Source organism: Lissotriton vulgaris, chromosome 11 (genome assembly GCF_964263255.1).
Source record: "Lissotriton vulgaris chromosome 11, aLisVul1.2, whole genome shotgun sequence".
Lineage (NCBI taxonomy): Eukaryota > Metazoa > Chordata > Amphibia > Caudata > Salamandridae > Lissotriton > Lissotriton vulgaris.
The window spans coordinates 1,071,823,735-1,071,895,823 of NC_141699.1; the positions used below are offsets into that span (position 1 = coordinate 1,071,823,735).

Below are 72,089 nucleotides of genomic sequence, written 5' to 3' on the forward strand. Positions count from 1 at the left end.
GAGTTGACTTTGCAACAGAAGATCTAACCGTATGATGTCTAAGAAAAAACATGTTTTATGGCGTGCTGGGAAGCACACTGAAGAATACATACTACAATGGTTAGCATTTAGCACGCAAACAGCTGCAGAAAATCTATGAAAGATGATTCATTCATTAGATCCCATAACTTGCATGGACAGAAGACTGACAAAAAATATCTTGACAAAGTTTATTACTTTGTAACATTTTATGTGACGATTAAACTGCATCAAAAGATGAAACCTTCCCTTTCACCGATTATAATACCACCATATTCAATAGCAAATAATGTAATGTCTGGGATAAACAGCACTGTTTCCACATAGGCTGTAATACAACACCATAGTATCTATGCCAGTTGCGCTGCTCCAGGAGGCATTAAAATTTGACACTACAAATCCAGTGCATACCTTTTTTATACTTGCAATTACAATACATATCACAATTGACACTTTTTGAAGAAATTAGATTGAAAAATATTGGGAGTGATGGAAAACATTCCAATGTTGCAATGTATGCATGAATTCTCAACCCAGGTTTAATGCAGTTGGAACCAAAACCAATCACCCAGAGACTAGCCCTTAATGGAACATTAAAATGTTATGCAAACTTGGTGGTACGTAAGGGCTGAATAGCCAGGAGTAGAGTCAGTCAGCCCATTACACCAGCACCTGGTTTCTCTTTATACTAGTTTTATTCTGGCACAAGTTCAAAGTTGCTGAAAGTAATACAGAGTTGCATTTTGACGAAGATCTTAGAAATTTGAGACAAGTTTAACTGACAGCATTTCATTCCACCGTTAGTGCCCGCTATATTCTCCAGGGGTCCTACGGGTTTGTCTTTTCTTCTATGCAGCAGCTTTTTGATCTGCGACTTAAAAGTCTTTTAAGGCTTCAGCCGTTTCCACTGGAGGCAGTCCAGACACATCGAAACTAAGAGCACCACATGTGGTGCACGCGCACCCAGTAATAGTATAGTACTTATGAAGATAGGAACCTCCCATTATACATGGCAGGTTCTTCCATATCACCATCATTTTTGTTTCCGTGCAGCAAAGACAGCTGCGTGACACTTTCAAACATTCATTCGGCGAGTACCTGTCAAGTAAAAACACAAGAACATATTTCAATATCCGTATCAGTAGAAAATAATAATATAATGAAAATCCAAAGATAGTTCTTTTTCTAGACACCGCCTAATGCCGAAGCTTCATAATGGTGGAACATTTTATTGAGGATAGCTGACAGGGGTACATTTCTCTCTTTTCTAAATCAAACACACAAAAAGTGGTGGGTGGAATGCTTGCAAATAATCTAAACCTCTGGCGGCCGTTCTCAGGAGCATTCATAACCATGGCTTTTCCCTCACTGCCTCTGCAGACAGAGGCCCTCCTATGCCTAGCAGTGCTGCCCCTGCCCCTTGTGCCCCTTGTGCAAACAGTCCATTAGGAGCCGCCAGGTGAGGCTCCCTTCAGAAGGTTACACACTATCCACAGTCCATTTTCAGCCTTGATTAACCAGTTCAGCCGTTCAGAACCCACCTGAACCAATGGCCATTTCCAAAAGAAAACGTTGCAGTACTTGAAACTCCTACATCTGGGATTGGTGACCAAAAAAGGTCAAAGGAAGTTCACGCTGATTCCTGGCCTATTACTCGTTGAGGGCGATTCTGTGAACCACCAGCTAGTCAGGGAGGGCTGCACTGTGCCCAACAATCCGTCTGCAAGTATTCTTCTTGCTTGCTCGGAGGGATTGATATAATATTGCTGCAAAGCCAAAGACATCTTTACAAAGCGGATAATAAAATTCCTGCCTTGACACACAAGGACAACAGGATATCAGCAGTCATGGCCAACCAAACAGCATGTCTGCGATCTGGTGTGTTCGGCAGCTCAGAACTCCAATGGTGCAGCTGTAAAACGGGGCCTCAGCGGCAAATCTTTTATTTCACATTCATTTTTTGTAGTCCAGCTGCATCCCTAGAGACTCGGGTCGCGAGAAAGCTGCTTTGAATGCCTTTTCTCTGACTGAACACAGTCTAGGAACCAGACAATTGTGGGCACTGGCCAGATCAGGGCCTATTCCACATCCCAATCCATCCCAACTACCCTTCTGTGAAGTCCGTGTCAGTGTTAGACACAGTGGGACACCCACAGTGGGGTGTTTTTGTTGTAAATCTAAAGTAAGTCTGCAGAGGTACCGTGCATTGATACCCTATACAATGCCCTACAATTACATCACGCAGTGTGAAAAAAGTCTGCACTGCCCCATATGTACTACGTCATACCAGAGAGAATACATTATTCTCTGTGCCTCCCTTGATCTAGGCGTTGCCATATGCCCAGCACCCTGAAATATGAAACACACCAAGCATAACCTAGTGTGCCATGCCCTGTAAAGGTGTAACACAGCCTACATACTACAGCATGCCCTGCACACGAAATTGTGGCCAGCATTGTGACACATGCCATTCGCACCATACAGTGCATCATATCCTGCATCCTGAACTGTGTCATAAGGGCTTCCATGCATGAAGAGCAGGTCCCCTGGTTTCCTCCGTTTGGGTGCCCAAAGTATGCAGGAAATCAACACAGTTCCTGTTCTAATAAAGCCCTTGGCAGAGATAGGGTCGGTGCCTGCAGACATTTTGCCAGACTGGGGTGCATGGCAGGATGAGGGCATGCAGGGCGTTGTAGGCCGCTGTCTCACACCCCTGGTAGCAGGTGTTGTTGACAATCTCAAATAGATGTATTAAAGTTAAACTTTGTAAGTGGGTATTTGTCATTCCACTTTAATCAAAACTTTTGATTCTATCTTATATCAGAATATTCACCAGAACATTCATATCACTCCAACAATGTATGTTTCTATTTTTTCTGCAGGAAAGAAACTTAATTTTTATATTTAAACTTGCAGGTTGCATTTCAGAAGGGGGGGGGGGGGGCAGGGGAGTATTTACAATCTCCCTCCTGAATTATTTGGTTATGTGGGATAAACTTTCTTCTAGTGCTTAATTTGTGGTGGTGGCTGCTCGTGGTGGGCACTGGGCACCCCAATTCTGGAGGCTGAGATTTATATTTTAGCAAAAGAGTTTGACTGAGAATAAGAGAGACAGACCAAAATGGTAAAAAGAAGGAGAAAGAGAGTGTTAGAAAACAATGACAAAAGAAGAAAGCAAAAATAGAATGTAAAAGAGTGAGATAAAGAGAGAGGGAGTGTAGGGCGTAGGATTATAGAGGCATGAGGTGGAATTAAAATTAGGGATACTTGATATTCTGCAACCCCAGAATTTGTCAATAAAAGTGTTGAACTCCTAAAAAAAACCTTACCTGCACTTATTTATACATACTTGAAATTAACGTTATTCTTAAACAAGGACAAGTAAGAATGGTGTTCTGCAGCTCCCCTCCCCCATTACATTTCTCTCTGCCACTATCTCTCCAAATGTCTCTTTTGTAATGTACTTATTTGACACGAGCCATGAATGACGCTCACGTGCTCGGTGAGCTCATCAAAGCTCAAGGTTCCGTGGGTTGGTGGTTGGTGGCGAGCTGCGCCTGGCACTACCGTGGCGTGGTATGTGCTCTCATTTGTTCATAAATCCCTTCCCTGCTGGGCACATTCCCCCGCTATGCTGGGGGCGGCGCGCACAGCGCCCCCATGCTCATGACGAGGTCAGCTTGTCATGCAGCACAGTGCTCGTGTGCTCATGACGAGCTGAGCTCGCCATGACCACACCCGTTTCTTTAGAACGCTCGCACAGCAAGGGAATTTGCCCAGCGTGCGAGCGTTCTAACTGCCATGACGAGCTCAGCTCGTCATGAGCACACGAGCACCGTGGCTCATGACGAGCTGACCTCGTCATGGGCATGGGAGGGGTTAAACTATGTAGTATCCTGCATTTGTAATGTATTTTACACCTCCTGCTCAGCCAATGCCTATGCCCTGTGCTCAATAGAATGTTAGAGTCATGATGTGCCTCGGAATGTTGGGACACAGAGAGGTGAAGTGACAGTTGAGCATGGGCTGAGCAGCAGGCTGGCTGCTCCTGGTGGGGCTTTCCTTCACAACTTATTTACTTGTTGTCTGGAACTATTCAACGTTTTACCTACATGAATAAATCATCCTTAATTACAACCTTCCTGCATGGACCTCCTCACTACAAACTGCTTAAAAGAAAAGGAGAATCTTCCGTTTATTACGATTTTTTTGCTACAATCTGTGGCGTGCCAGGCATTTGGAGTACTACGGGAGAAGAACAACGAGAGCCCTACCCATCCAAGAACCCATGTTATTTGATGAGGAGAGCGGAACTGAGGGAAACTGCAAGGCTAATTGAAGTGCGGTTCCCTGGACCATACGTGGACTTACCTGATGTGCAATACTCGGAGCCAGATGTATGAGCAAGTAGACATCTCTACCAGGGTAATATTTGCCTTGAAAGCATAATTCTTGACTTACCCTGCCTTGCTAAAGAGAATTTGTCTCGTCTCGGAGAGGTTCCCCTTGAAGTAACTAAAGTCCAGGGTCAGGGTTGGCACTTGTCTTGACCTTGGGTGCAGCGCCAAACCTCATCTTTTTGTCAGACAAGTTCCTCCTGAGACATGGGAGGCTGGTGTGGCAACCGCTGCTTAGCGTGGGGTACAACTGTGAGAAAGTCAGGTTGGGTGATGCGCACACCCTGCAGAGCATGTCAATGACTGGAGGATGAGGCAGCAACTTCCTCACACAGCGTTTGGGAAATTGAAAACAAGGTTATAAATTGAGTTTCAGTGACACGTTCCCTATCCGCAGCCAGTTTTAATAGCGCTCTCGGGCGTCTCAGATGTGTCACTGATTGCTATCAGTGATACGCACACTTAAATCGTGGAAAGAGATCTGGTGTTAGGGAAGGTTAAAGGTTGCAGTGGACTTCAGCAGAATTCACAAATGTGGCACACAACTAGAGGCCAGTGACACGCACACTATTGGACAGTTCAAAAGGTTTTAATTGGGCTAATTTTACCTTCACAGATCGTGGTTCACTTCTGACTGTGGTTCGTTGTATTGTGGGCACTACAATAGGTTAATATTTTAACATGAGGATCAACGCATCCATAGTACTGCCACCAACCATCCTCATGATGTCAGGTGAACCCCCTATTCAGTGAGAGGACTGCATTGAGGGTTTTGAAAACTATTTATTAGCCTTAGATGGTGCTAGCTTCTCAGCAGTCATGAAGAAAGAATTATTATTGGGGTGTTTGGGCAAGGAGGGTCAGCACTTAATTGAATATTTACCCCCTGCTAGAAACAACGTAGGGGAGGAGGTGGAGAATGTGTATAAGGAGGCCATTTTACATGTACAGAACAGGTTTGCTAAACAAGTTAATGTTGTGAAGCACTGCCATAAATTTTACATGCAACCACAACATACTGAAGAATCCATAGATGATTTTGTGGTGAGTTTAAGAGAACTCTCTGCAAAATGTCAATTTGGTTTAATGACTGAGAAAATTATAAGAGACCAACAGCCAGATTCATCAGAGTTAATTCGGCTCGCAAAGGGCCAGATTCTGAGAATCTGGTCCTTTGCGAGCGCTATTTCTCCAGTATTAGGGTGTCTTTCATAGATTGACATGCTTGAATATTCCCCGTCGTCGGAGTGGGAGTCCCACGGTAAATAAAATAGCAATAATATACTATATATATATATATATATATATATATGTATAACAACATAAAACCTGAAATATGTACCAGAAAAAAGGCATAACCTGCCTATACATATTTCTACATAGGAATGCATGGGAAAGGAAAAAACCATATGCAGTCTATCCTTGTCATTATGTTGGTCCAAACTGCAGCCAATCAGGCGACAGCAACCCTCTAGAACCTTCTCCTCAGAGCTCAGCACCTCAGATTTTCTACCGCACGTCGTGTGTAAGGAAGTCTCCCTGAGCTCTGCTCAGTTTTCTCTTTGCTTCAGGTTTTTCCTGGTTCTTCAACATGTCTACAAGTAAGAAGTCTCTTTTTAGAGCTTGTTCTTCATGTGGAAAGCTAAGACTTTTTTCAGAGGATCCACACAGTAAGTGTATTTACTGTCTTTACCCGGACCATGAGGTAGGAAGCTGTAAGTTCTGTAGAACATTCTCCACAAAGACTTTAAAGGACAGGGAAGGCCGTTTACTCCTCTGGCTTCAGAGGCTTAAGGATAAGGATCATGTGCTTTCTGACGCTGAAAGCCTTATTTCTGGCCATTCCCAAGCAGCCTCCAAACGTGGTAGTGTTCAGGAGTTGCCTTCTCCATTTCTGAAAAAGAGGAAAATGTCTCTTTCCTTGACTCCTGCGGTCTCTTCACCACCTCCTACCACTTTTGGGCCCACAAGACCTGGCTCTCAGGCTCCTGCTGCAACTTCCTCAGGTTTTTCTGTGAAGAAAACTGATTTTCCGTCGACGACGGTGCCGTCTACAGTCCTGTCGACGAAATTGCCTGTCTCTGGTTCGAAATCGACGACGACAGTCACGACGACGCTTGCTTCTGGATCATCTACAGCCCTTTCGTCGACGCCCTCGTCGTCGATGAGGGTAATTCTCAGTTCTAAGACTGTGTCGTCGATTATTCCAATTTCATCGTCGTCGACGAAGAAACCTCCACTGTCGACGGCTAGATCATCGTCGACGAAGGGTGTTAAGATGCTGATTCCGTCGACTCCTTTGACGAAGAGTGTTCCGTCGACGACTGTCCCGTCGACGAGTGTTCCGTCGACCGTTGCTCCGTCGACGAAGAAGATGAAGAAGCCATTGCTGTCGACGAAGGTCCCATCGACGTCTACGTCGATGAAGGTTCCGTCGGCGGTACCATTGCCATCGATGACGTCACCGTCGACAACAGCCTCGTCGACGAAGTCACCGTCGACGACGGTTTCGTCGACGAAAACCAAAAAGACCACAGATCCATCGACGGAAGGATTACCATCGACAATGGAGTCTCAAAATCTAGAAAAGACAGTTCCGTCTACGATGCCGTCTATGTTTGCATCTTTACCTTTATTGCCACTGTCTTCAAGCAGTTTAGCCAATGTTGACACTATTCAAAAACGTAGTATGGTTCCAAGTAATCAACTGGCACTTCCTGGTGATGCACTGCCTCCCTCACCTTTGTTTGCTACAGATTCTGATCAGGAGTCTGAAGAAGATGTGCATGAATCTTTCACTGAGGCTCATAGTCCATCAGATTTAATCATAAAGTGTCAGGAGTTCAGTAATGATGAGGAGGAGCAGTATGGCCAACAGGATGAGGTTCCAACACAAATTCCGACTGCGACGTTACCTTTGTCGCTTATCTCTAACCTCCAAAGTATACTAGACAACTATAACAGGCGTTTCCCACCATCACCACAAGTGTCTACAGTTCCCGCAGTCTTAACCCCTGTTGCGGAGCCGTCAGCTGCTCCTTCCTTACCTCCACCACCTGCTGCCATTCAGAGACATACATCAATTCAAGTACACACAACTGTGTATCCTGATGAGGATGAGGAGAACCCACCTGATCGAGAAGAAGGAGATGTTACAGATGTGGAAGGTGATGATAACATGGCGGAGTGGGATGACTATCGGGCCCAAACACCGTCCCCATCTCAAGTGATGCCAGGGGATTCTCCTCCGGTCGATATTGCCAGCTTCCATCAGTTAATGGACAGAGCGGCTCAGCGTTTCAAGTTACCACGAGTTCAAAGGGAGGAAGATTGCTTCCTTTACGATTTCAAGAGTCAACCATTCAAACAGATTCATACTGTTCCAATTATAGATTTCATCTGGACTGAAGGGGTGAAACTAATGAAGACGCGAAATACCACGAATAGAAAAGAAATATAAGGCGCCGGTCGGAACTCCAGCATGCCTCATTGGCCAGCCGAAGCCAGATTTGGTTGTTACACAGGCAGCTCAGCGGGGATCTCGGAATCCTGCATCCACTATTACAGCGCCTCCGGACCGTGAGGGCCGTCGCCTTGATGCTATAGGGCGCAAGTTCTCGTCGATGTCTTCCACTATGGTGAGAGCGGCTAATGCTATGGCCATCTTGGGTCGATATGACCGCCAAATTTGGGCAGATATGACCGCCTATGTGGCGTTGCTTCCGGATGCTTCTAAGGCGGAGGCATTGCAACTTCTTCAGGAAGGAGAAAGAACGTCTGAAGAATTGATTGATTGTGCAGTAGATGTAGCCTGTACTGGATTCCGTCAGCTCGCTGGAGCGGCTGTCTTACGTAGACAGGGTTGGTTGCTCTCCACCTCCTTCCGTCAGGAAGTTCAAGCTAAAATTCTCGATATGCCATATGATGGCGAATCGCTCTTTGGAGCGCACATTGATGAGGCATTACAATCTATAAAAAAGGACACGGATACTGCACGTGCCTTGGGAAATCTTCAATTTAAGAAACAGCCCTTTCGGGGTGCTCGAGGACGAGGCACCAATTCCAATTTTCGTGGAGGAAGCAATCAATATCGCTCCTTTACCCAAAACAACCAGCGTTACTCCAGTAACCGACAACAGTCGTCTCATCAACGGCCGGCCAAGACCTACAGAGGGAAAACCTCTTACAGAGGATCTTCTAATAAACGACAATGACTTGCCTTCAACCCAACAGATTGGAGGTCGAATCTCCCTGTTTGGTTCTCAATGGTCCTCCATCACTTCGGACCGTTGGGTGCTAGACATTGTAGAAAAGGGCCATGCATTGGAATTCGTCGAAATCCCTCCTCCAACTCCACCTTCCGGGCCGCCACCTCCTCACATCAAGGAACTTTTCTATCAAGTTCAACTTCTGATTCAGAAGGGTGCAGTAGAGGTAGTGCCAAAGTCTCAAATAGGGAAGGGGTTTTATTCCCGATTTTTCCTGATCGTCAAGAAGAACGGGGAATGGAGACGTGTGGCTCAGGGGTTAGAGGCGGCAGACCTGGAGCTTGAGTTCGGCCCGGGACCAGGGTTCAATTCCCCGCCTCGGCGGGTCTTGGGCTCAAAATTCCACGGACTCGTTAATTCTCGCTCCGGTGCCTTCTCAACTCACGGGTTCACACTCTGCGACTCTGGGCAATAGCTTGCTTAATCTCCACAACGGCCCATCGCGGTGGGATGCCTGGCTTTCACCTTGTGGATACCCTGCCAGGGTTATCTCACAGGGGAATACCAGGACGGGTTCCCTAAGCAAGCGCTGAGATGCCCCAGGGTAAGTCGTGCGCTATATAAGTTTCATTCATTTCATCATTTCATTTCATATTGGACTTGAGAGCTCTCAACCACTATCTCAAGAGTCAATCCTTCCGCATGCTAACGCTTACAGAGATCTTGCGTTTGCTCTTAGTCGGAGATTTCCTGACTACTATCGACCTCCGAGACGCCTATTTCCATGTTCCAATACTCCTACGTCATCGGCAGTTTCTGCGATTTCAGGTGGGGCAGAAACATTTCCAATTCAAAGTGTTGCCATTTGGCCTTCGTTCCGCCCCTCGAGTTTTTACCAAGATGTTGGCTCCTGTAATGGCCTATCTACGACTCCAAGGTGTCCAGATTTTACCATATCTCGACGACTGCCTCCTGAAGTCACAATCTCGCGCACAGCTGTTTCACCATACATCCCTTTGTCAGAAGGTGTTTTGCTCCTTGGGACTGTCTCTCAACCTGGAAAAGTCCCAATTACGCCCAACTCCTTGAAGGATTTTCTAGGGGCCACATTGGATACCACGCTGGCAAAAGCATTTGTATCCCTGGAACATCAGCAAAGGATTCTTCGTCTAGTATCTCTTCTACTATCAAAGCAGTACGTTTCAGTTCGGTTGCTGAAGTCATTTCTGGGGATGGCGTCATCGTGCATCGCACTCATCCCACATTGCAGACTGCGGACACGTCCCATTCAAGAAGAATTAGACGGACACTGGCGTCAGGTCACCGGATCCTTCAGCGATCGGATTTGTGTCACGACTCGCATGAAAACAGCGCTCAAATGGTGGTCACAGCCAGTGAATCTTGCAGCAGGGACGTCATTCCTATCTGTCACTCCAGATCTCACACTCACGACGGATGCCTCCTTGGAGGGATGGGGGGCACACCTCCAGGATCTATCCATAAAAGGAAAATGGACTCTGCCTCAGAAAGCCTGGCACATCAACAAGTTGGAGCTCATGGCTATTTTTCTAGCGCTCAAGTCTTTTCAACCCATGCTTCAAGGAGAGTCTGTCCTTATACAAACAGACAACACAACCTGCATGCATTACATAAACAAGCAGGGCGGAACAAAATCTCCGGTACTGTCTCGACTGGCACAGACAGTTTGGGACTGGTCACTCAAACACCAAATCTCAATCACCGCAGTTCATCTCCCAGGGATATCCAACCTTCTGGCGGATTCCCTCAGTAGATCCCGATCATCTACCCACGAGTGGAAGCTACATCAACCAACACTCGAAATGATCTTTCATCGCTGGGGTCGCCCAACTCTGGATCTCTTTGCCACACCAGAGAACCGGAAATGCCCAGCTCACGCAAGTTGGCATCCCCACAAAGGGTCACAGGGCAATGCCCTTTTGATGAACTGGTCCAGTCTGTTTGCTTACGCCTTTCCTCCGATCCCTCTAGTGCCTCGGGTGCTCTAGAAGATGCGGAGAGAACCCTGCCACATCCTTCTCATTGCTCCCAGGTGGCCACGACAGGCATGGTTCTCGGAGTTGCTTCTTCTATCCCAGTGCGAATCCATCCTTCTACATCCTCGGATGGATCTTCTTTCCATGGACAGGGGTCAAATTTACTATCCGGACCCATCGTCTCTGAGCTTATCAGCCTGGAACCTGAACACTGTGAATTTGCCCATCTAACCATTCCACAAGAATGTCGAGACGTCCTTGCTCAGGCTAGAGCTCCTTCAACTATAAAGTCTTACAAGTTGAAATGGAAAAGATTCTGCCATTGGTGTGCTGCTGCCGGTGTTCATCCCATACGTGCAACGCCTGCTCAGCTCCTCCCTTTCTTTTTGCAATTGGCTCAGTCAGGATTGTCTCATGCCACTTTAAGAGTTTTTCTGGCGGCAATTTCACGCTTCCGCCACGATGGCTCCACCTCCCTCTGTTCCTCTAGAATAATACGCCAATTTTTCAAAGGACTATTTCGTAAATTTCCACCATTTCGGCGCCCTCCTCCTGCTTGGCGCCTTAACATCGTTTTAACACAATTAATGAAAGCGCCGTTTGAGCCAATACAAAGAGCTGACCTAAAGTATCTCACCTGGAAGGTTGCTCTTCTCCTTGCATTAACGTCTTCTCGTCTAGTAAGTGACATTCATGCATTTACGATCAATCCTCCGTTTCTTCAGTTTCAATCAGATTGTGTGGTGCTTCGCAATAACCCTACTTTTCTACCTAAAATACCTTCAGATTTCCACATCAATGAACCTGTTATTTTGAAGACTTTCTTTGCTAACCCACAGTCTCCTGCGGAATAACGCTTGCACTCCTTAGACATCAAACGGTGCTTGAAGTTCTACATCAGCAGAACGGCTCAGTTCCGTAAATCTGACCAACTCTTCATGGCTTATGGACGTTTTCACAAAGGGCGTCCAATTACCAAACCTACTATAGCCCGTTGGGTGTCTTCGGCCATCACTTTCTGCCATCAAACGGCAGGTAAGCCTCTGCAGTCTTCGATGAGAGCCCATTTTACCAGATCAATGGCGTCCTCTACTGCCTTATTTGCCGGTGTCCCGCTGCATCAAATTTGCAGAGCAGCCACGTGGTCCAGCAGGCACACGTTTACGAAACACTACTGTCTGGGTGCCATGAATGAGGCGGATACCGCAGTTGGACAAGCTGTGCTTCGTAATCTTTTTAAATAAGGTGAGCCTCTGTTCTACCCTCCTCCTATTAGTTTCCAAGTATTCATTGACTGTTTTGCTATATATATGTACTCCATGCATATAATTTTCAGTCTCTTCATATGCTTTGTAACTTGGAAACTTTTCTTTGGTACTGACTGCTATCTACTCTATATTCAAGCATGTGAATCTATGAAAGACACCCTAATACTGGAGAAGAACAATTGTTACTTACCTGTAAACAGGTGGTTCTCCAGTATTGGTGTCTTTCATAGATTCACATGCGACCCTCCCTCCTCCCCTTAGAGGCTCTCTTCTCCTCACAGACTCTTTAGTCACTCTCGTGCTCGAAAATCTGAGGTGCTGAGCTCTGAGGAGAAGTTTTTAGAGGGTTGCTGTCGCCTGATTGGCTGCAGTTTGGACCAACATAATGACAAGGATAGACTGCATATGTTTTTTTCCTTTCCCATGCATTCCTATGTAGAAATATGTGTAGGCAGGTTATGCCTTTTTTCTGGTACATATTTCAGCTTTTATGTTGTTATACATATATATATATAGTATATTATTGCTATTTTATTTACCGTGGGACTCCCACTCCGACGACGGGGAATATTCAAGCATGTGAATCTATGAAAGACACCAATACTGGAGAACCACCTGTTTACAGGTAAGTAACAATTGTTCTTTTGCATTTGGGATTCATCATCCCAAATGTAAAAATCGCAATTATAGAAATCGCTACATTGCGATGAATTGCATTTAAGGAATCTCAATTTGAGATTCCTTAAATGCAATTCATGAACCATTTAAAAATTGCGAATTCGCAATCTGGGGCCGCTATTTAACGCGAAGTTAATCTACGTGGTAAATAGCAAAAACTTTGAAAAATACACTAAAGTGCATTTTTCAAAGTTTCATGTTGCGCACACACATGCCCTAAGGGCGTGTGTGTGCAACATATGTGCACACATCAATTTCAGGGGTGCAACAGGGTGTCCTTTGGACACCCCTGCACCCTTGAAATCGCAATCTCAATTTGCGAATCGCCAATTGCGATTAGCAAATTGAGATGGTCTTCCCATTCATTCTATGGGCCTCTAGGCCTATAGGAATGAATGGGGAGATATTCCTTAATTGCGACTCGCAATTTGCGAGTCGCAATTAAGGAATTATTAGAAATCGCTATTTTTGAATGGATTTCTTGATGAATAGCATTTTGCTATTCCTTAATAGCGAATCGGTATTTTTCGCTATTAAGGAATCGCAAAATGTGTTCTTCATGAATCTGGGGGCAAATGATTGTGCATTGCAACAGTAAAAAAATACAGGAGGGATTGTGGGCCGCAAAAAATCCAACTTTTAAGGATGCAATGGCAATCGCGAAAATGGGGGAGGAGTCATAAAAATGCATGCAAGAACTAAAAAACACTAATTTCTAGAATGAACTGTCTGAGATTGCTTTAGTATATGAGGATAGGGAGCACGTTTATGCTTGAGAAGCAAAAATTCAAATAGTGGGCCTTTCAAAAGTAGCTTTACCAAAAACATGCCTTCGGGGCACGGAAAGACGTTGCCTTGCTGTTGTTATAGGTGTGGTAGCAATTATCATCTTGCGGCCTCAAAACGTTGCTTCGCCATGGGTAAAGACTGCCTTAAGTGTGGAAAACGGGTCACTTGGCTCGCATGTTTAAAGGGGTGGACAGGAAGGTTTTGGCTGTGGAGGACGCCAAGTCAGAGATCAGAGTTTTAGTGGTACAGGAAGGGGTTAGTGATGATTTTAACAGATAAATTGATCTGGAAGGTGAGAAAAGGAGATCTGAAGCAATTTTTTTAATTAATGACAAGGATGTGTTGCTAATTATTGACACAGGTTCTCTGTACACGATTATTCCCACGGGGTGGTTTCTGGTCACATGGCCTGAGTGTGAGTTGGTGGCATCTGATGTAACTCTAAAAAGGTACCAGGGGGCTGATATTGGTGCTTTGAGGTTCATGTCTGCTCGGATTCAAATTGTGGGAAGGCAAACCCGGGGAAAATGTTGTGGCTGTCGATGGTCCCCCCATTCTGGGATGGCCACATTAATACGATCTTAATATCACAGTGAGCCCAAGGGCGGAAATTCAAGTGGCATTGATAGAGGATGACAGTTTGACTGATGTGGTTTCTCATCACTCTGATGTATTTACAGATCATTTAAGAGTGGCCAGAGATTACATCTATGAGATAAAAATCAAGAAGAATGCTGAGCCCATGTAGCTTACAGCTAGAAAGGTTCAGTTAGCTGCCAGACCAAAAGTCACCGAAATATTGCAACAAATGTTCGAGAAAGGAGTGATAGAGGTGGTTGAAGCAACCAAATGGTTATCTCCCAGAGCTATTATCATGAAACCAGATGGGACTTTTAGATTCTGTGTGGATTTGAGGAGCCTGAATGATTGCGTGGTGATGGACAGTTTCCCTTTACCCAACATTAAAGAGTTGGTGTTGATGGTATCAAGGGGTAAATACTTCTCAAAGCTCGACTTAAGGAGTGCATAACACCAAGTCAAGTTACACCCAGAATCTAGACATCTTACCTCTTTCATTACAACTGAGGGTACATTTCAGTTTACATGACTACCATTCGGGTTATGTTCAGTGGCCAGTGTGTTTCAGAGGCTAATGAGGATGATTCTTTCTGGGATGGAAATGTAGTTGTCTTCCAAGATGACATCTTAGTTTTTGAGGATGATGTCAGTGAACATAATAGAATCCAGAAAGAGTTATTGACATGCATGGGGGCTGCTCGACTGATCCTTCGTAAGGAGAAGTGCATGTTTCTGGTCAAGTAGGTGTAGTATTTGGGACATTTATTTACAGGAAATTTTGTAAAGCCCAAAGCGAATCTAGTGAATGTCATTGTTAACTCCCAAGTTCCACAAGATGTGATTCCCTCAGGTCCTTCATGGGTCTGGTGCAATACTATTCCCAATTTGTCAGGGATTTTAAGCATAAGATTGAGCCGCTAAGGGAGTTGCTGATAAAGTGAAGAAAGTTTGAGTGGGGTGACTTGCAGAAAAAAGCGTTTATTGAGGTCAGAAATGGCATTGCCCAGGCAAATATCTTGTCCCTCTATCACTCAGGTTTGAGTACTAAAGTTATTGTTATTGTTGTTATTGTTAGCTTCGGTTTATATAGCGCCAACTCACCGGCAGGTCTCAAGGCGCTCATGACCGAAGGACAGAACAACTATTTAGCAGATCGGAGAGCCAGTAGCATAATGCAGACTAAGGTGAACCCAGAGCCTCCCTGAATAGAAGTGTTTTTAATGATTTCCTGAAACTCAGGAGGTTACCTTCTTTGCGAAGGGACTCGGGTAATTTGTTCCAGATTTGAGGAACTAGAACAGAAAAGGATCTCCCACCCTTCGTTGCTAGTTTAAACCGTGGGCAAACCAACATCTGAGCATCAGACGACCTCAGTCTTCGTTCAGGTTTATAGACCTCCAACCGTTCTTTAATATAGGCAGGTGCTTGCCCGTAGATTGCCTTATGGGCCGTGCATAAGCTTTTAAACTCTGCCCTTTGCCTAATTGGAAGCCAGTGAAGGCTCTGTAACAAAGGAGAGGCGTGGGATCTTCTTGGGAGTCTGAAGATAAGTCGCGCGGCATCATTCAAAACAACCTGCAGTCTATTGGTCAAATTTTTCGACAGACCTAAATAAAGAGCGTTCCCGAAGTCCAACCTCGAAATGATTGTAGCAGAAACTACCGTGCGAAGCATGGACGGGGAGAGAAGAGGAACTAACTTGCGCAATTGTCTAATTAGACCAGTACAATTCCCCACAACGGAGGAAATCTGGCTGGCCATTGACAGTTCACAGTCAATCTTGATTCCAAGACTTTTCACCTTGTCACATGGTGTTGGGGTGGGACCTAATTCCTGGGGCCAATATAGATCACTCCATGGGGAACTTATAGTCGAGACCACTAGAACCTCAGTTTTTTTAGGATTAATTTTCAACAGATTTGCCGTCATCCAGCTAACTACAAATCTGAGAATATCCTGTGCGTAATTCTGCGCGGAGACCGCGTTGTCTATGCTAAGTAGCAGCTGGGTGTCGTCAACGTAATTAAACACGCGGCAACCCATGTTTGCCAGGGAGTTAATCAATGGTTGTAAATAAAGATTAAACAATACTGGGGATAGTGCGGAGCCCTGTGGGACTCCGCACATCAAGTTACCCACCTCCGATAAACTATCCCCCAGCTGAATCCGCTGTGTCCTTCCCAGTAGGAAGGATTGAAGCCACTGAAAGGCCGTGTCCTGAATCCCGAAATTGGCCAGTCTATCCAAGAGCAGGGTATGGCTGACAGTATCGAACGCCGCTGAAAGATCTAAAAGTATCAGGGCGCTCGGTTTTTTGCTGTCAGACATCCCCCTAAGCTCATCTAGCACCGAGCGCATCACCAACTCGGTGCTGTGGTGTGCACGAAACCCCGCCTGGCGTTCAAGGAGAAGATGGTGAGACTCAAGAGATGAGGCCAGGGACACTGTTACTGTGGACGCAAGTGCTGTGGAAATTGGAGCTGTCCTCGCAGAAGTGTATGGAAAGGATGAACACACCATGGCGTTTGCGTCATGTTCCCTGACTGAAATGGAACTGAACTATTTCGTTATAGAGCGTGTTGCGTTGGCTGTTGTATGGCCAATTAACTATTTCAGGGTATGCTTGTGAGGCACTGCATTTCTTGAAAGAACTGATCACAAACCTGTGCTTAAGGTCATGGGTCCAGGTGGTGCTAAGAATTGGTGGAAGAACAAAGTGGCTCATTGCCTGTCCAGATTGCCAGACAAAACAGCTGAGGTTGAAGAAGTGAAATTGAGTAAGTGGTGGCAAGTATAGATGAAGTCACAAAGGAATAATTGGGGTCTACTTCTGAAAAGGAGTGGATACGTGCCATGAAACAGGATTTCACTCTTGTAGTTATTGAGATGGTAACATGAGGATTGAGCAGAGAGAGCTCTGTTCCGGAAGGTGTGGGGTCGTTTATGAGCTGATGGATGAATTAGCCATACATGATGATCATTTGTTATTAAGACAGGAAAGGTTTGTACCACCCTGTGTCATCATAGTGAAATTGATCAAGTTGGCGCATGAAGGGCATTTAGGGCAAACCATGACAATCAAGAGTTTGCATGAGAAGAACTGATGGCCCCTCATAGACAGTCAGGTCAAGGAATGGATTGAGAGACGTGAGGTATGCAAGGGGTCTGAGAAGCGGCTGAGGGTTGGTTTGGGTTGTTTGCCTGAAGGGCACCATGTGACTTAAGCCAATGGTGTGTGGGAGAAATTTTGCCTTGATTTTGTTAGGCCGTTTGGTATGCTTTCTGAGCATGAGAAATTTCCTGCGGTTTTGGTGATGCCAAGTCTAAGTGGTTGGAAATGTTTTTATGAGAAATATTTCTACTACACACACTATTTAGATGCTGAGTGAGGTTTTTAAGAGAAATGGAATACCCTCCATTTTACTTACTGGTAATGAAACCCAGCTTATTTTGCAGGAAATGAAAATATTCATGGAGCAATTAGGAATTTGACATGTGTGTTCTTCTTTGTATAATCCTCAAGGAAATGAATTGGTGAAAAGGCTTAACAAATTGGGGAAAGGGACCATGCAATTAGCAGTGAATGTGGGCTTGTCTGTTCAAAGTGCCGTCAAAGACATGTTGTGGGCTTATCGGAGCTGGTTCCTTCATGGATGCGAGAAAGTACATCTGAACATGCAAAGGGAAGTGTTTTGAGAAACACACAGAGGGCAAGATTCATCAATGTGGGAGATTGGGTCAAAGTACGAAGTGGTGGTGTGAGTAGCAGTTTGACCAAATTTAGAGGACCTTTCAAGGTGACGGATCATGGGGGAAATTGGGTTGAGTTAGAAAATGCACAGAAATTGAACCTTAGACGGGTGGCATTATATCAAAGAGGTAGCGGAAAGGAAACCGTAGGGGGTGCGACTGAGTCAGGTTGTGCACAAAAAACTGCTGGCGAGGGGCAAGGTGAAGATCATGCAGAGTGTTTTCAGAAGGGAGATGGGTGTTCCGGCCCTGCTGCTGATACTTCACCTGCTGACGTATTACTTGAAAGGAGAGTGGTAAGAAAGAGGAATCCACCCAGATACCTACATGAGTATGTGTGTGTGTAAACTATCACAGGTCATGCTTCTGTTTTGGTCCTTCCTCATAACAAAATGTTATTTAAATGTCATTTTTATATTCTTGTTCTGGGGTTGGGTGGGGCATTATCTATAGGTGAGGTAGGATTGTTTTAGCTTCCATTTAAAAAGAAGGGGGGAGATGTGGTGTTATGTACTTATTTGACACGAGCCATGGCTGACGCTCTCGTGCTCAGTGAGCTCATCATAGCTCAAGGTTCCGTGGGTTGACAGTTGGTGGGGAGCTGCGCCTGGCACTACCGTGGCATGGGATGTGCTCTTGTTTGTTCATTAAACTACTTAAAAGAAAAAGGAGAGTCTTCTGTTTATTACAGTCACATTTGTATTTCCCCCTTACGGTCAACCTCGCAGTTCCGATCTCCTAGCCCTTATTGAGATAGGGTTCACAGAGGCAGGCATGTATTGCCCGATTCACAAAGGTAAACTGAGACGAAAGTCTAACTTTACGACTTTTTGTATTCACAAAGGACACTACTTGTAAATATCCATTGTGAATACCAAAAGGGCCCCTTAAAATATATGAGTTCAAGATGAGTGCTGTACAAAACCTTCTTGTGTTTTATTTAATAAACTATAATGTGGTTCAATTTATACAACAACCAAGGCTACACACATGGTGTATGGTGCATCTGACAAATGACTTGCCTTTTGGTTCACTAATGACATTGTTTTCAGAATGGCGGAACCATGAATGTTTCCAAGATCATGTTGCAAAACAATCACTGCTAAAAAGGCCTCTCAATGCAGTGATATAATCTGATCTACTATGGTAAAATGCTCATGCATGTTAGTAAAAGAAACTTTTTTGAAGTTTGCAGAGAGTTTATCATGTTTTTACATGTTTAGTGCTGGATGTCCATAAAACTAAAGGTGTTCCTAAAGTTAAGTTGCCTAGATCACCTTTTTTTTCTTTACTGTTACTTTACTTAACTTGTAACATAAAGAATGCCTGTTTATGTCACAGCTTTATGAATGTTCCTACTCTGTCAAGCAAACAGTAGCCAAGTGCTGCTGTTCACCAGGGGGGGCGCAATTAAAGGTCAGGCAAATGCAGCAAATCCATGCATATGTAGGAGATGATTTGGCTGTAAAATTGCATAATTCCAGTGGGTCCAATGGCCCTCATTATGTTTAAATTAAACCATATTACATTAGAATGACAAGCTTGGATGTGGCATCATGGTGTTGAAGCAGTGGATAGTGTACGTAGTCAGTTTCATATCCCGCAATTCTGCATTTACTCAAAGATCTCCAAAAACTGTGATGAAGCAACCAAACTAGCAGCACAAGTAATATGTGAGGCCAATAGTCAGTCATGCACCTGCAACCTTGGCCTCGATTCAGGGTCCCAATCCCGGAACTTGGAATGGGGCCATAGTTCATGTGTGGGTACGTATGTATGTATATGGTGTTTCCGAAGCACACACCTACCCAAAACCAACGGAGCTTTGCACGTAGTCAAAGCCAAACTTAGTCAGCGAGTATCAGGAGAGAAGTCTGAGTTGTGGATGGTTAATACATTGTGACGTGAGATGAGTCTTCAACTATTTCCTAAATTGAAGCAGCATTGGTGCAGTCTTCATGGATACAGTGATGTTGTTCTAGAGCCTGAATGCAATGGTAGAAAAGACCCATTGTCTGGTAAGGTCTACTTGTAAGCCCTTTTGCTTGGGATGTGTGGAACATACAACAGATTACAATGATCTTGCACAGTACTTCTGGGGAGTACTGGGGCACCGCCACCTGTATGATCGAGACATTTACAGCGCTGCTTAGGATACCAAAAGTCTCCTCAATGATGACCCTCATATGTGAGTGTGCTCTGTTATATGTCATTTCAGACAGGGTAGTCTGTCATCACATAAGGTGAAGAGATCGGTGATGATAGCATTAATGATAATATGTTTACCTTGAAAATATTGCAGACTTGACATACTGGCGTTCAGTCAATTTTAGTCCCATGTTTTGTATTGGGATGCGGTGCAGTTATAACTGACTGCATTTGTGATGCCATTTCCCAGGTGCACAAGCAGTTCCAGCATGAGTTAAGTAAATGTACTTATCACTGAAATCCCCAGAAGCCACCTTCCATGCAAGAACAGACTGTCAGATCATGCAGATGACATGTGTATGCCCAGGAAAGGCACCATTCATGTCACGGAAGTTACCCCTTACATTGCAGAATATTGCACATTGACCGAGTGCCAGAAGTATCTGTGGCAGAAATGTTTTCTTTGGCTGGATGGCTGACATGCCAGGGGACTGCACTTGATGGCATCTAATATTTGACAGAAGTGGTCAGCTCAGTAGATTTCCCGTTCCACTCATTGCTTTTTTCCATTTGCTAGTGCGTGGTGATAAACGGGTGCACGTTGATGTTGGTGCAGGGACTAGGACAGCCTTGCCTCAGTGACTCTCCGGAGGGGTCCAGCGGTCAGAAGTGGACTGCTGTCAGTAATTTGTAATGGCAGGACTGGCCTGGGAGTGGGCTCGAGGTCAACGAGCTCACCCTTGTCAGGGATCCCGCCTGAAGAGAATCAGTTCCTTGGACATGTCAACCATGCTGATCACCCCCTTCTGTATCTGTCTCTCCTCTCCAAGTAGTTGTCCCTTAAAATGAGAGGGAAGGCTACAGACATTATCCATCATAGAGGACAAATTGTTTCATAAGAGGTGCAGGAGAATCTCCTCCAAGATCTCAGTGAAGAGCATTCGTGGGTGTGTAAAGCCCTCTTCAAAAATAGGCCCCAATATGAGCAATTACTGCATCCCTTGGTCTTCTCTGACCACCAGGGACTCTATTTTGAATGTTATAGCAGCTCGAAAGCGATAGAAGTTCTGAACTAAACTAAATCATTTTATTAGGTTTACCAGTATGGGGCTTTGTCCCGCCTCTCTCTTCCATGGCTAGCTCCATAAATGGAGGCTAGCCATTGGAAGAGAGATCTGTCCGTCATTGTCGGAGCAGATTCGTGGGCGTTCCGGCGATTTTTTCGCTCTCCGCCCCTTTTAGAACGTCATTGCGGCGGTGGGCGGTGTTTTTTTTTTTTAAAGGTTTGTTTTGGTCATTTCTCCGAAGATGGCGCCCGGGCAGTAGCTTACTTGCGAAGCTGCTCTGCAGTGCCGTCTTTTTTTGGTGCGTGCGGTTTTATCATTGTTGCCTCGTTCTCCTGGCTGGGCTCGCGTTTTTTTCACCCGCCCCCCTGTTGCTCGTTTTCTCACCCCCCCGCCCCCCCCGTTGCTTGTTTTCCCTAGCTGCGCTCGTTTTTTTCGTGTTGGTTTATTTGTGTACTGTTTTGAGAAAAGTGCGTCATGAAGGACGTGGTAACTATGAGCTAATAGATTAGCTGCCTGCAAAAAAGACGAGAGGTCCAGCGAAGTGTGATGTGACCCGTGCAGGTAAGGTTTCAGCGTGGGAGTGTGGGGAGGCGGGATGCCACTATTTACATATTATGAGGAGAGGTCGTCGCCCGAGTAAAGAAAGCTTTGCAGCGTCAGTCTCCCCCGCTGTCCTCCTGTCGTCTCCTATCAACAGCCTTTGTTTCTGGTCAGGATCATCCCTCCCCTTGCTGCCTCATCAATACTGGTCTGGGGACAGGCGGTGTGGAGTGGGGCCTTCCCTTTTGGGTTCCTGAGAGCTCCAAGCTGAATTTTCTGTCCCTCGTATCATACTGTCTCCGCATCGGCAGCCTACTTCCGGTTCAGGGCCCAGTACAGTATCCCTGACACCAGAGCTGTGTGTGCATGTTATGTGCAGGTCATGGTTGTGTTATGGGGCAGGGCTGTGCATGCACTAGGTATGCGCAGGTGAGTGTTGAAGCACACTAGCACTGTGTGCAGTGTTTAAACAGTTTGTTAATTAGCCTAGCAGAACTGTATAGGCACAGGGCATGGGCAAGCGAGGGTTGACGTGCATTGATACACTATGTGCACAGGTGGCACGCAGATCCTGGTTCTTGTATCCTGGCAGAGCTGTGCACCCACTGGGTATGTATATATCAGGGTTTACGCAAATGACAAATAATAAAATGCTAAGAAAACTTCCTATAATAAAACACTGGATACATTAAGGTTTTAGTTTCTGATAATAAAAACGAAATGTGACATAAAAAGAAAAAGAGATTAAGGTAATGTTTAGGACTAGGTAGCAAGAGGCGTCTGAGTCCAGTGAGGTTACTGTGGATTGATAGACTTCTCTAGTGTGACATACGTTGCCTTTGTGGGAAATGAGGCCTCTTTGTTGGGGGTGAAAGGCTTTTCGATGGGAATGGAGCAGCCTTTCTGCAAAAAATGAGAGGGTGCGATATGGGAAGTGAGAGGCTGTTCTTTGCTCCGCCTGTGAGAGGGGTGCTACTTTACCTATTTTTATGCTGCACTTAGCTGTAGCTCAGGAGAGGCCTGCACTGCGGGGGATGAATGAAACACCAGAAATTCCTCGCTGACCACCTTCGTCTCTCACATTCCTCACCACAGACCTTGCCTGTCCTCATCCATTTACCCTTTCCTCCCCCGACCAGGGCTACTTTCTGATCTGTTAGGTTATTTCAATAAATGACCTCTCTGAGGCGTACCTGAGGGGCTAGGAGGGGTGGTAGTGTTTGTGTACCTCATATTGTGGCAGGTTTGGAAGGCCTATTGCCATTTTAAGCATGACAATGAGCTGCTTAGCTTTGTGTTGTTCGGACTAACACTCTGTCTCAATGGGTACTGCTCACCCTGAAAGGCAGCGACATTTTAGGTTGTGTACCAGAACCCCACCAGCCCTGGCTGGTGGAGGCACTTCATCAATGGGAAACTAACCAGCCCTCTTTTTCTCCTTCTCCGCCCTCTCCCTGGCTCTCTGCCCCCGTTGTTCCATCCTCTTAACTCGCCTTCTCCCCAGTGACTCTCTACCTGTCCCCGCCTCACCGCCTGCTGTCCCACCCCCTTCGCCTCACCTCCGTCTCACGCCTCTGTCCTCCCATTTGCCTGCTATGCACGTTCAATACACCGCATCACTTTCTAGCTCTAGGTCTCATCTGCCAGCCACTCCATCAGCGTGTCTGTGCACGTAACTGGTTGCAATTTTTTTTACCGTTCTAGTGCACGTTTTTTGGAATTCTATGGGTTTTCCTCTGATTGCAGACCTACCTGCACGTAGTAAACTTCCATTTGCCTACATACCTCTTGCTTTTGAAGCACGGTGTTTCAGCTGTTGGTGGCTCTGCAGAAACTCAGTTGAAGAGATGAGCACGCACGCGAGGTAGTCGCCCAGGGAGCTGCATCTCATACCCGCACAATAATGCGTATTTATGGTTCATGTACTTCCCTTTATTATCAGAAGTGCACACAAGGTCACAACATGTGATGTGGTAATGCTGCCTCTGCTCTGCCAGGTCTGCCTGATCATTTTCCAGCTCAGCATGTATCTTGTTTATTTCATGCACGTGCTAGTTTGTAATGCTGGAATATTTGCAAACATGCACATGTTCTCTATGTGTACTGTGAGTTTCGTATGACAAAGCGTGAAGTTTTATCGAGGATTTGTCAACATTTTACATTTCACAGTTTAATCGGCATGTATGCTCAATTGATAAAGATCCAATGCATCCTGTTAACCTTTGATACTGCATATTATCATTTCAATATGATTACGTTGCACCAGTTCGGTAAATTGGGTAATATCGAGCTTGGCATTCTTTTTATTTTCATTTGAAATAATGTTTTTGAGCATTGAGTCCATACGCCCCTGCCGTTCATGCCTTTACCACGAAACTAAAAGGTAAAGGCATGCGTGGTAAGGGGATTCCGTGGTAAGAGGATGCGTGGTAAGGAGATGCGTGGTAAGGAGATGCGTGGCAAAGGCATGCATGGTAAGGGGATGTGTGGTAAGGGGATGCGTGGTAAGGGGATGCGTGGTGAGAGGATGCGTGGTAAGGGGATTGCGTCGTAAGGGGATTGCGTGGTAAGGGGATTGCGTGGTAAGAGGATGCGTGGTAAACGCATGCATGGTAAGGGGATGCGTGGTAAGGGGATGCGTGGTAAGAGGATGCGTGGTAAGGGGATGTGTGGTAAGAGGATGCGTGGTAAGGAGATGCCTGGTAAGAGGATGCGTGCTAAGGGGATGTGTGGTAAGAGGATGCGTGGTAAGGGGATGCGTGGTAAGGGGATGCGTGGTAAGGGGATGCGTGGTAAGAGGATGCGTGGTAAGGAGATGCGTGGTAAAGGCATGTATGGTAAGGGGATGCGTGGGAATGGGATGCGTGGTAAGAGGATGCGTGGTAACGGGATGTGTGGTAAGGGCATGCGTGGTAAGGGGATTGCGTGGTAAGGGGATTGCGTGGTAAGAGGATGCGTGGTAAGGGGATTGCGTGGTAAGGGGATTGCGTGGTAGGATGCGTTGTAAGGAGATGCGTGGTAAAGGCATGCATGGTAAGGGGATGCGTGGGAATGGGATGCGTGGTAAGAGGATGCGTGGTAAGGGGATGCGTGGTAAGGGCATGCGGGGTAAGGGGATTGTGTGGTAAGAGGATGCGTGGTAAGGAGATGCGTGGTAAGGAGATGCGTGGTAAAGGCATGCATGGTAAGGGGATGCGTGGGAATGGGATGCGTGGTAAGAGGATGCGTGGTAAGAGGATGCGTGGTGAAGGCATGCATGGTAAGGGGATGGGTGGTAAGGGATGGGCGCTAAGGGCATGTGTGGTAAGGGCATGCATGGTAAGGGGGGGCGTGGTAAAGCCATGCATGGTAAGGGGGGCGTGGTAAAGGCATGCGTGGTAAAGGCATGCGTGGTAAGGGGATGCTTGATAAGGGGATGCATGGTAAAGCCATGCATGGTAAGGGGAGGCGTGGTAAAGGCATCCATGGTAAGGGGATGCGTGGTAAGGGCATGCATGGTAAGGGCATGCATGGTAAGGGGATGCGTGGTAAAGCCATGCGTGGTAAGGGGATGCGTGGTAAAGGCATGCGTGGTAAAGCCATGCATGGTAAGGGGATGCGTGGTAAAGGCATTCGTGGTAAGGGGATGCATGGTAAAGCCATGCGTGGTAAGGGGATGCGTGATAAGGGCATGCGTGGTAAGGGGATGCGTGATAAGGGCATGCGTGGTAAGGGGATACGTGGTAAGGGGATGCGTGATGATAAGGTGATGCGTGGTAAAGCCATGCGTGGTAAGCGGATGCGTGGTAAAGCCATGCGTGGTAAGGGGGTGCGTGGTAAAGCCATGCGTGGTTAACTCGCATTAGCGCTGCGGGCTGCGTGGTAGAGACCTGCAGCTGGTTGAGCCTTGCGCTCCTCTAAAGTACAACCGTTTCCACTCCCACCGCTAGTTGATAAGTAGGAAGGACCCACTTTTTAATTCCTTCTGAACTATGAAACGGTACAAATTATTACAAACTACAAAAAAAATGCACAAATTTGATCTCTCAACTCTACCACTTAAGCATCACTAAAACCCTCATTGGGTAATGCATTGTGATATATGTGTCATCCCTGCAGGTGTTTGAGCAAAGGAAAGGCTCTAAATAAAAGGTGTGTATGTGATGCCTATCCCGGTGTCCCAACACCCATCACCTCCGGGACACAAACATAAGATCACTTACGAGACACTGCTTGGGCAGCCTCCGGAACAGGATCCGACAGTGATGAATCCGGAGCAAGGGCCATAGGTGACCTTGACAGCACTCTTCACAAGTACACACTTGGCATCTATCGAACAAAACAGAGGTATAACAAATGAGTTCCTACGAGGAAAGAGACATAAACCTTCATTTAAAAGTGAAAGTAGCAACTTTGGAACTATCACACTGTTCTGAGTTCTAGGGGCTGCACTCGATATTATAAGTGGATCCGAGGTATGATGCTGAGGCGTCCGATGGCGCCCCAAGCGACTTCGCCGTCTCCTCGCCCCTTTAGAGGAGAGAGCCCTGCAGGATTAATGATGGCAGAGCCTCGCTGGATCCACCATCTGCACATCTAGGCTAGATCTGCTGCCCCCTGGCTCCTGGGTCCCATTGACCGTCGTCCGCCCTATGTAATGTGGAGCAGCACCAAAGGAGCAGAGTGAAAACTCCCCGCGTGTCATTTACTGTTTCAGTGGCACAGAGATTCCTGCTTTGGGAATGTGATTGTGTAGAACAACAACGAGTGGTGAGTATAGGTAAAAAGATACATTGTGAGCCCGAAACCTGTCCTAGGATGCTTGTTTCTGGTCCAGGGAAGACATGGCTTGGCAGTTCGGCTGGACTGATTTGCATATGGCCATGTCTGAACTGGGGTGGGGAGTGAGCTTAAGAATGGTGATGGATTAAACCCAGATCTGTGACTGGGGGTGCCTGCTTCAATGTTCAACACTGCCTCCGTCATCCCCTTTGGTGTTGGGTTTAACAGAGAAACAGATGTAGGGATAGGGTAGGCAGAAGAAGTGGGGAATCAAGATTAAGGAAAGCAGCACATGCAGGGGTGCCAGGAGGGTGCTCTGCCCTCCAGGGGTATAGGTAAAATACTTGCGTGCATGTGACTATAACCAGTTGGGCCCACTTTTACTCATTCCAGAGCTGACAGATGGGTTGTGTCCTGATGAAACCCAGAGATTGATGCGCTGGGTCGAAACGTTGAATGTTTGAATGTTCAAAATGGGGGCCTGAAGCAATTTGACAGAGGATTCCCTCTAGCACTTACTGTACACCAAGCCTTGGTTTTTTTGTGCAGGCATTGTTGATTGTGAAGTCACTTTTGTTGAGCTCTTATTGATTATTTTGTGTTCTACGATTACAGAACTTCTTTTCTTTCTACTAAGAGAGGCTTCCCTGTGTTTGCTTTGTGTTTCTCTATGTTTGTTAGTTCTCACAGGGTGCATAGATTTACAACCCCTGTTCAAATCTGTCCTTGGTTTTATGTTCCATAATCATTGATCAGCAGCCGCCTGGCTCCCCAGTAAGTTTATCTGTTGTGTAGGGGAGGGGGTTAGGGGGCGGGGGGTCCTCCTCTGGTGTGGGGTGAACCTGCTAATTACCACACTCTAGGCACTACTGGGGAATGTCCGACGGTGACACGGAGCTCTGAACCCAGTGGCGGCAAAAGTAACGTCAGACAGAGTGAAGGGTACAGCTTTTCTACAAGGCGCTACAAATGATGTCAGCAAGGAGCGAGAAAGGGGCAGGAAAGGGAACGGAGAGGGACAGGAAAGTGACATGGGGAAGAAGGCGGTGGGGGGGCTCACAGAGCACAGGAGAAAGTGCAGGGGAGGGGGTCCCATGGGAAGACATTGAACTGAGTTAACTTTCAAATATGGCATCTGTCAAATGGTACAGTCAGGAGACTAGTACGGATTAAGGAAAGGGCAAGGAATATGGGAGAAGGGGGGGCTGTGGGTCACTGCGGGCGAACACGGCCCTCTGGTCCTGGGGTCGTCTCCCGAGAAACACAGCGGTACTGTCATGATCCAAGGCAAAGACTCCTGCCTCTCGCTCTTTGACCACCTCTTCCCCTCCTTACTCCCCTCCTCTGCAACCGGGTTTCCCCCTGACTCTCCTTCCAGCTCCACCCATTACTCCCTTTCTCCTCCGCCGACCCCACCCCACTCCAATTGGCTGCACTCTCGAGAAGCACAGGTCGGCCCCCCCCCAACTTACCTCATCTCCTATTCCTCCCCCCTCACAGTATGTCCCCTCCCACATTACTTCAGCCTTACCACTAGCTAATACGCTCCTCGTCCCATCTGCACTATCACGATACTCCAATCTCTTCTCCTCCCCCATACTTCTTCCCATCACCCCCCTTTTTAGTCCACCTCTCCTCCAACCCTCTCCCCCAATTAACTTTCCTTATGCTCCCTTATCCCTCCTTCCATCCCTACTCTCTCCACCCCTTCATCCCCTCGTCATTCACCCCGTTTTTGCCACATTCCCACTGCATCTCTCTCCTCCCTCCTACTCCTCCAGTACTGCTGCACTACCCCCTTTCCCCTCCTAGTAACCCCTTCCATCTCCCTCCCTCTGGCTCAGCAGAACCACTTCCTTTCCTCAACTTCCCGTTCTCTCAACCTCCCTCACTCTGCCAGATGACCGTTCCCTCACTGCCACCTCTCCTAACTGACAAGACCTCCACAACCACTGCACCTCTATTCCTCCCAAACCTCCTACATTCCCATGATGCCACACAAGCCTCCCCCCTCCTACTTCCCTACCGCTGTGTTCCGCACCTTTCTCCCTCTAAATTTTTCCTTAATTCCTCTCCCTCTTGCAACACCAACAATGACAACTCTCCCTTAACCCCCAATTCACTTACTCCCGCTCCCAACCTCCACCTTTCCCCACCTGTGAACCCCACCCCCAACTCACCTCCTGTCCCCCCACCTCTCCCTGCCTTCCACCACCAATTCCACCCCCCCTTATTTCAATCGAGCCACCCATCCTTCCGTGCTCTTGTGGAAAGTGAGCCCATAATTCTATCGATGCCCAGGCTGCTGGCGCAAACCGCCTCTTAGTTCCCATTCTGAATAGTTACCAAATAAAGAGACGGGCGCTGGGAGCAGGAATCAAGAACAGAGTTTATTTCTCATGAGGAGAGCCAGTCATTTCGGACACGAAACACAGTGTCTTTCGGGAGGTGCTCTGACAAGTGAGCTTGAGACTCTTGCTTTTATACTTTGCAAAACATTTGATGGTACAATCAGGTCAGTATGTCGCAAAAGGAAGACATCCCTATAATCCTCGTGATGATCCTACTCCACATACGTTCACAATGGGGACCCTTGACCTGCTGATAAGAGGGGAGGGCAATCATGCAGCTGAGTGTGTCGTAGGATGTGTGCGCCTGATCATGGCCCAGGGGGTGGGGTGGCTAGGCATACAATAAGGGCAGTAAATGGTATCTCCTGGCTTAGGCGATGGCCTCGGACATGTGTGGTCAGCCGAACTCGGGGGAAGGGGTCATCAAAGGAGTGGTATTCATGCCTGCGTGGACAATCGAGCGTGGAGGGAGGGCTTGTCAATAGAGGGGCATTCAGGGAAGGGAAGGAGGTGCTGGTCAGGCGCGGCCGTGACCCTCAAGGACAGGGCTTTGCGGAAGAAGAGGGTTTATGACCTGCTCATATGAGGAGAAGGAGGGGGTCAGGGTGCGTGCAGGGCCAGAGTCGCGCAGAGAGAGAGAGAGAGAGAGATCTTATGACCTGCACATGAGAGAACGGGGGCAGTCAGATACAACTGGGAGGGGGGGGGGCTATGTCAGCTGAGGCGAAGGATGCTTCTTCGAGAGGGAAATGGGGAAGGCCTGGGTCAAGCAGGAGGGTTACCTTTTCACATCAGGATCGCGCAAAGGGAAAGGGTTTCATGGTCTATACATGAGAGAGGGGGTGCAAGATACGCGCAGGAGGGAAGCTGGGGATTCCAATGGGAAAAAAAGGCCATGGTGCCTAGAATGGCTGCACATATGCATAGGGGTACGGGTTCTTACTGGCAGGGTGATACGGTCAATAATTTACAGTATCCATGGTGCCCACAGGGAGAGGAGTGGGAAAGGAAGGGAAATGAGTGCTGTCTATGTACATCAGTTTCGTCAGATTTTACAGTCGCCCCTTTTTACATAGCAGCAATCATTTTTGCAGCTGATGGCATTACAAGTAGACAAGCATTGTTGACGAATTAGCACTTTGTCGATACTAACATGTGGCGTACAATCATAGACAGTCAAGGTGATGGGAAGAACACAGTACATAGGAAATTACTTTTTCGTTGTGTTCCGGGCAATTAAACGCACTACATAGCATAAATCTTTCTGACTTGAAAAATGTGACCAATGAACAGGTTTGACCAGATAGTTGAGAGCGAAATTCAGTTCAATACACAAGATCTCTTCGTCACAGTGTCTTTTATCAGGGAGCCATCACTGGTAGGCTCTAATCCGGGTACTTTCGTTGGCACTGTTGAGCACCGGCGGTGGAGCTATAGGTCCAGCTCGGTTCGATCCTTACGCGTTGCAGGGTGCGGTCAGTCCTCGGCTGTTAGACCACAGTCCTGTTCCCTAAACAGTCCGTTTGGCGGCGCCTTATGCTCGGCACCTATAGTTCTGTGGCAACACCCTCTTCCCATATAATTGCAGCTCTTTCCTTTGGCAGAAAGTCACGTGGGAAGGTGGGTGGATGTGGTTCAAATAGTCGATAAGGGAAAAGAGTGAGCGGAGTTGGGTCAGAGTTCCTGGGACACACAAAAAGGGACCAAGGGAGCAAAGGATAACAAGCAGGCAGGCCCATCAATCGGGCCCTAAGAAGGCAGACGGAGACTCCAGGCACACGTGGGTTAGCAGTCGGAGGGCTTCGAGGCGGCCCGTCATTTTTTTTCATTTTCCACGTTGAAATTGCGGTCTTGTCCCGTGCCTTGTTGCTCTGCAGCTCCACCTCTGGTCGATGTCATACGTGTCCCAAGGTCTGCAGTCAGGCTGAACGTCACGTCTGACCCATCTCCTCCGGTGATCGTGAATCTTTGAATAGGTACAAGACAACGTTTTAGAGAAATGGCAGAAGAAGACATCTACGCATATGAATTCCTCCCTCAATTCTCCGCATTTGATATTTTATGCTCATTGGTCACAGTCAGAGGTCTATTACCAAGCAGTGCATGTGTCAGCATTCCTACTGAGTCTATGGCAGGTTTATTCATTGTCCTATTTATAACTCACATGAGGATAAATGACATTTCCATCAACTGTGCGTTACATCATATTCAATATTACTGAGCATTTCCCTTCAGGAGCAATCATATTTTCAGACAGGGTGGGGGTGCTATCGTCGAGAGTCGGGCAAAACAAGATTTCCTCAAGGGTCAACAGCTACCCATGGTCATTACGTTTATACCCGGGACAGCAGAAGTGGTTCTATCAAAAATGGGGCGGGGATGCTTCGGGCGCTTGCGCTTGGGTGCAAAGGGGTGAGGCAATCTGGGTATTGGGTGTCAATCTAGACGTTGGCGTTCGTCTCTGAAGAACAGACATAGGATGCCATTGACATACAGTTCCCCTATAAATGGCCTGATTTGGGGGACTTTAGTCGTCTTACCTGTCCTTTCCTTCTCAGCCAATTCAAGTTCATTCATTTTTTGCAGAAAGGAGAGGCAGTAACATGGCGAGATACAATCATTTTAGTTTCGGTCAATTTCGCTGAACACCTTCGCGTTCAAATATGTATCAAATCAGACTGGTGCCGGTGGGGCACAATTCTACCAAAAAGAGGGGGAAAAATAGGGAGACTCTCATAGAGAGTGAGAGTCGTCCGCAATCTAAACGAGCCATTCGGTACACGCATGACATGTAAGGAGAGGGAGAGAGAGAGAGAGAGAGAGAGAGAGAGAGAGATAAAAAGGAGTGAAGAGAGAGAGAGAGACGTGTACGAAAATAGGTCATTTAGTGCGCTCACAACACAGAACGGCAAAGGTCAGGCGACCCGCAGATACAGACAGAGGGGAGACATAAATTCGTACGTTACACACACACAAACTCAGACAGGGAAGACGGCACATATATTACGCATGTACAAGACATTCATGACAAGACAGGAAACAATTGTTAGTCCACAAGATCTGTTTTTATATTTTCTACATATCGTTACTATCCTATTTATTTACGTGCTTAGCTCTTTCTGCCCTTCCCCCCTTTCCCTTCTCGTCATGCCTCGTCATGCCCTTCCCCCCTTTCCCTTCTTGTCATGCCTGCGAGCGTTCCCAATTACCAATACTCACACCTCGGTTGGTCGATCAGAAATTAACCTGGTTGCGCTAGTTACCCATGGTTGGATCTTAAACCATTTTCTGTTCCCTCCTGTGGTGGGAAGTTCTCCAGGCTGAGGCAACGGCAAATATTGATCGGGAAAACAGTCGGACGGCTTGGCTATATCTGTAAGAGTGTGAGAAAGGGGGCAGTGCATTTTGAACATCGGCAACATTTCTAACTCCCTAGGCGGGTGGTGCCGTGGCAACCCTTACCCGTATATTTTTCTTTGTCCTCTCCCTACCTAGTAAAAACGTCCAGTTATATTTATTCAATGCGTCGTTTCTAGTCAATTTTTTTTCTTTTTCCCGTCATTCAGTACCTGTCCAGTTTCTATGTCAGTCCATCCTCCCAGTTGCTATGTTCTAAGGAGGAACAGTCATGTTTAAGTCTACGTCTTTAAAAAACTTTTATTTGTCATAAGGACCATGCTCATATTCCTTTCTTCCCCTTCTCATCGGCGGTTCGGTCGTCGTCCATCTATACATCAGCCAGTGTCCTGACGTGACCTGCAGAAGGGAGGAGAAAGAAGGGGTGGGGGAGGCAATATTCAAACTTCATCAGCATGCAGTAATCCGGAAATGTTTTTACCTACCACATACTCGACCTATTTCCACGTAGTGCATTTCCCTACCATCACGGCGTTTAAGCCCTAATGGACCAGGAAGGTCAGACAGATAATCATTGATGATCTGTGTATCTACATGAGTTACTTGGTCGTAACCCCTTTCGATCGGGTACAAGGGTGGCGATCAGGTGGCATTTCTGTGGTGTCGTTTTAGGTCTTCTAAAGCATTTTTCCGGCTGCCTGTGACACATAGTGTGGCTGCTGAATATCGGGTCCCTTTTTAACCTTTAACCTTCATCATACTTTCTCGTTGTTCACAGTAGTAATACATTCAAAACTCATTAATGCAACCGCTACAACTATGCTTTCGTTTTCAAAATACTTTTAATAAAAAGTGTTGACACATAAATACAGGCCTACAACCCAGTGGACTAGCCACGGAGCAGATTGGAACTGTACATAAGGAGAACAAAGCTGGTGGCAGTTCATTGCATAAAGTGCGGCAGTGCAATAAAATCGTATTAAACTCCCCTACAGAGCAAGCATGATGCATGTCAGTAATTCATCTTTAACAAATTCATAAATACATTATCCAATGTTCATTCATTACCTTAAATTACACCAATTCATTTTCCAACTCATAATCGGTACCCACCCTTAAGTCAATTCATTGTCCAAGCACATACTCAATATCCTTCATATCTACTTTCATTATCCGAACGTTATATATATCTCGGGGTAAAAAGCTTGCGCAATCAGGGTGCAACAAAGTTCATTAAAAACGTCTCATTTTGTGTCGGCGCCATTTTGGGTGGGGTCGGGCAAGTTCCAGCACAGTCAGAGTATCTCTAGTCTCGCATGGTTGGCCCAGAACTTTCCATTGGCAGTTCAGAAAGTCTCGTGCAATGAGGTTAACAGTCTAACAATATGGACCACGAGTCAAAGAATGGGGAGGGCGGCAACAATTTTCCTACCGGGTCATTCTGGTGTTCCTCCGGAACTGAACAAGCCTGTGCCGTGGCGGCATTTTAGCCATTTCCGATCCGAGTCTGGTGCCGGCAGGAGTAGCACCGATGTCGTGGTTCCCAGCGAAGGGGGCGGGGGCATCCATGCAGAGGGTCGGGGGCCCCCCGGCTCTTATAGAATCTTCAAGGTCGAGGAGAGGCGATATGGAGCGAGTGCCCGTCCTGGGCAGAAGACCGCTTTTTGATGTTGACCCTCTTTAAGCAAAGAGTGTTGGGGTGTCGCTGGAAGCCTCCACCTGGAGGGAGGTGGGGGAGGGTCGTTCGCGCCGCCTCCCCCTTCCAGCGACCCCGCGCCGTTCTTCGGCTCCATCGTTTTCGACATTGGCCGTGCCAGCCATTGATGATGGGGGGGGGGGGTGGTCGGCGGCTGAGGCAAGACAGCCCCCCCCCCCTCCCTTGTTGACATGTGGCGGGACTACCTTCAACTCTCCAGGGAGCTTGGAATGTGGCGAGACTGCCTGTACCTATGCAGGCGGCGGCAGGCGGCGAATTTGAAATGTGGCGGGACTACTTGATTCGCCGCCGTCCTCGCCTTGGCTTCGGCCTTCGACAAAAAGCCGGATCGGGTGAGAGAGAGGGGTGGTCGGTGGCCGAGGCAAGACAGCCCCCTCTCTCCCCGCGGCCTGCAGGGCGGCAGAAGAGAGAAGATGGAGAGGTCCTTGTCATCCTTTGGACCGCCTGCCCAACATCATCTCCTCCTGACCGTGGCCAGGCGACTCCCTCGTGCCTCCAGGCCTCGCCTTCCGGATGGGCGTAACCGCGGACCTGTTGCACTTCGGGAGCTTCCGGAATGGGGGTAGGTACCTATTGAGTTGTTTCTATTTCATGTGACCGTTATTTGGGCGGGGCGGGCAATGAGGCAGACATGTTGGGAGCAGGAACAGGCAGTGAAGTCTAGCTACCACGTGGCTATGTTCTGCTATCAAATCTTTTTGCCATTTTACATTTCTTATTACGAACTATTCCTAATGTTTCTTATTTTTGGTGAAGTCAAAAGCTCATCAGGGGGTTACTGACTTAGCCTGATTTCTTTTTATTTTTCTTTCTCTTCCTTAGCGTGTTTCGAGCTAAAGCTTTCTGTTAGTAGGGAACGGTGATCACTTCATATTTTTATGTGTCCTTTTCACTAGGGGGGTACATCTGGACGGACCAGACGAGTCCCCTCCAATAAATGGTCCGGGGTGGAACGAGATTATCGATCAAAAAGGGGAACATATATTCCTTCATTAGGGTATCATCCTGGACGGACCGAGCGATGTACTTCCACTTACTAGGGTAGCCTCCTGGACGGACCAGTCGGTCTATTTTCTACTAAATGGCCCATGAGTAGAGAGCATATGTCCTCCATAAGGGTAGTCTCCTGGGCGGACCATGCGAGCTACCCCACAATTACCAACCAGTGGGGAGTGGGTAGGACTGACGAATTCACAAAGGGGCATAACCTACCCTTTTCTACTTGCAAAGACTAGACAGAGTGTTTCTATTTCACGTTGTTTGCAAATAGAAAATACCTCAAACGAAACAATTCCTGAGACAACAATGTCCAGGCAACCAACCAACCAATGGGGAGAAAAACAGGCATGACGGATTACAACGGGGACAAATGTCTGCATTACCTGCCCTTCGCTATCCATAAAGGGAACAGAATATTCCTATTCGTCTCTGTTTGTGGACAGGGAAGATCTCAAAGAGCAACAATCGATTATTAATCGACTTCAAACAATTCAGTGGGGAGAAAAGTAGGCATGACGGATTACAACGGGGACAAAAGTCTGCATTACCTACCCTTCTCTATCTGCAAAGAGGGACGACGTTCCTATTCGCCGCTGTTTGCAAACAGAGAATGTCTCGTTCTCAAAAGAGAACCAATATGTCAAGTAGCCTTCAAAGCTAAATGAACCAATACCAACCAATACAATATCAGTATACAAATACCGATTTCAATACAATCAATCAATCAATCAGGTGGATAGAACCACCCTACCAATCAGGCGTAAAAACACCCTACTTAATCTTACCCGGACCGGACCATACGGATAGTTCTTCGACTCCCTCCTCCAGCGCCCGATCGTTCTCTTACTCCATGTAGCATTCCTGTGGGATTCCAGTCAGGACAATGGGTCACTCAAGAGAGGTCCGTTCAGAATTGGTGAAGTTCTGTCGATCGGCAGCCGGGCTAGGGCCCTCTCAAGGCAGGTATACTCCGATCATTTTAGACGTTCACTTCTTCGTCTGGATCTCTCTTACCGAACCCTATGTCACTGATGGACCCCGCGTTGGGACGCCAATTGTGGAAAGTGAGCCCATAATTCTATCGATGCCCAGGCTGCTGGCGCAAACCGCCTCTTAGTTCCCATTCTGAATAGTTACCAAATAAAGAGACGGGCGCTGGGAGCAGGAATCAAGAACAGAGTTTATTTCTCATGAGGAGAGCCAGTCATTTCGGACACGAAACACAGTGTCTTTCGGGAGGTGCTCTGACAAGTGAGCTTGAGACTCTTGCTTTTATACTTTGCAAAACATTTGATGGTACAATCAGGTCAGTATGTCGCAAAAGGAAGACATCCCTATAATCCTCGTGATGATCCTACTCCACATACGTTCACAATGGGGACCCTTGACCTGCTGATAAGAGGGGAGGGCAATCATGCAGCTGAGTGTGTCGTAGGATGTGTGCGCCTGATCATGGCCCAGGGGGTGGGGTGGCTAGGCATACAATAAGGGCAGTAAATGGTATCTCCTGGCTTAGGCGATGGCCTCGGACATGTGTGGTCAGCCGAACTCGGGGGAAGGGGTCATCAAAGGAGTGGTATTCATGCCTGCGTGGACAATCGAGCGTGGAGGGAGGGCTTGTCAATAGAGGGGCATTCAGGGAAGGGAAGGAGGTGCTGGTCAGGCGCGGCCGTGACCCTCAAGGACAGGGCTTTGCGGAAGAAGAGGGTTTATGACCTGCTCATATGAGGAGAAGGAGGGGGTCAGGGTGCGTGCAGGGCCAGAGTCGCGCAGAGAGAGAGAGAGAGAGAGATCTTATGACCTGCACATGAGAGAACGGGGGCAGTCAGATACAACTGGGAGGGGGGGGGCTATGTCAGCTGAGGCGAAGGATGCTTCTTCGAGAGGGAAATGGGGAAGGCCTGGGTCAAGCAGGAGGGTTACCTTTTCACATCAGGATCGCGCAAAGGGAAAGGGTTTCATGGTCTATACATGAGAGAGGGGGTGCAAGATACGCGCAGGAGGGAAGCTGGGGATTCCAATGGGAAAAAAAGGCCATGGTGCCTAGAATGGCTGCACATATGCATAGGGGTACGGGTTCTTACTGGCAGGGTGATACGGTCAATAATTTACAGTATCCATGGTGCCCACAGGGAGAGGAGTGGGAAAGGAAGGGAAATGAGTGCTGTCTATGTACATCAGTTTCGTCAGATTTTACACTCTGCCTCTTTCTCACTGGAAAATACACTAGGCTCTCTGATCACCTCCATCTCCCAGCTTCCAGCTGCCATTTCACTTTTATGCTCTAAGATCTTCACCCCTCCATGCACCTCTACTCCCTCCCAACGAATCTATGACAGAATTACGACAGACAGAATTTCGACCTACACAAATATCGGCGTGATTATATCGATAGCAAAAATATCGACGCCCTATGTACAACATGGTAAGTACCAAAATATCGAAAAAATAATATCGATGTTAAAAATATCGTTGTTAAAAATATCGTTTTTTTAAATTTAAAATAACATACAAAATACTGTAAATAATACTTATTAATTACTTAAACATATTTAAATATATGTAATAATGGGAAAAAAAATAATACATATTTAATTTAAAAAATAATAATTAAAAATCATATATAATATATAATTACTTAACAATAATTACTATTCCCACTCCAGTGGGTGGAACAGTAGGGAAAACTGACCCTGAACCCTAAAAATACCCCTTTACCCAAAAACCTAAAACTGACCCTGAACCCTAAAAATACCCCTTTACCCAAAAACTTAAAACTGACCCTGAACCCTAAAAATACCCCTTTACCCAAAAACTGAAAACTGACCCTGAACCCTAAAAATACCCCTTTACCCAAAAACTGAAAACTGACCCTGAACCCTAAAAATACCCCTTTACCCAAAAACTAAAAACTGACCCTGAACCCTAAAAATACCCCTTTACCCAAAAACTGAAAACTGACCCTGAACACCAAAAATACCCCTTTACCCAAAAACTGAAAACTGACCCTGAACCCTAAAAATACCCCTTTACCCAAAAACTGAAAACTGACCCTGAACCCTAAAAATACCCCTTTACCCAAAAACTGAAAACTGACCCTGAACCCTAAAAATACCCCTTTACCCAAAAACTAAAAACTGACCCTGAACCCTAAAAATACCCCTTTACCCAAAAACTGAAAACTGACCCTGAACACCAAAAATACCCCTTTACCCAAAAACTGAAAACTGACCCTGAACCCTTAAAAAACCTCTTTACCCACAAACTGAAAACTGACCCTGAACCCTAAAAATACCCCTTTACCCAAAAACTGAAAACTGACCCTGAACCCTAAAAATACCCCTTTACCCAAAAACTGAAAACTGACCCTGAACCCTTAAAAAACCCCTTTACCAACAAACTGAAAACTGACCCTGAACCCAAAAAATACACCTTTACCCAAGAACTGAAAACTGACCATGAACCCTTAAAAAACCTCTTTACCCACAAACTGAAAACTGACCCTGAACCCTCAAAATACCCCTTTACCCAAAAACTGAAAACTGACCCTGAATCCAAAAAATACCCCTTTACCCCAAAAACCAAAACTGACCCAGAACACTAAAAGTACCCCTTACCCAAAAACCCAAAACTGACCCTGAACCCTAAAAATACTCATTTACCCAAAATAAATTAATATTACAATTAAATTACTTCCCATCCTATTCCCCTATAAACCCACAACCCGCTCCAGCAGTAAAACATATAATTTAGTTAAAAATATACATAAATTATCAATTAATTATTCTATTAATAAATTTAAAAAAATCATTGCCAATTAATATTCCATAGCAAAATAAATTAATCATTAAAAAATATTTTTTTCATTACAAATAAATTACTTCCCACCCTATTCCCCTAAAAACCCACAACCCGCTCCAGTAGTAAAACATGTAATTTACTTAAAAAAATACATAAATTAGCAATTAATTAATCAATTAATCAATCAAAATAATTCATTGCCAATTAATATTGAATTGCAAAATAAATTAATCATTAAAAAAAAATTATTTAATTACAAATAAATTACTTCCCACCCTATTCCCCTAAAACCCACAACCCGCTCCAGTAGTAAAACATATAATTTACTTAAAAAAATACATAAATTAGCAATTAATTAATCAATTAATCAATTAAAATAATTCATTGCCAATTACTATTGAATAGCAAAATAAATTAATCATTAAAAAATAATTATTTAATTACAAATAAATTACTTCCCACCCTATTCTCCTATAAACCCACAACCCGCTCTGGTAGTAAAACATATTATTTACTTTTATATATTTTTTCTTTATAAAAACATATTAAACACATATTATAACAATTAATTTAAATACTTAACTAATATTTCTAACACATATTAGTAAATCGAAATTACTTACATCGATATATATGCTATCGATATAAGTAATGTCGATATTACTTACATCGATATATATGCTATCGATATAAGTAATTTCGATATTACTTACCTTAGGGTCGATATTCTGGCCATCGATATTCTGGACATCGATATTCTGTCCCATCGATATTAGCAACTCGATATAAGTGTAAGTCGAAATAACAAAATCGATATTTTGACTGTGTACCCCTCCCAACTTCCCTTGAGATGCACCTCGCCCCCTCACCCCAATACAGCCAAGCTCAACCTTTCGTCTTTAAACGTCGTTAACTCACACAAGCCCTTGAACGCCACCCTTCTTCAACAGGCATACCCTAGCAACCCCACTATCTATACTATTCCGATCATCACCTCTGTCAGAACAAAGCATCCACCTAAACCCTCCCGAGCACCCCCGCATAAGTACAATATCCCGATCACCCTTCAGAGCCCAAGTGCCCCCGTCACCAAAACAGTCTTGACAGAGCTGCGCTGTATGCTTCACAACTGCAGATCTGCAGTAAAACACAAACTTGAAATCTCCAACACCATCACCCTTCACAAACTTGACATGCTCTTCCTCACAGAGACCTTGTTCATAGATACCTCTCGCTCTATGTTTGATCTCCTATTACCCACAGGTTATTCCATATTTTGGAATGACAGAACTGACAACACGGGGGGAGGTGTTGCAGTCATCTTTAGAAACGCCCTCCAACTTAAGGCTTCTCCTATCAGCTCCTCCCACACCTTTGAATGCCTTTCTCTTGAGCTTCAATTGCAAAACCATTCACCGCTCAGATTACATATCATTTACCGCCCGCCTCATAGTGGCCCTTCGTTTATAGAAGATCTCAAAGACCTAATCAGCGACCAATACTCTCAAAGTGACAATCAGACCTTCGTGGGTGACTTCAATCTCCACTGGGGCGTACCGCAAGACTCCTCTGCGAACTCACTGGCCACCTTCCTCCCTGCAAATGATCTTATCCAACACTGCACTGAATCAACCCACTCCAAAGGTGCAATCCTGGACCTTGTTATTTCTAAAGCAGGCACGCTTTCTACCACTACCCCAATTCATGTAGATTGGTCTGACCACCACCTCATCCCATTCTCTCTTCAACTTTCACACTCTATAACTCTTGGCCAACCCAAGAGGGCCATCTCCTGGTTCCGTGATACCAAAAACATTGATGTCGGTCCCCTCTGTGAATCAGCTTTGCTATCACTTCCAAGGCTAGACCCGAACATAGCTGTTGACGATCTCACCTCCCAATGCCTCACAGTTCTTGCAGCTGAAATTAATAACGTCGCTCCACTCAAAAGCAAAAGGATAAGGCCCACTCCCTCAGCACCTTGGTTCAACAAATCCCTTTATGAGGAAAGGAAGCAGCTAAGATTCCTGGAGAAGCAATGGAGGCAATTGCCCTCCACTGACAATTTAGCCATGCTTCGCACAGCAAGATCCAAGTACCACAAGCACATCTTCCTTGAGAAAGCGACGCTCTTCAAAACCCTCCTTGACTCCGCCAAAAATAGACCCAAAAAACTATTCGATCTCATCAAGATTCCGAGCTGCTCTCCCCCAACCTCCAAGGTAGAGGATTCTACAAAGAGAGCAGCGGATTTCGCTATTTTCTTCGATGGAAAAGTGAAATCACTTGTGGATCAGGTCGCTCATCCTACACCTCCAGAGGTGCGCAAATCCTTAGCCATTTGGCAGAGCTTTGACCCCATATCTGACGATGCCCTTCTCAAGTGCATACGCGAAACAAAGCCCTCCAACCATTCTCTTGACCCTATCCCCAGTGCCATTGCCTTTGACTTCTATACCCATTCCCTTTCCTATTGGACCACACTGATCAACCTCTCCCTCTGGCAAGGCTCCCTCAAAACTGGGCAGGTCACCCCACTGCTTAAAAAGCCTACTGCTGATGCGAATGACCTCAACAACTTCCGCCCCATCACTAACCTACCCTTTCTTGCGAAGATCAAAGAAAGATGTGTAGCAAAACAACTCTCTTGTCATATCAAGGACAATGATCTTCTTGACAATTGTCAGTCCGGCTTCATCCAAAACTGCAGCACTGAAACAGCCCTACTGCAAGTGGTTGATGATGCTCTGATGATACTCGACTCAGGGGGGTCCTGTCTGCTAATTCTCCTTGACCTTTCTGCAGCCTTCGACACTGTCAATCACAACACCCTCCTCAATATTCTTCACCAGAGAATGGGCATGGAGGGCACTGTGCTTAAATGGTTTGCATCCTTCCTCTCTGACAGATCTCAAATGATCAAAATAGCGAACAGTCTTTCTTCTCCTGTGGCGATGGGTCAAGGTGTTCCCCAAGGCTCTATACTTGCACCCACATTTTTCAATCTCTACTTAGAACCCCTGGGAAACCTCCTAAGCAAATCCGGGATTCACTATCATCTCTATGCAGACGACACTCAACTCTACCTCAAGGTTGCCTCCACTCATGATCTCTCCATCCTAAGATCTACTCTTGACTCCATTCAAAACTGGATGTCAACTCATCAATTGATTCTGAGTCCCTCCAAAACTGAATTCCTCCTCTTCTCCTCCTCACTCTCTCCTCCCCTGGTTTAATCATGGATGGATCAGATAAATCTACTAAACAATAAACCCATCATTGTCGACAGCGCAAAATCCCTTGGTGTCATTCTAGACAAAAAACTCAATCTAACTCCCCACATCAATTCTATTGCAAAATCTGCTTGTTACCAACTGCGCCTTCTTTGGGGAATCCGTTGCTTCTTCCCGGAGCAGGACCTTATAACCCTGGTGCAATCACTGGTCCTCTCCAGACTTGACTACTGCAATTCTCTTCTTACTGGCCTCCCCAAATCTCACCTGTCCCCACTTAAGTCTGTTTTCCATTCAGCAGCTCGCTTCATTTATGGGGCCAAAAGAAGCGATCACATCACACCGATGTTATCCACCCTCCGCTGGCTTCCCTTCGAGGCTAGAGCCATCTACAAGACCGCTTGTATCACCCACAAAGCCTTGCACTCCTCCTCTCCCCGCTACCTGGCGAATAAACTGAAACTCTCTGGAGGCTCTAGACCTTCACGCAATGCGGAGAATCTACTGCTTGAACCTCCCACTTTCAAGAAGGAAAGAACAATGGCCCCATCCTTTTCAGGCAACGCAGTGAGAATCTGGAACTCCTTTCCGCCTCAGCTCCGGACCACCGCCTCCTCCCAGGCCTTCAAAAGGGACCTCAAAGTTCTCCTCCTCCAGAGACACCTCCAAAAGTAATTCACGTCCTCTTGTTATTTGGAGGAAGACTTCCCACTACTGATAATTTCTACTTTCCATGACCATGGAAGTGCCTTCCCAGTGTATTCCTGTGGTTGGAGTGTCTGCCTTTTTGCAGTGTTTTCCATGTACTTGTGTTTGGTGCCCTTTTGTAACATGCACACACCACTTTGCCCTTGTAACACACGGTTTGCTACCTATCACATGTTTTTACCTTTGATACTTACACAAGTGCCACCTTTGCTTACGTAACGCTTGTTCTTGTGCCTGAGTGTCTTGCACTTATTGCAGTATTATACCTCAAATTATACTTTGTTTTCTCTTGTAACTGCACACTTGTCACTTTTTCCTCTTGTGCACTTTTTACTACCTCATGTATTTTGTTTGCTCACAATTGTCACTATTACCTTATGTAACGTAACGTCTGCTTTTGTAATCTGTTCTTTTGTAATGTTTCTCATTTTGTTTCATTTCTGTTCCTATTGTGAAGCGGTCTGAGCCTTCGGGAAAAGTCCGCGCTATATAAAAATGCATAAATAAATAGAATAAATAAAATAAAGAGCTGACAGACATGATGGGGGAGCATGCGCCTGGGTGCCAGAGTCAAATCACATGTACCAGGCAACGCAATGCAGTGTCAAAGAGGCGCACAGAAGACCCCGGCGAGGCGGTAGGCGCTTTACAGATGGTGGGACAGGTTCTGGACTCAACCGAGACCCCCCTTGTAGGATGGAGCCCAGAAAGCTTCTTATTAGGCCTGCGATGTTCCGCCAGCTCTGCCTGATAACCCACCGCTGGCGACGGGGTAGGGGGCTAGATCCTTACCTCGGAATGTGCACCCCACTTCTCCACAGGGTCGAGTAATGCCAGGCGAGCTCCAGACAGCTAATTTTCCCGATATTGAATCCGAGGAGGGGGTCTTGGGGTGCCAAAACGGATTTTGGCAGCAGGTGCCACGGCGCTAAAGCCGGCCCTAGAACCAAGCACTGCTCGCTGCAAACACAGGTGCATGCAGCCTTCCGAAACCCCCGCACAGCGCGTCTTTACAGGCTCACTGATCTCCTGCTTTCCAAATGTAGGTCGCTTTTTATCTATCTGGCGCGCCGAAGGCGTCTCTTTTATTTATGTTTTTACCGTGGGCCACTCTTCTGTTCCAATCCGACCCTGATTCCTAGCGCTTGAGACTTCCAAGTGCTAGGAATCACCTGCCTTCTCGCGTCAGTCGCATGAGAATGTGTCTAACAAGGAAGGCGAGGCCTCCTTTACCTCTGCTTATTACCGCCGGTAATTTACCGGGTCATCCTCACCCCAGCCGCGTGACCGTGGGCACTTTCTGCCTTCACTGGCACTGACTCACGAGCCAACATCGTTGTGATGACTGGCAACACAGGCTGCAAACACGGTTATATGGTTTTGTATAGCACAGCGCCCCAATTCCTCTGTGTCTTAGCGCTGCTAAGCTCCTGGATCGGGACGAGGGCTCAAATTGGGGGGGGGGGGGGGGGGGGGGTGCTATTTGTGGAATTTCTTTTTCTTAGCGAGGAGCACCTAATGGGCCGACCAGTCCCCTGGATACTTCCCCCTGAACTCAACTGACCGGTGTTTTACCGGCCCGGTCAATATTTACGCCAGACCTATTCTATTGCATTACAAATGGGAGTGCTGGTGGCCGGGGGGGGGGGGGGGGGGCAAGAAGGCACGAACAAGGGGAGGGGGCGGGGGAGAGAAACCCCCCCTGGGCATGCACAGGTCTGCAATCACGACGGGGAGTCCTCAGGCATGCAGCCGCCGTGGCCTAGATCGATGGCCCTGGTATTATTTACAACTGTTTCTTTAAAAGCAGACTCCCACAACCCCTCGTCTCCTCTCTGTGGGCATCACCTGCTAATGTTACACCTGTCACTCTTGCAAATAAATGGATCTGATAACGCATCTCAAGTGAAAATAAGAGTCTTGTGAGCTTACCTACTACTTGGCTTTTGACATATGTCGCGAACAGCAGGACCGTAGTCAGCACAGCAACCTTCATGTCGTCTCTCTGGCTTGGGTATTGGCGTAGAGGTAAAGACGTCTTGATGGGTGCCTGACCCCTCAAAGCAGGTGCCCATTTATAGCCCGGATTCTGGACGGGGCTGAGACCACGCCCACAATGAGGGCGAGACAGAAGTGGGTCTTATTCCGTTGCTGGCACTGTTGTCCCTTCTTCTGCATATAATGTTCCGACATGAATGGCATGTTTATTATTCACTGTTCCGGCAATCACCACAGCTCTTTTCGCGCGCTGAGTGAGGTAACCGGCTTTCACATTGCAGCGTGTCTTTGCCTTCGTGTCTGCTTTCATTCACGGGCTACGTGGAAGGTGTGATGCCGAAGGTTGTCATCTTGAGTACTGAAGTGAGTTATGGCCGTCTTTTAAAACTTAGCGCTCCCTTTCTCCTCTTCATTAACCCCCTGCAATGAGGGAACCGAGGCAAACTAGCAGGTATACAGACGTCACCAGGCAGGAACCACAGTCACTACTGGGCTATGAGATGATGGGGGAATAGTCGAATGATATTTTTTTGGGGGGGGGGCGGTGTTGCCAGTACGGCTGACATTGTGTCACATGAAATAAGAAGTTGCCCCGATCTCAGGATACTTGGGGGGGATAACGTTTACTGGGATATGTCAGGGCTGGCGTTATCCTATGATGCCTGGAATGGGTTTGGTTAAAGGGAATGGAGCTTGGGGCAACCTGATCACGTGAATAAATTGTGCATTGCAGAAGACGGGATTGGGGGGTATTGAATTGGCTGGCCAGGTCAGGGCCCACTGGTGATGAGACTGTTTTCAAGGAGAAATGGGTGATCTTGTTCAAAAGGGGGCTCCTGTCATGGACAAGGATTGTTTGGGAACTGTTCATTATTTACATTGGGTCACAGGTGCAGGTGGTGGATGGTCGTCTACAGGGGACAGGGGCATCTCTCATGGACGTAGATTGGCCCGAGCAGGTTCTGTGTTTACATGGATGCAGGTCCAGGTGGTGAATGGTCGTTCACTGCATTGGGACACCTTTTTATGGACAAGGAATGGTCAAAAATGTTGTAACATAACAGGTGTATTTGTAAAGCTCACGATTACCCGAAGGTGTCCTGGCACTGAATAACAGATGTTTATTGTTACCCAACTCAATGGTACTCATGTTATCGACCTCAAATGGATGAAAGGCTGAGTGGACCCACCAGGATTTGAACCTGTGATCATGAGGTCGAACACATGCCCTTGCAGTGGCTGCTTTAGTCCACTGAGCCACCTTACCTGTCTATTGTTTACAAGGGACGCAGGTTCAAGGGGTGGATGGTCGTTCACTGCAAGGGGGGCACCTTGTGTTGTCTAATGGTTTGGCCCAAAACATTTTGCTTGTTTGCTTGGGACACAGGTCGGCGTATCGGCGGCCACTGCGATGGGGGTACCTTTTTACGGACAGGGATTGGCCTGCAGATGCTAATTGCTTACACAGGTCACAGGTACATGTGGTGGATGGTCGTTCGCCATGAGGGGGGCACTTTTCTAGGACAAGGATGGCCCCAAAAAATGTTGCATGTTTACACAGGAACCAGGTCCAGGTGGTGAATAGTCGTTCACTGCGATGGGGGCACCTTTTTAGCAGATAGGGATTGGCCCGACAAGGTTACTTGTTCCACGGGATGCAGGTCCAGGTGGTGGATGATCGTTCACCGTGAAAGGGGCACCTTTTTTCGGTCAAATGAGGAGGTGACCCCTGACCCTGCTTGCAGGCCAGGTCGCACCCCCTACTGCCGAGCAGCACCATCTGTGTGTGCTCGCCCCGCTGCTGCCGTTCTCTGCGTGCTCAAGTCTTCAGTGCCCCAGGACCTTTGTGCCGTTTTGGTTAGCCTTCAGTTTTGTTTGTTTCCACTCTTGTGCATTGTTATTTCTGTCTCCATTGCTTGTATTTTCTGCCACTGTAGCCCAGTATTGTTCCCCCCACCCCCTTCTTTGCTTCTGTGCCCGCCCTCTTCCCGCCGCTGACCCCGCGGCCACGCCCCCTCGCCTCCACGCTCCCGCCTCCCAGCTGCTCCTTCCTCCCTCCCCACCTTATATGGCGGTCGCTGCCCGACAGAGGAGGTGACCCCTGACCCTGCTTGCAGGCCAGGTCGCACCCCCTACTGCCGAGCAGCGCCACCTCTGTGTGCTCGCCCCGCTGCTGCTGTTCTCTGCTTGCTCAAGTCTTCAGTGCCCCAGGACCTTTGTGCCGTTTTGGTTAGCCTTCAGTTTTGTTTGTTTCCACTCTTGTGCATTGTTATTTCTGTCTCCATTGCTTGTATTTTCTGCCACTGTAGCCCAGTATTGTTCCCCCCACCCCCCCTTCTTTGCTTCTGTAGCCGCTCTCTTTCCCCGATGACCCCGCAGCCACGCCCCCTCGCCGCCATGCTCCCGCCTCCCAGCTGCTCTTCCCTCCCTCCCCACCTTATATGGCGGTCGCTGCCCGACAGAGGAGGTGACCCCTGACCCTGCTTGCAGGCCAGGTCGCACCCCCTACTGCCAAGCAGCACCACCTGTGTGTGCTCGCCCCACTGCTGCCGTTCTTTGCGTGCTCAAGTCTTCAGTGCCACAGGACCTTTGTGCCGTTTTGGTTAGCCTTCAGTTTTGTTTGTTTCCACGCTTGTGCATTGTTATTTCTCTCTCCATTGCTTGTATTTTCTGCCACTGTAGCCCAGTATTGTTCCCCCCCACCCCGGCTTCTTTGCTTCTGTGCCCGCTCTCTTCCCGCCGCTGGCACCGTGGCCTCGCCCCCTCGCCCCCGCTCCCGCCTCCCAGCTGCTCCTCCCTCCCTCCCCGCCTTAAATGCCGGCCACTGCCAGGATGCGCAGCGGACGCTCGCAGCGGGCTCGCTGATTGCACGCCGAAGGCACGCCATGGCAAGCCCGTCTGCGCCCGTCCAAGCATGGACCGCGACCGGCGTCGGAACCCCTGGTCCCCGCACAGGTCACAACACCAGAATCCGATACGACGCCAACACTCTCTACGCTCTCAACATCAGCCAAGACCACAACTGCTTCCAGGCCGCCCCAAAACACACCCACGGACCCTTCTCCTGCTTCACCTGCAACTTCACATGCGACAGAACCACCAAAACCCCAAGGAATGGACCCAACCACTTCCGCTGCATACTCCTCTACACCCGCTCTGCACACAAGCACGCCGTCGAGCTCTGGGACCTGCTTGACACTACCGCCCCAGACGTTGCTTTCCTGACCGAGACCTGGTGGAATGACTCATCGGCACCTGACATCGCCATAGCCATCCCGGACAGCTACAAGATCTCCTGCAGAGACCGCACCAACGGGATGGGAGGAGGAATAGCCATCATCCACAAGTCCACCCTCCAGGTCCACACCCTCACAGACGACTCCCACAACTCTGCCGAACACCTTCACTTCCGGATCCACATCGACCCCAACACCACCCTCAGAGGTACACTCATCTACAGACCCCCTGGACCCCGGGCCCTCTTCAGTGACTCCGTCGCCGACCTCGCCAGCACCCACGCACTCGCCTCCATGGATTACATCCTCCTCGGGGACTTGAACTTCCACCTCGAAAACAACAACGATGCCAACTCCACCGCCCTGATCGCCAACCTCGCCAACCTCAGCCTCCGACAACTCGTCACTGAACCCATCACTGAACCCACCCACGCTGCCGGGCACACGCTCGACCCCGTCTTCTCCACCAGCACCCACGTCGCCTTCAACCACACCACCGAACTCCACTGGACTGACCACCGATACATCCACTTCACCTTCAAGAAACCAACCACGCACCACCGCACACAACAGCTGCCTCGCCGCAGCTGGAGCAAAATCACCAAAGACCAGCAGACCTCCACCCTCACCCAGAACCTACCCTCCGACATCACCACCTCATCAGAACAGCCAAGAGATCGTGCTTCAAAGCCCGACTGGATAACAACGCACACAACAGCAAAGAACTGTTCAACATAGTGAAGGAACTCTTCAACCCCAGCGCCAACACCAACAACATCCCGCCCTCACAAGATCTGTGCGATTCACTGGCCACCATCTTCCATCGCAAGATCGCCAACATCCACGACAGCTTCAACTCCTCATCCTTCCCGACCGCATCAGACCACACCCTGAACGCCCCTGCACCAACCAGCTGACTCCTGCTGCCACGTCAATGGCGAAGAGACACGCAAGGTCATGAACTCCATCCACTCAGGATCCCCGTCAGACCCCTGCTCACGCCACATTTTCAACAAAGCTGACGCAACCATCGCACCCCAACTGCGGAAGATCATCAACATCTCCTTCGACACAGCGACAGTCCCGGAAAGTTGGAAGCACGCCAAAATCAACGCCCTCCTCAAGCAACCCAAGGCGGACCCCAAAGACCTCAAGAATTTCCGGCCCATCTCCCTGCTCCCCTTCCCAGCGAAGGTCATCGAGAAAATCGCCAACACGCAGCTGACCCGCCACCTCGAGGACAACAACATCCTGGACCCATCCCAGTCCGGATTCAGACGCAACCACAGCACTGAGACTGCCCTTATCGCTGCCACAGATGACATCAGGCGCCAGCTAGACAACGGCAAAACTTCAGCACTCATCCTCCTGGACCTGTCAGCCGCCTTCGACGCGGTCTGCCCCCGCACACTAAGAACACGCCTCCAAGAAGCCAGAATCCAGAAGAAGGCCCTGGACTGGACCACGTCCTTCCTATCCGGCAGAACCCAGAGAGTCCGCCTCCCGCCCTTCCTATCCGATGCCACCGACAACATCTGCGGCGTACCCCAGGGCTCATCCCTCAGCCCGACCCAGTTCAATGTCTACATGGCCCCCCTCGCACAAGTGGCCCACCAGCACGACCTGAACATCATCTCCTACGCCGACGACACCCAGATCATCCTCTCCCTCACCAAGGACCCGCACACCACCAAAACCAGCCTCCAAGAGGGAATGAAGGCCGTCGCTGAGTGGATGAGGAACAGCCCCCTGAAACTGAACTCGGACAAGACGGAGGCCCTCATCCTAGGTCCCACACCATCTGCGTGGGACGACTCCTGGTGGCCGACCACACTGGGAGCAGCGCCAACAACCACGGACCACTCACGCAACCTAGGATTCATCCTCGACTCCTCCCTCTCCATGTCAAAGCAGGTCAGCGCCATCTCCTCCTCCTGCTACAACACCCTCCGCATGCTTCGCAGGATCTACAAGTGGATCCCGATTGAAACAAGAAGAACAGTGAACCAAGCCCTCGTCAGCAGCAGGCTGGACTACAGCAACACACTCTATGCAGGCATCTCAGCCAAACACTTACAACGACTACAATGCATCCAGAACGCCTCAGCCCGACTGATCCTCAACGTCCCCCGCAGCAGCCACATCACCTTTCACCTAAAAGACCTGCACTGGCTCCCCGTCAACAAGAGGATCACCTTCAAACTCCTCACACAAAGCACACAAAGCACTCCACAACACCAGACCAGCCTACCTGAACGACAGACTCAGCTTCTACACCCCACCCGGCAACTCCGCTCTGCCAGTCTCGCCCTTGCCGCCGTCCCGGGCATCCAACGAACCACCTCCGGCAGCAGATCCTTCTCCTTCCTCGCCGCCCAGACCTGGAACACCCTCCCCACCCACCTGCGGCAGAACCAAGACCTGCTCACCTTCAGAAGGCTCCTCAAGACCTGGCTCTTCGAGCAGTAGCACCCCCCCCCCCCCCCCCCCCCCCTCAGCGCCTTGAGACCCTCATGGGTAAGTAGCACGCTTTACAAGTTCACTGATTGATTGATTGATTGAAATGATTGGCCCAGACATGTTGCTTGTTTATACAGGACACAGGTCCAGGTGGTGGATGGTCATTCACCGCAATAGGGGGCAACGTTTACGGCAAGGAGTGGCCCCATGAAATGTTACTTGTTTACACGGGACGCAGGTCCAGGTGGGTGATGAACAATCACTGCGTTGTGGGCATCTTTCATGATTAAGGCTTGGTCCGGGATAGTTCCTGGTCTGCAAGGGACGCACGTTGAGGAGAATGGTCATTCACCGGGTGCTGCAGAGTGGGGAAGCGTTTAGGTGCACAGGACTGAAGGGGAACGTGGTTCCCCTTTGGATGGGCACCTTTTGCGATCAATCATTGTCCCAACAATAGTAATTTTCTACGGGACACAGGTGGATGTGGTGGATAGGTCGTCCACTGGGAGGGGGTGGGGGGGGGGCACAGGGTCGGCTGACAGGTGGCGAAAGGTGCCCAGGAACGTGGGGAGGGGTGGGGCAGGGAACCCCCCTACGGGGTTTCCCTGGTTGGCGGAACTTTGGAAGGGTCGTGAGTCACATACGGGCGGATCCACACCTCGGGGGGAGAACGGTACACACACAGGTGACTGATAGTGGGGCACGGGAGGCAATGAGCAATGAAGGCAAAGTCAACAGAGGATGCTTGGAGGGCAAGTGAGGGTGAGAATGGGGAAAGGAAGGAGGTTACCAAGTGAAAGGGGAAGAGCCAAACAGGTGAGATGGTTTTGAGAAGGCTGAATGGAGGATGTGTGGGTATGGGATGGGAAAGTATATTTCTTGCATTTATGTACTGTTTATAAAGTCTAAATGATTGCAACCTTGTCCTAATAAAATGGCATTTTACGCTTCAAGTAACAGCTTGGAGTGTAGTTATTGCACAATAGGAAATACTTCCAAGCTGCACAGTTCAGAATATTAAGAATCAAGAGAACAACCAAATTGCATAAGCACCCTCTTCAAAGTTCATTCTCAACGAACATAACTGTAGGATAGTGGTATTGTTTCCAAGGTTATTACACCAACATCAACCAATGGTTCAATGGCAATTCAAAGTATGGATCCAAAACCAAATCTTGTGCTTCAAGTTCTTTATTAGTCAAATATGTTAAAAGTTTCCCAGCTTTACACTGCTGACACGTGTTTCGCCCTCTCCAGGGCTTTTTCAAGGCTGGAAACATAAAGATTGCAATAAGTACATCTCATAAAATATATATACACTAAATATATACAGTGTCCCTAGATATATACAATCGATCTATTTGTATGGTCTCATATACACAATATTTATACATACATTCAAATTTACATCCCAAGAAAAACCACTAAAAACACGGACATTACATGCTGCCTATGAGTTAATCACAAATACATTGAGAGAAGTCAGATACTGCCTATGAATTCATCACAAATACATTGAGAAGAGCCGGATAGTCCATATGGTTTCAAACTACGAGGCTATAGTCTCATGATACTGTACATGCGGATTAAACACACTCAGAATTTCGTGAATCAAGTATCTAGAGATTGTCAGCTGTGTAAGCAGTACCAAGATTTCATTAATTTGTCACATAACCTTATTCAGAATTAAATGACACAGTCTTCAGAATAAAAAACTCAAATCTGTGATTTAAATACACAAAGTGCAACTGTAATGTAAATGTATAGGCATTTATATAGCGCACTACTTACCTGGAGGGTCCCAAGGCGCTTCGACCACTGCGAAACCCTTCCTGGCTTCCCTGAGAGATGGTCCCCTTAATGGGTATCTCCAGGTATGTAAACCGAGTGTAAACGCTGATCAGAGTGGGCACCGAGGCGAGAGAATTATCGAGTCCGCTGACCCTGGTCCAGAAACCTGCCGCGGCGGGAATCGAACCCTGGTCCCGGGCCGTCCTCTGCTCTCGGGTCTACCGCCTCTAACCAGTGAGCCACACTACTAATGAGGCAAAGACCTACCTATCTTAGTTTAGTCTATGCTGGTCTGGCGTCGGAGAGGTCTAGAATTCGAAAGGATAAGGGTATGAAGCGTCGATATGTACGAAACCTAATGAGAATGGAATACAGCATATGTTATATACCTATTGGAAACAAGCAATTCAAAGATAAGAAAGGGTGTAGCCTGATTCCAGAAACTACCCCTACCTATTGGATGTCTTGATCACAGCGAGCTATTCCAGATGTGGGTTCCATCTAAGTACCTTCATTTTATTGGGACCCTCGTAGAGTGTTATAAGAACAAAAGGACATTACTAGAAGTTTGTCCTATAAGTTAGACAGAAAGTAGGCATATAACAATGTGTTCAGTTAGCGTTGAGGGGCCTTTCTTCCATATATGGTGTTCTTCATAGAAGCCCATATATATATTTGCAAAGGAGGGTGAGAATTTGGCTCCCATGGCAACACCAGAGTGTTGTTGGTACCAGTCATCTAGATGTTTAAAGTAGTTATTGTTAAGAGCAAATCTGGTCAGCTCAATGATCATAGTGGTGTGCTCATACAGTGTGGCATCTCTTTTCGACAGGAAATATGTGAGAGCGGCCATACCTTTCTCCAAAGGTATGCTGGTATATAGCGCGCATACATCTAATGTTACCAATTTAAAATTAGGTGTCCATTCCAGGTCCTCCAATTTACACAGAAGGTCCTTGGTATCCTCTATGAAAGAGGGGATATTAGAGCAAAGAAACTTAAGATACACTAGTTCTATCTTATCTGTTTTTTCAGACTTATCAAGGTCTTCAAGAATCTCTACCCCAGTAAGATAAGATTTACCTCCACGCAGCGAGTCGCACCACCTCAATAAGTGAGTTAACAGTCAAAAAAATTCCAAAGTTCCAATTTTTCTAATTTCTCCAACTTTTCCAATTCCTTGGATATATACAGGGGATTGCAAACATGCAATAAATGGCCTTACGGTTGGTGGGTTACCCTTTAGAGTTAGACTTTCAGCTTGTATTTACAATAAGCCTATTACACCTATGGGAAATGTTGGCTTGATTTACGCCCTAACATACCTATATGTCTTCTCGTGTGTTTTTCTGCTGTACCAAGGACTATGACCAGTATGCCTACTTTCTGTCTAACTTATAGGACAAACTTCTAGTAATGTCCTTTTGTTCTTATAACACTCTACGAGGGACCCAATAAAATGAAGGTACTTAGATGGAACCCACATCTGGAATAGCTCGCTGTGATCAAGACATCCAATAGGTAGGGGTAGTTTCTGGAATCAGGCTACACCCTTTCTTATCTTTGAATTGCTTGTTTCCAATAGGTATATAACATATGCTGTATTCCATTCTCATTAGGTTTCGTACATATCGACGCTTCATACCCTTATCCTTTCGAATTCTAGACCTCTCCGACGCCAGACCAGCATAGACTAAACTAAGATAGGTAGGTCTTTGCCTCATTACAGTTGCACTTTGTGTATTTAAATCACAGATTTGAGTTTTTTATTCTGAAGACTGTGTCATTTAATTCTGAATAAGGTTATGTGACAAATTAATGAAATCTTGGTACTGCTTACACAGCTGACAATCTCTAGATACTTGATTCACGAAATTCTGAGTGTGTTTAATCCGCATGTACAGTATCATGAGACTATAACCTCGTAGTTTGAAACCATATGGACTATCCGGCTCTTCTCAATGTATTTGTGATGAATTCATAGGCAGTATCTGACTTCTCTCAATGTATTTGTGATTAACTCATAGGCAGCATGTAATGTCCGTGTTTTTAGTGGTTTTTCTTGGGATGTAAATTTGAATGTATGTATAAATATTGTGTATATGAGACCATACAAATAGATCGATTGTATATATCTAGGGACACTGTATATATTTAGTGTATATATATTTTATGAGATGTACTTATTGCAATCTTTATGTTTCCAGCCTTGAAAAAGCCCTGGAGAGGGCGAAACACGTGTCGGCAGTGTAAAGCTGGGAAACTTTTAACATATTTGACTAATAAAGAACTTGAAGCACAAGATTTGGTTTTGGATCCATACTTTGAATTGCCATTGAACCATTGGTTGATGTTGGTGTAATAACCTTGGAAACAATACCACTATCCTACAGTTATGTTCGTTGAGAATGAACTTTGAAGAGGGTGCTTGTGCAATTTGGTTGTTCTCTTGATTCTTGGTATTTGCATTAAGTTGCATTGCTCAAACACCCCTGGTGGTGGGTGTCTTATCAAGTTCTCAGTGCACCTCTTTTTGATACCTCACGTATTACGTACCCAGTGAGAATAACTTTAACAGTAGGTGCGGACGTTTTCTCTGAAGAGAAACACTACCACCAAGTTCTTTGTACAGTTCAGAATATTCTCGGCGCGGTCCCTTCATGAAAATAAAAACCACTGGGTGTACATGGAGGTGGCAGTGATGGGCAGGGCTGAATGTGCTATTCCATGGTTACCCAAGTGCGCCAGACCACAACTATGTTACCACTCAGATTGTGGAACCCAGGGATTCGGCTACGAAGGACCGCACTGACCAGCTTCTCTTCTCCATTCACACCCCTTATGGGTAATTTATAATTGACATCAGGCTTGGCGACCACTGATTTCAGAAAAAGGACGGTGGGAGGGTAAAAGATGCTGGGTGACCTATTTGAAGGGAAGCAATTTGAGGGGTACATTTATCAACATTTGACGCAGAGGAGCGCAGCATGCCACGGGGCTATGCTACATGCCCGGGGAAGGGCCGAAGTGCCATATTTCACATAATTCGTCTCATTCCTATCTTTTGCCAGTGCTAGAGTACAATGTGCTGCCTAGCGCCAACGCAGGCACTCTTGCAACATGGTGCAAGGGTCCCTGCATTGTAAACAGAATGTTTTGTGCATTACCTACAACACGCAAAAACGGTAAACACAAATACCTGTCAGAAAAACAAAATGTAATCAAAACCCCTATATACTAATTTTTATAACGTGCTTCAAAAAAGTGATAATTTCGAAACTACTCGTTTATTTTATTTGGTTGCCCATAAAGAGAACTCCAAGCTTTTTAGTAAGAGTTCAATCATAAACAGAGAAGCAATGATTCGTCAATTCCATCACTGGAAATGCGTCTTTTTACTCCCAAGTCAGACACCTGCTGCCATTGACCCGCAGCCCTCACAATATTGATCTTAAAAGAAAGCAGTGGCTCTAAAGAACGTGCTCTGGGGCTTTGGTGTGGCAGGCACCATTACAGAGGGAGGAAGACTTGTTTGGCTGAAACACATTGACCCATTCCATCTTGCCATCATAGTGGACCAAAAAGAAGGAGACTAGCCCAGAAGTGGTTCGAAAAGTGACCTGGAAGAAGAAAGTAGTGAGAGAAAAATGGTTCTAAAAACAAGGTTTGCGAGTGAATGACGCCATAAAGAACACAAGACCACCCAATGTCACCTTGAATAGCACAATTTCACCCGCTTCAGATAAACGATAAAGTTTCTGAACCCACACTTATGCCATGCCCCCAACAAGCAAAAGCGATCTCGAGGGATAGTTTAGAAAGGAAAAAGGGCTGCATGTACTTCTCTTTTCAAAATAGAAATGCGTGCATGACAATTGACAATGTATATAAAGAAATGCCTTAGTTGGAGTAAAGTTTAAATACTAGTGTATTGAGGTAATAGACAATCTTTTCATAGCTGTTAGTGAAAATGTCCCACAGCAACATGGGTCTCTTTTAGGATTGTCTGAGTCACACCTAAAAATAAGATATCGGAGGCTGGTTTAGTATATGATGCTCACTTATGCAAGTGTAGCACCCTGCACTAATCCAGGTGACCCTTAAGGTGGTTTTAGTTGTTTAGACAACCTTAGAAAGGCTCTCTAAGTGGTAGCTGTGGAGAGCAGCCTTCAGGCTTAGTCTAGGAGGAGTGTAAAACACCTCAGTTTACCAGTATCCAATCTTTATTATAGACTAAGTGAAAAATAACCATACAGTGTACTTATAAAAATAGGTATTTCCTACAGCCACTCACTAACACTATACAATATCTCCTACCTGGAGGTACACTAACAATGGACACAATACTTTAAAATAGAACCGTAAGAAGCACTATTACACAGTGTTCGCCAGGGGTAGACCAAACCATAAAGAGGGGGACCCAAGATACCACCCCAGGTGAGACTTTACGTACCCCACGATAGTCATATGCAAAGAGGATACACGACTGCATACTCAATACTACTCAGGGTACATTGAATGTGTAGTCTTAAAGAGGAAAGAATCTTACCAGTGGACTCAAAAGATACCCAGTGGAAGACAGAAGGTGGAGGACTCACCCCACCCATGGATATCCTCAGAATCAGGATAACTACAACCACTATCGAGCACAATCGAGGACTTCAGGACAAGACCTCTGTTGTAGAAGGATGAAAGAGTCTGTTGGAAACCAGGCACGGTTTTGTGTCGCAAAGTACCTGAAAGCAGAGGAGACAGATTCTATGCCACTTCAGAGCGTACAGAAGGCATGGCAGACGAAGTCTACCCAAGTTCAAGAAAACAAGTCAGTTGATGAAGAGGCTTCAAGTACCGGTACACCAAGTCCGTAGCTCTGCCTGAGCCACAGGGATGCCGAAGACAACAGAATTCGTCCGTCCAACCAACCCCGTCCTCACGGGTCAGTTATAGTGGGGACAGACTTGTCAACAGAACATTTATATGCGTCCGACTTCGTTGGCTCAGGCCTTGAGGGAATGCAAAACCACCATCTGAGTTGCTGAACCTCTAGGAGTCTGTTGGAGCCCAGGTTCGGCAGACCAGTTGATCATGTTGCGGTGCCTGCGGATGCAGGGGAGTGGCTCCTTGACTCCAAGGGAGATTTCTTTGGATGTCTTTAGATACCCAAAGGCCAAGGACGGAACCTGTATGGAGCATGGACAATGATGGTGCAGCAGGTTTGCAGGACGACGAGGTCAGGAGCAGACAAAGTCTTCTCAGTTGCAGTCTTGGTCCCCAAGCGAAGGACGATGCGATCAGTCCTGCACGGTCAGCACGACTTGGCGAAGATGTCCAGAGAGTCTAAGATAAATTGCAATTGAAGCTTAATGGAATAACACGATGAATCTAGGGTCCCACCCACAGGTCAGCCTTTAAGTACCCTCAGGAGAGGGTTGAGATGATTCATGGGTCCCTCCCATAGGAGGGGCTGGACAGCAGGGAGGATACTCCCCTGTCCTTTGCCCAGTTTCATGCCAGAGTGGGAGCCAACTTCTCCTTGATCTGGTTTGAACTGGAGTATGCAAGAAGGGCACCAAATGTGCCCTTCCAGCAGCTTCCACACCCCGGCCTAATACACAAAATCATGTCTGGTAGGTGGTTACACTTCTCTGTGACAGGAAACTTATTGTCCTACCTTCCCCTGCTCATGCTCGCCCAGCAGCAGGAGGGCAGGATCGTGTATGTGGTTGGCAGCAGCTCTAGGTTGCTGTCAGGCTCTGTAAGATCAATCCTGGTGGCATGGGGGGCTTCCTGGAGGTGCCCTACAGTGGATGGAATCATACCTCCAACACCGGATATGGTGTTAGGGTATGATTCCAACATGTTTGATACCAAACATGCCCAGGTTCATTCCAGCCAGTTTAGAGATGGTCATCGCATAGTGATGCATGGCCCCTCTATATTGTAATGGCTTATTCACTTGGAAAGTCTAGAGAAAGGACTCCGGTGTTTGAAGGGGTGGTCGGCTCATGTAGGGCCACTCTCACACTTGGAACCAAGCACCCTGTCTTTGGGACTGAAAGGCCTGCTAGAGGGATGAATTATAGGTTTCAATTGAAGCGATGTAAGATATAAGGGAACTTATATCTTTCGTGAGAGGTGTATGCCCCAACTCACAAAGGCAGCAATGCCAGGCCTGTAGTCGTAGTTGGAGGGCCTCTTATGGGTGGCATAATACATGCTACAGCCTATAGGAGACGGCTGGAGTACCCATGCCCTAGGTATCTTAGTACCATAAAATAGGGACTGGCAAGGGTGCCCAAGTAACAAAATAGGAACCTACCTAGGTACTCACCATAACCAATTTAGGGAGGAAGCAAAGTGACTGGGGTCCTGATTAGCAGTATCCCTGGCCGACTAGTCAGAAAACAGTAGAACACCAGAAAGAAGTGGGGGTAACCATGAAAGCAAATCCTACTTTCCTACACAAGACTTAAAAAAGCCCAATCCCCCTTAAAAGGAAGCTCAAAACCAAATGATCATCCTACCAAAAATTTAAAAAAGGCACAAAAAAACAAGCAAAAGAGAGGGAGGCACGGCACAGGAGGCAGCACTAACACAACTGTGGCATTAAGAGGAGGTGGGAGGAAGGAATGCTGCATTTAATTGTAATCTGGTATGGTGCTGAAGCTGAACACAGGCAAACAGTAACAGAGGAGCAAACTAGGTAAAAAAGACCCCTCAAATGTAATGTAATGTAATGTAAGGATTTATTTGTACCGCGCAACTATCGCTCCAAAGAGCATCTTGGCGCCCACTTGTGTAGCTGATAAGATAGAAATCTTACACTAGGGATCTGGCAATAGTGTCTGGAAGAGTGAAGATCCAGGTTTTTAGTTGCTTCCTGAATTCAGTTTCTTTGTCCAGCGCTCTTATGCGGGGAGGAAGGGTGTTCCATGCTTTTGCACCTAATATCGCAAAGGACTTGCCTCCACGAGTCTTAAGCCTGAATGGTTGAACTGCCAGAAGATTGGCATTGGACGAGCGGAGAATTCGAGTTGGGTGATATCTGGTGAATTTTTTCCGCAGATACAGTGGTCCACGTTGATGAAATGCTCTGAAGGTGATGAGCAATATTTTGAATAGAATTCTTTTAATGATAGGTAGCCAGTGTAGAGTTTTAAGGGCTTCTGTCGCTGATGATCTTCTGGGCCACTTTAATATGAGTTTAGCCGCCGAGTTCTGGACCATTTGGAGCCTGTGGGTGACCTCCTTATTGGTGCCTGCATATAGTCCGTTACAGTAATCTAGATGAGATGTAACCAGTGCAACCACCACTGTTTTCCTGGCTTCCAAGGGAAGGAGATCGAAGAACTTTCTCAGACTCTTTATAACACCAAAGCACGTACCTGCCACTTTCAGTGCTTGCTGTTTAAAGGACAGATTACTATCAAAAGTCACTCCCAGGTTGCGGGCCGTGGTGGCAGTATTAGGTGGAATTTCTGCTTTCTCAGGCCACCACAGTCTGGGTATGAATTCGTTGTTTGAGCCCATCGGTATTATCTCCGTCTTCCCGGTGTTACATTTCAAATGATTAGTTCGCATCCAATCAAAGGTCGCCGTAAGGCAGCCTTTGAGCTTCTCTTCCCAGTCTTGGTTGTCTTTGTCCATGGTCAGGATCAATTGCGTGTCGTCGGCATAGGCTATGGCTTCTATGCCAAACGAAGCAATCAGGCTAATTAGGGGTGCGGTGTAGACATTAAACAGTGTCGGGCTAAGACTAGAGCCCTGAGGTACTCCTGTCGTGAGTCTTCTCTCCCTAGATTGAAATTCTCCTAACGTCACTACTTGTCTCCTTCCACTCAGGAAGTTCTTGAGCCATTCAAGCGCCACGCCAGTGATGCCAAAGGATTTCAGACGGTCTATCAGAATGATATGTGAGACCGTATCGAAGGCCGCCGATAGGTCTAGTAGAATCAGGACGGCCAGGACAGATATAGAACCAAAGTGTAATGAGACAGTACTTAGGGGCTCAATAGGATGGCGGACCGACTTGACTCCATCCGCCATCCTGTGGTAAACCTGGTCCATCTGCAATACATGCGGCGGTCCCTCATACCAAATCAGGATGCGACTGCCACCATGAGAGCTACATTTTGGTTTCTAACATTGCGGCGGGTGCTGCTAATAGCAGCACCCACTGCAAAGTGTAAATGCCATGTTTTGTAACGGCCCCCCAGAGGCATTCTCCCCCAGCCCGATGCCGCCATGGAAATGCCGGGGTCAGCCAGCATCCTAATTTGGTGTACGGTACCTGCTAGGCAACGCCATTATTTTGGTCTATAGATTCCGTCCGCCAGGCAATCGTAATAATTGCCTGTGGCGGTTCTGTGGCCGACGGTCTTTGTGTCCGCCACTGTCAGTGTGTGATTCCCTCCGCCATCCTAATTTGGCGGTTGGAATATTGTGACCTGATGGTGGAATGACCGCCACCTCATGGCTAGAGGTGACTGTCCTTCTGCCATCCTAATCGACTCCTTGGTCCCTTCTCCGTGGGAGGAATGGAATAGATAAAGGAGAGACAAAGAGTCAGGACTGACCACTAGCAAGCAAGGATTTTTAAAGGACAGGAACATAAACAAATTAAAAGAAATGGCTAGCGACGGGTAAAGTTGAACCCCACAAAGCATATACATCAAGTTGCTAAGCGACAGCGCAAGCACAGTCTAGGCTCGACCTAAAAAACGATGAGAAATAAAGATATTTCTCCTTGTTCAGCCTCCCCTGGAGAGGTTTATCTTTTTGGCGCATTCCCAGGTTTACCTGTTCTTGTAATTTTGGAAATGCATCAAAATCCATGAATGCTTCATGGGAACACCTACACAACATCCATGGAAATGTATTCCTAATATACAGTAATGCAACTCAGCGATTTGTGCTGTGTTGCACTACATCATATTTATAAGACCACTTAGGGTCATGCAAGATGGCCTTGCATGACTTGGTAAATCACACTTAGGGCCCAATTCTGATCCCGCTCGGAAGGTCCCAGCACGTGATCCGGCCGTGAAAAGTACGAGCCATATGCGTGTTCTCCGCCCGACTCGTACAGCTGTACGAGCGAGCAAGTAGGATGCGAGAAATGCAAAATCGCTGAACTAATCGTTTCCTGGTCTGAACCGCTCAGTACGCCTCGTCCGGAAGCAAACCATGCTGTGCAATGGAGATGAATTCCGACCGAGCCAGTACGATGCACGTGTCGGACAGCCGGCAAATCGTCCGGTAAGCTTCCTTTGTGGGTCCGCGTCGGAGCCCTCGTCACCCGCAGCCTTATGACTCGGACACAGGGGGAATCCCAAGGGTCTCCCCAACACAGGCATCGACGCGTACCCACTGTAGGGGGCGCCCTTGTGCGAGACATACCCATTCAGTCAATGGGAGGCCATATACACGTCGTACGACTTGCTCCCATTGACTTCTATGGGAGTCTGACCGAACCGAGTCCGGCAGCATGCGGCCGCATGTACTCCCCCGGTCGGACTGCAGGAGTCCGGCTCGGTCGGAAAGCACCCCGGATCCGGCTCGGTCGGAGAGCTTTCCGACCCAGATTGGAACCAGACCCTTACTAGTTTAATTGTGCATGCACCCCATAGCATGGTGCAAGTGAGATGCAGCTACTTGTTAATATATCCCTATATCTTTTACGAGTACAAGCAGGGTTATGGAGTGAGTGAGAATGACCATATATGTTATTTACGACTCTGGTACTGGGTTCTACACTCTGATAATAAAAAAGCTATCATCAGACCCCTTATGAGATTTGAATAAATATTTTCTTTCTATACTAGTCATAAAGGCCTCATGTCTATCATCAACTCTGTACTTTCAGAGGTGCTTCCAGACCGGATTGGACCATCTTGAGAAAATGGCATCTTTTGTAAGGGAAAAAATACCCCCTGTCCCAAAGGCAAACATAGTGGTCAAATATCTGCTTAATCTATAAAAGTGTGCAGAATACAGAGAAATGTACAAAATAATGATTATGAGGCATGTTACCCCATAGAAGGTAAAAACAAAAGTATAGTATTCAACTATGCTGTCACAGTGAAGGGCTAAACTGGTGCAAGAACATTGGTGACTGGTTGTTTTCCTTGTAGGCTCCGAGGGGGACATATTGGGAGGTGCCTGGCTCTTGCAGTATTAATGCATCACCATCATGCTGCTATTGCCTTTTTACTTGGTTTATGATTTTTACAATTTCTCATTGTTATTTTCATTTTCGTTATGTTACCAGTAGTCTGGAATTGTAGGGGAGACTGCATTCCTCAGAACGGGTTTGCTGGACCCCTGTTATGCTTTAATTTGGTCAATACTTATTGGTGGACGGACATGGAATTGACACCTCCCAGCACCATGCCTACTTCAGAGACCAGGAAGTGTGTCCATGCACTATTCAACTATCCAGAAAAGGTGGAGGACTAGAACTCGTGCACGAACATTGGTGACTATTCTTTTTCCTTGTTGGCTCTGTCAGGGTCTTTCTGGGAGGTGCCTGGCTCCGTAGCTTTAACACGTTGCCATCAGGCCGCTATTGCTTTTTTTTTTTTATAATTCTTTTTATTGAAACAAGGCATCAACAAAAGACACAATATGGAAGAATCACATTACATTCAGCATTACATTTGTGTGGGGGGGGGGGGGGGTGAAGAACAAGAGTACATAATTGCCAAGAGACTTAATGGGGATGAGGGGACATCAATAACAGAATCTCTAGGTGGTACACAAATCCCCCCTCTGTACCCGTTCCACTGACCCCAAATGAATGCCCATTTACGGGGACGTCCCCTTGCCACATACACTGTTTTTTCTTGAAACATACTCCAGTCCATGTCTTTTTCCCAATCCCTAAGAGTGGGCGGCGAGTCCGAACCACACTTCTGGGCAATATTTCTTTTAGCTATCATATAGCCCAGTGTGACCCATTGTGTTTGCGCAGTAGTAAGATCAGTGGGTTCCCATATGTTAAGGAGACAACTACGTGCCTCCGGCAGCAAGGATACACCTGTGACTTCATGAATAATGTTGTGAATCTCCCCCCAATACTGGGCTATGTCTCGGCACTCCCAGATAACCAAGAGACCACATTTCCGTCTACACAGTCCCTCATCCGCCAACCCCATCTGAACCAAACGGGGGCCGGTGACATAAATCCTGTGTAAGATCTTCAACTGTACGAGCCGCAACCGACATAGCGACAACCTTCGGGGAAGAAGCAGCTGATTGCCAGTTCTCATCGACTAATTCTATTCCGTCTCGTATCCCTGAGCAGATCAGCTCTGGTATTAATTGGTTTTTTGTAAAATAGGGAAATCATTTTTCCGGGAGATGACCATCTAAGATTCTATCTTCAAGGGGTGATGCTTCCGGCAATTCTACCTCTAAAGACAGGGCCGTTTGTAACGAATGCCGAACTTGCGCATAGCGGAAATATTCAGAGTTGGATAGATCAAATTCATCTTGCATTTCTTTAAATGTTTTAATCCGCCCCCTGTTCCACACGTCCTTGATAGTCAAGATTCCTATCAGCTCCCATTTATCGAAGCCCTTTGTGTTCCACAGCTTGCCCAGTTGTTCGGAGTCAAAAAGAGGGGTAGCCAGTGTCAGCCTGTTCCTCCATCCCAAAGAATTCGTGGCATCATGCCAGATCTTCACTGCATGTTTGGTTGGTCCTGTCAAATTCAGCTTCATTGGCTTGGAGTACAGCGCCCTATTGTAATTGCCCCCAGGAAGAAGCCACCTGTCCATTGCGTACCCCGGATCAGCTGTGGGCCTGTATGTTGCATGATTAATTGCAGCCAGCTGGGACGCTATTGCTTTTTTGCTTGGTTTATAACTTTTTAAATTTCTCATTGTTATTTTATTACCAGTAGTCTGGACTTGTACAGGAGCCTGCTACGCTTTAATTTTGTCAATTGTTATGGGTGGACGGTCTCTGGCTCGGACACACCCCTGACACCATGGCCTACTTCAGAGGCCGGGAAGTGGGTCGGCACAGTATTCAACTATCCTGACATGGTGAAGGACTGGAACTGGTTCTCGAATATTGGTGACTGTTTGTTTTTCTTGTAGGCTCCGTGGGGGCCATATTGGGAGGTGCCTGGCTCCTGTAGTGTAAACGCGTCACCCACAGGCTGCTATTGCTTTTTTGTTTGGTTTAAGATTTTTAAAATTTCTCATGGTAATTTTAATTTTTATTATGGGGTGGTTCCTGTTACTGGTATGAGAGGCTCCACCCTTCTCATTGTACAAGCCAGATGAATGGTAATTGCAAACAGCAGTTATCCTCCACTTTGCTTTTAGAATGCTGATGCTGTGGCTTGGACTGCCTGCTTGATGTGACACTCACACAAGGACATCAGACAGGCAGTTTTCCTGTGACTCGTGCATTAGTGTGCATGTGCCCATAAAATAATTTTGGTGACACACAGTAATGGATAAATAAGTGCTAAAGTGGCATCAGTCCGCTCCTACAATTCTCGAGGGCCCTCAGAGACCGCCCATTAATGACGCGAGGCAGCCTCATGTTTGGAAGCGGCCCGGGCCTGTATAGCATCAGCCCCATACTTCCCAGGGTTGCTTCTACATTACTTTTAAAGCTGTCTCGTCACAACCCCACCCTTTTGCTAGTCGTCACAGGATGTGTGTGGTCAAAACCATAATTGACCGCACCCAACCCTGTGACGAGTTAGTAAAGGAATGAGTTCTTATTAAGTGAGAGAACAGTTTCTAACATGTACCAGGCTGCAATAAAAGTCACAGAAACTCTCACATCTAATAACGCACCGTTGCACAGTCAATTTCAAATGTGCGTTCATAAAACAAAGACAGCAACTAGCAAGTGCATCCTCAATCCAAACCTTCCTTCATCCTTAATTATGGCAATAACAAGCTAGTTGTTTACTGGATAAAAGCCTCATACCCATATTTAGAAGTTTCACATTCACAGCTGATCTCCTGCAACAGAACAGTTTCACTTGACTTGTTGGCAAGGACACAAATATATGATGTTACAACTCATACCATTACAACCCATACCTTCATGACAAAATATTTACAATGCCACTCCCATTACAACGCATGTTTTTACAATTAAAGTAATTTCAACGCATAATAATAGAGAACTATATAAATCACCTTTACAACGCATGTATTCAAAACACATACTTTTACAACGCATCCCATGAATTTTTGTAACCTATCCACTGTGCAATGCAAGGAAAATAGGGGTTTTGGGTGGGGGAGTGTATTCATTTGCAAGTATTAATTTTATTACTTGGGTATTTTTTTAAAAAAAGTATTAAAACTAAAACATTTTTTTTGAAGATACCAAGGTACTAGGTTTAATACTCAAATATTAATTTTAATACTTGTGTACCATTTTGGCCATATTTACTGTAAAGAAAAATACTTTAAAAATACCATACAGTGATGTCTATATACCAAAACCTTACTTTTAATAAAAACACTAGAGTCAGTGCCAGAATCAGCGTGTAAGTACGAATCTAACTACGAGTCATAGAAGCATTCAAAACAGGTGTCCTTCCACTAATTCCATTGGGCAGCCGACCCTTCATCTACTCAAAATGGCTGCCATTCTAAAACGGAACATAATTATCAACTTTGCACACAGCACATAATAAATATACATTCTGTCAGATTTAAATCACATGGAAAAATTACTCCCAAAACATATATTCATTTAAATTTTAGTTTACCTTCAAAAACATGTAAATGCAGCCGATAACCATTTTGTGCTCAGGAGTGCATCGACTTCCATGGTGACCACACACATCTGGACAAAGAGGAGAGACCCGTGACTAAAAAGTTCAAATACTGCCATCTATTGACCAAAGTAAGTGTACCGTTTAAATAAAATAGCTTATTAATGTAATGAAATAATAAAGTACCTAAATATTTTTTTCAAATCATTCACAGATATTGAAAAACTGAAAAATAAATTTGAGTTTGTGAAGTGACTTTAAAACTACATATAAGTTTAATTTTAAACTCAAAATCAGAAATTAATTATTTTTTAAAATTTTTAACAGAAACCCTTCAAAAACATATTACAATGGATTGGCACAAAAAAGATAAGAAATTTACTGCGAATATAATATAAAATATACTTCACATGAACCCAAATATATTTTTAGCCTTAAATATTTGAAAAAAGGTAATGTATATTTGGGTGCTTGCCTCAGGAAAGGCGCTTTATTGCGATTTGGTCAAAAAAAATATTATAACACCACAGAGAGTTTTTTCCAGGGAAGGTGCATGTTATTGGAGGGAGAAAAAAATTCAAATTTAACTCCACAGGGAGTGTGGATTAGTGAAGGTGCAGGTCAGTATTGGGGTACAAATGTATATTATAACACCAACAGGTGTTTGGTATGTGAAACATCGATTACAACACATGCATTATAACACATACCATTACAACACATGCATATACCGCATTGACCTTTACAACTTATGCTTCAACAATGCATGCCTTTACAACACAATGACCTTTACAATACATGCTTTTACAACGTGTCAGGTAAGCAATTTGGTAAGTGTAATCTTTTTATTTTTGTATACATGCTTATTTTCCACTTTGCATCATTATAGGGGGATAGCATTTATTTTTTTAATAATAGATTATTAGAAATAAATATATAAATGGATTTTTTTAAAACAAGGGTTTTGGGAGGGGTAGTGTATTAATGCTTGGGTATTTTTTTAATAAAAGCAAAGTATTAATTTTTTAACACTTCAGATATATATTTCTAAAAAGTAAATGTATAACAATCTTTTTCATGTGAATTATATGATTTAAAAGTATTCTAAAAATAGCCTTTAATTTTTTTTAAATGGATTACGAGTGTTAAGAGTGTGGTAGAGTTTTAATAATCATTACATCAATATAAACAAATATGTAGAGTATTTTTCTGGCATGGGATGTTAGGTGAAAAGGGGGTTTGGGTGGGGTAAAATGGATTAAGATTGTGGTACAGTATTAATACTTGAGTATTTAATATATTGTTAGAGTAAACTATAATTAATTTTATACACTATTTTTTAGGCACGGAATGTTAGTGAAATTGAGGTTTTGGGTGGGATAGTGTACTAATACTGAGGTATACTGAGGTATTTATAATAATACCCAAGTATTAATTTAATACAAAAATTTTTTACTTTTTAAAACAGTTATTACATTGTTGGATGTTTTTGTTATTTACTGTATTAAAATAATTTATAGGCTAAGACACATTTTATGTGCCATGGGATGGTATTCAAAAAGAGGTTTTTGTTGAGGAAGTATAGTTATACCAGAGTATTTATTTAAAAACACTTTGAAAAAATATATATATAGTTTGTTACTAGAGAGCAGTTTTGTAATAAAAAAATATATTCATCTATATTGACAATTTATTAGATTAGCAGAGAAATAAATAGGAGAATTTAAAATGTTTTAACATATTTATTGTTACTTTAAAAAATTGAAAGAAGCAAAATAGATTTTTGAAAATAACAGTAAGACACAGGTAAATGTATATAATAATCATACAAAAGAAAAAGTTTGACAATGTACATACATTTTAATTTACACATTTTTATTTATTTTTCCCAGGGTTCCTAATTGGTTTCAATGGGCGAAATTGTCCTTTTTTCATTTTTCTTTTTGCCGGTCACGTACGCAGTTGGGCGTTTTTTACTACAGTCGGTAGAGTGTTGCGGGCAAGATCTGATGCAAGCAAGAGCTGTGTTCAGGTAAGTCAAACTTTTTTTTTTTTAGAGATTGTAGCTAGCTAATATTATTGTAAGGAGAGTTGAGGGGAGTATTTAGATAGTTGTAAGTATTTAGGAATGTGTTTTAATTAGTTACACAATAACTTTACTCCTATTCAGGTAGTAGTTCTACTGTTCTATTGTTTTTACACGGTTGGTTTAAAAACAATTCTAAGAATAGAGAGACTTATTTCATTTTAAACCAAATTGTGAAAGGAACAATATATTTTTTTAACTTTGTGACATGCTTCACAAACTTTGGGTCCCATTAGGAGGGCAGGCGGACTTTGCCCGCCCGCCATCCTCACGGTACAAGGGACCACCCGCCATAAGGGCGGGGGTCCCGTGGGGGCAATTAGTATGCGCCCGCCACTGAAAGCACCGCCCGCCGCAATGCTAAAAATACATGGAGTGCTTTTCAAAGCACAACGTGACAGACACCGCACGGTGCCTGCCACGTTGTTCTTTGAAAGGCAGGGCGGTACCATAGGTACCCCCCATGTGCACACCCCACCCCCCGGAGTCCATGGGGGCCCGCAACGGGCCCCCAAAGCAGACTCCACATACCTTTCCGTGGCGGCAATGCCGCCACGGAAAGACATCCAATACAGCACATTGTAATATGGCTGACGTTGTCACACAGACACCGCCACCATATTGCAGCCTTTTCCGACCGGTCGCAAGGCCCCCCTTTTGTACCACTTTGTTCGCCATAAGTTGGCAGGGTATGCTCAGACGTGAGTCCCTTGCTCACTTTGCCACTGGATTCAAGCAAGCCTGGCTGAAGAGAGCTGAAATGCCAGAAACCGGTCCTAGGAAGCTTGTTTCCGGTCCAGGGAAGGCATGGCTTGGCAGTTCGGGCTGGACTGTTCCCATGAGGCACAGGGTCAGACTGATTTGCATATAGCCATGACTGAACTGGGGTGGCAGAGTGGGCTAAAGAACGGTGATGTATTAAACCCAGATCTTTTTACTGGGTGTGAGTGTTTGATTGGTTCAGATGCTCCATCCATCACCACCCCCTTTTGTACCACGGGGCTGAAAAGCGGCGGACGGTCTTTCCGTCCACCGCGGACCCCCCAGCCATTATAATATGGCGGGGGGTCATTTCTGTACGGATGGCGGGCAGATCGCCCCCGCCAGGCCGGCGGTGGCTACCGCTGGCCTGGTGGGGGCGATCCGCCCGCCATCCTAATGGGGCCCTTTGAGTTTAAAAAATAAACACTTTCATGGATCTTCGAGCATGTGTATTTTGGAACTAGACAGATGGCATGGTTAGCCAAAACGCATCTTTTGAATACTGTGGAGTACTTTTCTAAATACTTTTATTATGCTTCAATATAGAATGTGAAGCATTTCAATGTTTTTTTTGGGTGGGTTTAACTCACAGTTGAAAAGAAATCAAATGAAAGAAGATTGCAACATTGGTTTTGTAGTCACGTTTTCTGTCATACTTTGAAACTTTATCTGGAAATTTTTTTGAGGTTGCATTTTTTTTAGGGATCACAGATATATTGCCAAAATTCTATGTCAGATAAAATGGCTATGCAAATTGTTAGATTTGGGGGTCTCTATTTGGCACAGGTAGTTACTTGTGACAAATAGGGAGCCTTGCCTCTAGTCAGGGTAAGGGGGTACACTTCTAAAATAACCCCATCTCACCCCCTTGGTAGCTTGGCACGAGCAGACAGGCTTATCTCAGAGGCAGTGTGTAAAGCATTTGTGAACACATACAGTAATCCAGTGACAACACTACAGAGGGACACTACACTGTTGTATATTAAAAAGAAGTATTCTTTATATAGACTTAACACAAGACCATAAATTACAAAAATTCACAATACTATACTTAAAATGGCAGGATTAGCTTAGTTCTCTGTAGATCTTAAAATGCAACACTTTGAATCAATGTATCTTAAGATGCGACACGCAAGGCTACAAAAGTGTTGCAAAGGTGGTGATGCGTTGAAATTTTGGTGCACGGAAATAAAGACGCAGTCTTCTTATTGTTGCGTCACTCTTCTCTGATGATGCGAGAAGTCTCGACTCGATGTGTCAGCTACAGCGGCAACACCCTTGTTCCGTGATGCGACGACAGCGGCTTTGGCCGCGACACTCTTCTCCTATGTTGCAAGACACTTCAGCTCGATGCAACAACTACAGCGGCGACACCCTTGTTCCGTGATGCGAGGACAGCAGCTCCGATGGCGGCACGCTTCTCAGTGGATGCAACATGTTTCTCTTGATGCGGTGCAGTGCGACAGCTACAGCGCCGGCATCCATGATGCGACGGCAGCAGTAGTGACAGCGACACGCTTCTTCTTTGTTGCGAGACGCTTCGAGCTTCTTGCAACGCTCAGTCCTTTTTAAGGCCCAAAACAGCAGCAGGCACTTCCAAAGAACTCTTGGGGAGCTGGGGGTTTAAGTCTGTTGTTCCTAAGACTTCAGTAGGAGGCAAGCTCTTCTTTCAATCCCTTGGAGATCCTTTACAAATTGAATAAAGTGCACACAAAGTCCTTTTTCCTTTCTTTGGCAGTCAGGCAACCACTGCAGGCCAATCCCCCAAGCAGCACTTCAGCTTAGGGATAGTCTCTCCTCAGTTTCTTCAGGTTCCTCTTCTCAGCAAAGGTTTCTTCTTGTTTGTCCAAAAGTGATCTAAATTCTTGGGATCAGGGTCCCAATACGTTTACCCCAAAGTCCTTTGTCCTCCGCGGGCAGAGGGGCCTTTGTCTAGTCCAAACCAGTTCTGGTCAGTCCTGGAGCACCCTGTTTACATGACTCCTTCTTTCCTTTCATAGTGCAGGGTAGAGACATTAGACGCACCACAGAAGGTGGAGCCAGCATTGTGGAGGGAAGGTACAGCCCTATTCAGGTCCCAGGTGCAACTCCTCCCTCCCATCTAGATGCAGATCTCTCTATTCACCACTGGGGCAGACTCACCCTGTCTCCTGGAATCCCCCAGTCCTGCCACTCAAACTCCAGACAAGGAATACACAACCTAGCAGAGGCAGGCTTGGATAGTTAGACAAGAAAATACCTACTTTCTGAAAGTGGTATTTTAAGACACAGAGAGTCCGATTCCGATTCGGAGCTCTTCCGACCGAATCGATCAGTGCCGGCCGGATTCCATTCCGACCGAGCCATTCTGATGGGTTCGGTTGGAATGGAATCCGACTCAGATTTCCAGATGGCCTACGACGGGCTCGGAGAGCCCGTCTGCCATCTGGAAATCCTTCAGTACTCCCCCGGTTGCCTCTTTACGACAGAGGGAGTACGATGGCAGTCAATCACTGCCATTTCGTGCTGGTCTGTCTGGCACGAAAAGGCAGTCAAAAACTGTTTTTTGGGGCCCCCAGCAGGGCCCCCATGAGTGCAAGGCTGCCGAATGGCAGCCTAGGGGCACCTATGGTGGCCCCTCTGTGGATCCCTGCACCCAGTGGCAGGCACCTTGGGGTGCCGGCCACAGGGTGCAGGGATGAATTGCACCCCTGCTTTTCTCAATGCAGGCATGCATTCCGCTCGGAATACATGACTGCATTGAGAAGTATACGAGTGCGACCGAACCCTGTTCGGTCATATCGTATTAGCAGGGCTGTAACCCACGACAGCACGTCGGTGGGTTACTGCTCCTGTCCGTCCAACATCGGAATCTGCCCCAGAATGTTAAAATAAACTTCACTTAAAGATTTATATTATCATTCTGAGTTCAGGCATAATAAACTCCAATTTCTACCATGTTCTCTGAGTCAGTTAGGATTATAAGATGTAATAACCTAACTGCCCATTCTGGCTTATGGAGAACAGATAGCCTTGCAATAGTGAAAAACTAAAATGGCTCTATTTCACTATTAGGACATGCCACACACACCAGGGCATGCCCTACCTTATACTTACAATGCACCCTGCCCATGGGCCTACCATAGGGGTGTCTGATATGAAGCTAAGGGAAGGTTTAGGGACTGGCAAGTGGGTGCACTTGCCCAGTCAGCATGGCACTACCAGACTGCACACAGACTCTTAAATGGTAGACCTTAGACACACTTTTACAGGCTGCTTCTGTGGGTGGCACAACTAGTGCTGCAAGCCCACCAGCAGTGTTTGGTTTACAAGCCCTGGGCACTCCTGGTGCACTGAACTAGGGTCTGATCGGTAAACCAAACCAGCCAATCATGGAATCACTAATGTATACATTAATTTACAATAGTGAGCACTTGTACTGTGGCACTGGACAGCAGTGGCACAGTGCCCAAAGCATCTAGCACCATAAAAAACACATGAGGGAACAGCAAAAATGGAACGGAGACCCACGGCAAGGTGCCAGGTCTAACACCAATTAGTGATTTGATTGATAGTTATGCACAGGCTTTCAATTGGAATTTGGATTATGAATATCAAGTTTAGATTTTTGGGGAG

General features: G+C 46.4%; 1 long non-coding RNA gene across 1 annotated transcript; it reads right to left on the minus strand.

Annotated features, from left to right (window-relative positions):
- Positions 1 to 201: 201 nt before the first annotated feature.
- On the minus strand, positions 202 to 44,423 carry LOC147684116 (uncharacterized). The gene is made up of 3 exons (XR_015301078.1): positions 44,317 to 44,423; positions 25,660 to 25,765; positions 202 to 1,116 (listed from the first exon to the last, which is right to left on the minus strand). It is a non-coding gene; the product is annotated as an uncharacterized LOC147684116 (long non-coding RNA).
- Between the last annotated feature and the right edge of the window lie 27,666 nt (positions 44,424 to 72,089).